Source organism: Achroia grisella, unplaced genomic scaffold, assembly GCF_030625045.1.
Source record: "Achroia grisella isolate CSIRO2021 unplaced genomic scaffold, CSIRO_AGI_Agris_v1 utg327, whole genome shotgun sequence".
In the NCBI taxonomy this organism is placed as follows: domain Eukaryota; kingdom Metazoa; phylum Arthropoda; class Insecta; order Lepidoptera; family Pyralidae; genus Achroia; species Achroia grisella.
This window is the reverse complement of record NW_026712799.1, coordinates 2457055-2529143: the sequence shown is the minus strand read 5'-3', so window position 1 is coordinate 2529143 and position 72089 is coordinate 2457055. Positions and strand designations below refer to the sequence as shown.

General features: G+C 29.9%; 1 protein-coding gene across 1 annotated transcript; it reads right to left on the bottom strand.

The window, feature by feature from the left end:
• Positions 1 to 30297: 30297 nt before the first annotated feature.
• Positions 30298 to 61516, bottom strand: LOC131843598 (cardioacceleratory peptide receptor-like). The gene is made up of 10 exons (XM_059192269.1): positions 61361 to 61516; positions 56983 to 57118; positions 46133 to 46236; positions 43470 to 43563; positions 39266 to 39361; positions 36402 to 36605; positions 34313 to 34414; positions 33357 to 33537; positions 32666 to 32810; positions 30298 to 31723 (listed from the first exon to the last, which is right to left on the bottom strand). Exons 1-10 carry the CDS (start codon positions 61514 to 61516, stop codon positions 31631 to 31633), a joined length of 1311 nt encoding a protein of 436 aa, XP_059048252.1. The 3' UTR covers positions 30298 to 31630.
• Between the last annotated feature and the right edge of the window lie 10573 nt (positions 61517 to 72089).

Genomic DNA, 72089 nt, shown 5'->3' with positions numbered 1-72089 from the left:
TGACAATAACTAACACAACAAAACAAGAATTATCGAAATTAGCCCTCGCCGTTCACGTATGAAGCTTATATATAGTTATTTATATACATAAATATATTTGATGTATATTTGAAAATCTTTTCATTATGGAATTGGTAAACCAAAAGATTGTCATAATTAAACTCGCTTCAAATATTCGTCAAAAGAAAGTCATCTGCGTATCTCTAGCGTAGCCAATTTGCTTAGTAAAACATTTTACAGTTAAAAGGTGATATATGACATTGAAATGATAATACCTTAATCCGCCAGAATGCCAACGAGTGACTGGACCCACCGGCGTCATATGTTAAAGTGATATCTGTGGTACTGTTTATGTACATATAAGCAATAGTTTCCACTCACCATCATGTTGGGCCGTCGTTTGTTTGCCATTCCAGTTGCATATAAAAAAACTATTTCGAAGAGAAATATAAAAAGTAGTAATGTCGTCTAATCCATAAGGTCTCGTAATAAGAGGTCAGTTTGCGCAGTTGGCAGTATTTTTATTTGGGCTTACCGTCCATTGCGTCCCTATTCTTCGTTTCTATAGCCCTACTAATCCTAGTTTGGGACTAGAGTACGTGCTTGAACAAATCATGGTGGACGATTCTAGGTACACCACTTAGCTCGTACTCAGATAGTGTTTCCACTATTTACGATACGTATTATCTAAGAAAAAAACATTAAATGTTTAAACTTTATGTAGGGCCATCGTAAATACGCAGTATTATATAGCTACTTTCTCGTAGTTTCTTATGTGACTAATAAATTAATAGATAAGGACAATTAGGTAAATAGGTACTTTCCTTTCACGAATTACTAATAAATTGTTATACATGAATAATATTATGTATATAAATTGAGGTCGATGTACAAATAAATTAACATAGTAAATACCTACAATAGTTTTCTGTCTCTATTTTACATCATGAAGTACATTTACTGCTTTAGATTACATAAAATAAATGGCGTCTAACTCGGCAAAGAAACTAATGGCCCGCCTGGTGGCAAATGGTAAACATTACTTATATGCAACTGTACCACGGACATCATGTTACAATATGACACCAATGATATCACTCATGCGTTTTCATCCAAGAGAACGAAGATATCATACTTCATAATTTTACTGTCCAATCGCACCATATATGTATATATAATAATATATTATTATTATTATTATTATATATATAATTGTAACATAACCTACAAATTTTATGAAGTCTCGAATAACCATCGACTAGTAAGTAATTTAACGAAATAAAAAAAAAACGCATAGGTCGAAAATAACAGTACAAAACATGCATCGTAATTAAGCTACCTATCTGTTTCCAAAGAGACTCACGCATGTTGTTTTAACTTTTTAAAATAATAAACGAATAAAGATCGTTTGTAGTTTTATTTGATAATTTAATAAAAAGTTATTTTATAAAAATATATAATTTAAAAAAACTACTGCCTGGGATAAAGTAAGATAAGTAAAGTAAGTAAGATAAGATAAAAAAGTCACTTGGTGTCCAGACACCATTTATTTATTTATTTTATTTAAACTCTTTATTGCACCAGACAAAGAAAACACACAAAATGATATATTACATAAACTGATACAAAAGGCAGTCTTATCGTTAAGCAATCCCTTCCAGACTACCATGTGACTTGTATTAAATTTTTTTATCAATTAGCCGTTCGAAATCGAGGATTTTTGATCTCGTGAAGTTTAACATATGTCGGTGTCGGTAAGTAGTCAGTAGTACCGACACCGACACATGTTACCTACCGACTCGGTAGGTATTCTATATTTGATATGCTAATAAGTTGTACTACACAATACCTATGCTGATTTTATAATATTATTTCTCTTTTTGTGTGGCAGGCTAATACAGTCTGGGATTCCAAGTGTCTACCGTAACAATATTATATCTCCCAGAATCTAGGCAGAGTTGTAATAAAGCCTTGTACGATTGCATGACAATCGATCAAACCTTATCACGTTTCGGGCAGAAAGTAAAGTAAAGCGCTGGCGGAATTATTTGCTCAAATTGCTATTGGCTTACTGTGTATGGTAGGAGTATGACAAAGCGACGATATAATAAGGTGCCAAAAGTACCAAAAGAATTGATATTTTTTTATTATTTCAGAAGAATAAGCTTTTAGATGTGTCGTGGTTTTCTTTTATGATTTGGATTCAAAAGTCTTTAGTTCGATCCGGCCAAAAACTTGAATGTTAATTATATTTCTATCTAAGTCGTCGGTGATAGAAACACCGACATCTAACTAAATCCGCTGAATTTGAAAAAAGGGGCATATATTTTATTTCAAATAGCTTTTAAGTAAATATGTTAGTTTATTGGGTTCATCATGCTCATTCATAACTTATATATATTTGTTTCTTAAATAATATTTGTACAGTAAAACATAATGTCTGATTATCTTGTATGAAATGCAAGACATTATGCTCAATTCCTTTTTTCATTTTCGACCCAGTTTCCAACAGTAGACTGGCAGGTCTACGTTTCTAATTCAAATCAAATTCAAAAATCATTTATTCATGTAGGACATTTTAGCCGCTTATGAACGTCAAGTTTTTACATTATAATTTTTTTTCCCTACCGTCCAGTTCGGTATATAGATCCGATTGAGAAGAACTGGCAAGAAACTCAATTGAATTACTTTTCTCTAAAAGCCAGTTTATTTACAATGCATAGGTATTTATATAGGTGTCTATGTCTAACATTAAATAAAAATCCCGAACATGAAAACTATTGCCATTGTTGTACTCAAAAGTACTTAGCAAAATGTAGAGATAATATCGATTATTAAGTTGATCACTATGTTGATAGCAGAGCAGAAACAAACAAAGCTTATATTAACAGGAAGTAAAGAAAAATATTACTTATTTTAGTTAGTTTCTCACAGAAATAAAATATAGAGTAAGGATTTTACCGGAAACCCTTAGGGTTAGGACGCCAAGTAAAAATTCATGAAAACTGTTGCCAAAGTGGGTCAGTAACTTTATTAGTGCAGTACTAACATTTTATGTTGTACATGAAAATTAAATGAGAATTACATACCCAAATAAGTAGTCTAGAGAAAATTTATGGTTTATGTATTATGCAAAGTATTTCTATACAATCTAACGTAAAGTTGGGCAACATTTGTTCAAAAAAAACACCAATAATTTTCTTGGTCTTTCTTGGCTGAATCTGCATTTAAAATGAGCGGTAGAACCAACAAATATATGTACGTAAATGCCTAATAAATTTATTTCAATAAACATTATATCTAATTAGTTGTTGTAATTTTTCGATTCGAAGGATATCCTTCTGTAAAACGACACCGGTTTGTTCGTGGAACAGATAAATAATTCTAATAATCTTGTAAAAATACACACTTTGTTTTTGTTGATAATCCGGAATAAATAATACCTTCAATACTCCAGAATATTAATAAAAAAATTAACATCAATAACAATATTTTAAAAAATGTCAATGTTTTCTGCTTTTCCAGAAAAGCCCATATATGAAATAAAAAAATAAAAGCCCATATATATAGCCCATGGATGAAAAATTAAAATAATTATAACTTATTTTAAGGTATATTTTATATTTTTATGTAAAAATGAATAATTTACATGATATCAACATAAAACAATGCTATATCGAGCGGTTACAGTGACAATTCATGTCAAATTATTAACGGACGACTTGTCAAAGGGTCAGGCATGGAGGCATTGTTGTTCTTTCACTCATAAACAAGTCAAAGTGAGTGACAGGGACATAAAACTATTTAATATAAAATCGTTACTAAAATGTGGAAGTGGTGTACAAAAACTATGTCACTAACATCGCTAATTCGAACAAAGCTATTTCGCCACATAATTGACAAAATTCAAATAATGACTTAATTAATATGAGTATCAAATCAAATTATTTCAAAGATGGCGCGGCGGTAGGGTCTCCTCCTGTCATATAATTCCTTACGCTGTAATTTATTTAATTATATTATTTATCTATACGGCCACGGCGGACTAGCGGTTTAGCATACCGCCTTACCTCCGATGGACGTGGGTTCAATTCCTCGCATGGTACAAACATTTATAATATGTGTAAAATTACTTCAATTATAGTAAACAATGATAAAATATGAAAAAAATCATTTTCGCGGTCTATGGAACACATGCGTTATTCCTTTTCACATCAACTCCAGTACGTGATAAGTCGGCACACGAGGAATTGCGACATTCGTTTTTTCTGCCCCATCATACAGTGATATCATGCGTGAACTTGTAATTTAGCTGTTCAGATATTTCAAGAACATTTCTGTGCAGAGAAAGAACCTGAATTTCTTACTGATTGACTTATCAGCGAACAGTTGAAAATATTACAGTCAAAATTAAAAATAAAGTAATGCTTCAATGTCAAATATATACATTCCAACGAAACTATAATCCGGATCTTCTTCAGTATTCTTATTATGTTTTAATTAACAATAGGTATACACAAAGTACACCCTGTAGGTACATTTTTTTTTAAATATTTAGTGTACAATCATAGCTCATTTATGATTTAATTATATGTAAGTTTATAGCCCTAGGAATTAACAAGTTTGACAAAGGCCAGGATTGGTTGAAATTTATGCTGTATCTGTACATGACTATAGATACAGTATAAAATGACATTATAAAATGATTCCTATTTACGTTTAAATTTATTAAAAGCTTTCAATTAGTTACTTTATATTTCAAGGCCATATAGTATTGTTTTTAGATTAATACAAATGTTTATTCAAGTGTTATTAACAAACTCTTTAATCCCAGGATCAGCGAGGCGAAGTAACAGTCTTATTTATTGAAAAAACTTGTTTTTGGGGGCGCCCGCCCCGGAAACGTGGGGATTTCCGCGAACCGCAATAAAATCAGCCGTAAAACCTGTTGGTGTCCTACTGGAATTGATTGCAAGTCAAGGGCAAGCAAGGTTAGGGACAGAGCATAAGTTTCGTGATTGAGAATGTGATGACTTGTAAAATAAAACGGTTGAGAATTAAGCATAACATGGTAATCACCGATATCACAATCGGTATTTTTTTTAATTAATTTAAATTATAAAACAAGCTAAAAGTCTACTTAATGCAAAAGTGATAACCTTAGCTTTACGCGAACATTATTTTTTTAATAGATGTTACTGGTTTGAAACAGCCAACTGCTTTTACGGTATACGCTGGCGCTAGTGGATTATAATAAAATGATCATGCAATTAGATCACTTAGCCTGAGAATTTACCAGAAATTAACGATGATGGTTTCCAGAACGGATAGCCTGGAGGTCGACTTGACATTGAACATTGCCAGCAATGAAGCTACTAGGTCCCATTACTAACTATCCATTTCCACCCACGTGACACCTAGGGGGAAAGGGACAGGTACGCCTCATGTGCATTAACTAACTGATTATATTAGCTAGGCTACTAGCTAATTGATTTACTAGCTGGATATAGATAGTAAATTAATAAAATGATTGTTACAAACGAACTTACGAAGTAAATAAGATTGAAGTTGTTTTAAATGATAATATTGTAATAGCAATCCTATATAGTTACAGTATTTATCAGATTTAGCCAACATCTGATAAATCTATATCAGTATTTAAAACAATTGATACAACTTAAGATGTTTAACAAAATTTAATTAACGAAGTCTTAGCGCGCAAAGACGTTTTTGCGGTTAGCCCGAACGCTCGAGTTGAATTAAGCTTAACTTGGTCGGCTCCATCTTGTAAACTATTTAATTGTTGTAAGTGGATCTATTTTGCAATTAACTTTATACTCTACTGTGATACACCTACATACCTACTTCTAGTTTATTTTAAACTTTCGCGTATTCTATATTTAGTTGAAATTGCATCGTTCTTCATATTTAATAAAGATTTTATTAAAAGAATTTTCTAGAATCTTGTATAAATTAGGGAGCTATAAAATTGTGAGTAATCACTTTTTATATTTAAAAATAACTGAACATAATTTAGAAGAGTATTTCTAAAAAGAAAAACTTGACGCTTGAAAGGGGTTTCTGAGAACTATACCGATTTAGATCAAATAAATCTATTCCGAAATATAGAAGTAACCGTAAAGTTATATTATTTCTAACTAAATTCTTAATTTATTTTTAGAAAATTCTGTAGTACATATATTTTTAATAAATATAAAGTATACAAACCTCTCAGATTTTGTCGCATATAAGTACATACTATTATAGAGCACAAACAAAATAAAAATAAGTGATTATGTATATAATTTAGCCAATATCTTATTTTTATTATCAATGACAAACTAAGTATTCATACTCTCTATCGACCATTAACAATTACAATTAACTTATTTAATAATATTATTAATATCAAATATTTATTTGTTATTGAAAATCAATGGATCTGTTTCGTTTCAAATAAATTAGTGAGAAACTCAAAAGAGATAATTTAACTGGGAATTTTTTTTAATACGATAAAGAGTGTATCCTACTGGTTTGCCGATCATTCAAATTGCTACTTTTAACTCTAAAAATCTATGTATGTGTCTATCCGTTTGTTTTGTACATTTTCACTGCTGATGGGCTGATCGGATGAATTTATGCATTAAGTTCATGAAAATAAGCTATTATTTATCTCAAAAAAAAAAACGAATGCAGTAGCGGATAATAGCTAGTAGTTTAGAAAGAATATCCAAAATTGAATACGCAAAAGCGCCCTACGTAGTTCGTACTATATCACTTGTTTTTGTGTATAAATATACGTACCAAAAAACATAACTATTAAAACTTAAAGAAAAATAATTCTCAATTCTTTAACTTTATTATCTCATCAAAAATGGCCGCGAAATTATCCTAAAAAATAATGGTAAAATTGATTACACAGATTATCTGTTTTCACTATATTAATTTAATCAAGTCAAAAAGCAAGAGGCAAATTCATAAAAATCTGTACAAATTACATTGAGTGCAGTGAACTTTGACGATTTATTACAAGCGGGACTTTTACTGCCCAATAAAAATTTTCGCTCATTTCCCAACAATTAGGGGGAACGCTCCGCACTGTATGTAGGTGTAGCTTAATGTTGCCAGCTCACAATATTCGATTTAATTAATTTCACTATAGCTGTGTCGTAAACACAGGTTTAAACATTTTTTTTATTAGCATACACTACAACGTGTTTAATAGACAATTTACTCTGTATGCTGAAATAAGAAAATTTTAGATAAACTTGATAAAATTTAGGTAGAATTGTACTCATTATGTAAGTAGATATATTTTATATCTCTATAAAACATTTTTATATGTTTTATATATATCGACATCAGACGTAGACTAGATTATCGAATAAACTACCTGCAGAGGTTTTCTCTAGACACTACAACATGGGTATGAACTTAAACCTTAGTTTTTAAAGAAAGGGTATGTATAATATTATATATATATTCACGTTACTTAAGAGTCGGCAACGCGCACGTGTCACTGTGCCCCGTTGTTTCAGGCGTAGACTCTGGCAACAATTTACCACCAGATCGGCCGTATGGCTTGGATGCGACCATCGTAGTATATAAAAAGCAAACGTAGTAGCGGGCATGAGCTAGTAAGTAATATAAAGCATCTGTTTCAAACTTTTCATTGCATGGTTGTTTGAATCTTGGCATAACATAATCACTTTAACTGCGTTGGATGTTCGCCAGAGATTTAAATTTCTCAGTCGCGTTAATAGTTCGTGCGGTATTCCTGGGATCGTTAAGGAAACATTGTTCAAATGATTATGTTCTTTTTAAATCTCTGTAGTTTTTAACAGTGAATGTAAACAAAATTCATGATGAATAGGTGTGATTATATGACCAAACAATTTTTTCAGTTTCTCTGCTTACCTGAAGTTTACTGTAAAGAGTCGTCTGCGTGGGTAACTCGCTTTATCTGTTTTTGCCTCCAAGCAGCTTGCCTTAAAAGTTGTGTTTCAATATGAAAAATAGTGGAGATATTACATCTTACTCCTCAGGAATAATAATAACTTTGGACAATTCACACAGCATTTTCAAAATATAGAATAATATATAGATGTATATTTTTTTGTAAATACATATATAATAGTAGTTCATTTTCATGATTACAAATACTTGTGCGACGAGGAATCGAACCCGCGACCATCGGAATTTGAGTGCTCAACGGCTAGACCACCGAGGTCGTCGAGTAGCAACGCGTGATATCACGGGTAGGTATCGTATGACTACAGGAATTATATGTGTATATATATGTGCTCTATATAGACGAAGTATTATATTTTCTGTCAGATTGGTTGTCTGCCTGTATGTCATTACAGTTACATAAAAAAAACTACGAATTTACAGTACATGTTGTGTAACACGGCTGGATGACGCTGGATTCCGCCCAAAAATTACTAATAGCTCAGCATGGGTATCAGTTGTGGAAGTTTCGTAATAAAAACTCTGCCAGTTCGCCAACTGGACAGACTTTTGTTCTATATTATTGACATTACCCCAGTTTGCAGCAAGTTATCTATTTCTCTGATGGTACACTTTATTGTTATCCAGTTCTTATTTTAATTTATATTAAACTACACATATTAATAATCTTTTAGTACAAATTTAAAGAAAGGTTATACAATTTATTACCTACATTATGTTATTTTCTTTTAAGGTAAACGTACGTATTACCATAATTGTTTCTTCAGGACCAGTAATGCATCAGGTAGCAGCTAGTTTATTAATACGTTCTAAATTTAAATTTTGAAGTATTGTAGAATATATTCAAAAACTTTTAGAAATATCTCAAGTCACGTTGATGTTTTTTTATCTCCTTTTGGCAAAAGGGTAGTATTCACATCGATGTTCTTTCAAAATTCGGGACAGCGGACAGACGTAGAGCATGGACCCTACTGTCAAATCATAAGTTTTATAAAACTTTATACGCAAATCATGATTAATGGAATGTCATTCATATTCTTGTTAGCAATTAATAAGTTATTTCTTGGGTAGAATATCTAGTAATCATTTTCTCCAGTGAAGTAGCCGAAAGTATATTATTTTTATACTTTTTAAATTTACTGTAATATTAAGGCAATGATGTCTAGACCATACAGCCTGTTAGTCGACAAGAAAGGACCATTATGTGATGCTTGTGTGACAAGTACTGTCGTCTATCTCTGTAACAATAACTGTCAGTTTCAATCACTGCTCCCTTACATGTTATTGGATAAACTACTGACACTTCCTTATATGTTTTTTTTTTCTTATTCTGGTAGTGATATTATTATAAAGGCGTATTTCTACATAAATGCACCAAGAAGGTCTGTGGTACGTTATTCTTTTATATTTTATTAAATGTTCGAAAAGAGACGAATGGTGTGTGTGGATTTCGTAATCACTAAACATGACAGAGGCAATGATGTTTCCATTGTCGTAGTCTTGCTGACGTTAGCATTCTGCTACGAATCTCTTAGGCACTTATTACAAGTGTTTATTATCTACGGTGACTTAGTATAAAACAGGTGACATATAACATCTGATGTTTTTTTTACTCTCTTTCCTTATTTATATCATGTGATTCCTTTTTTTATTTTCCAATTTTCTTCATTCACTGTATTTTTTGTGTATATTCTGTAACGTAGCGTGAATGAAACACGGAAACTAGGAGTAGTTGCAAGTGACAGAATTTACCATCATAAAATAATTATATGTTGTCATAGCAATAGTACCTACGAAATTATGTTTTATATTAAATTGTAGAAATTAGAAATAATCAACACATTAGTTCAGGAAAAATAAATGTTTGCTTTCCGCAATAACAAAACACAACCGAAAAAACAAATCAATTTTCATGTTTTAACACCCGTCACATCCGAAATATGTTAAGTTATGTAAATGTCTGTAACTTATGGCCGTGCTTTAGTAGGTTTATCATCATGGGCAGGGTTTTGAGAGGTCATCTGCATAAATAGACTTAATAGCATTCGTTAGAGAATGTTTTATTTATACAGTTTCGGAGAAACATTTTTGATGAAACAGAATTGGTGAATCGTGCAATTGTCGGAAAGCCGATTAATTGAAATCCGTGTGCGAGGAACCGATTTGGCAGTTTTCTTTTAGAATTTTATTTCGTTCCTTAATTAAAATTTAAAATAGAGATTGAAAAAAATTACTTTTTTAAGTTTTAGATGTCCATGCCTATATTGTAAATACCGAACTATTGCGACTGTCTTAATATGACATACTTTTTATTATGCAATTTGCAATCAAAAAATATATTATATTATATTATATAGACATCTAAAAACTTAAAAATAATGTAACAAATTTACCTTTTACGATTAAATAGCTAAATATTTGGCAAAGAGATTGTGCTTAATTTCATTAGTATTTGTTCAGCTGTATAGTCGTGAAATGGTAATAAACAGACAAATAGATAGACATCTAACTTTAACATTTATACTATTAGTATGGATGCAGTGCAGGACAGTTGTGACAGGCAACCCTAACGTTTGGAACAGGTTGTTGCCAAAACTTATACACAACTTGGAACTGTTCCATCGTATACTGAATTTTTTGTTAATGCTGTTTTAGATTTAACTAAAATACCATTTTAACTTTAAAAATAATGTTACTTTAGTAAATGTTTTCTTTTAAAAATATTATTGCTTTTTCACATACAATGTTTGAAAAGCTGAATTTTTCAGCTTTTCAAATCAATGGAAAGTTGATGGCGAACATACAGTAAAATAATATATATTATAGTTAAATTGTAAATTAAGTATAAGTAAAAATGAGTGTCCTTATTCGCCAACAAATAAATTGTATATATGTAATACTTATAAATAAATTTAAAAAAAATTACTATTTCATCAATTACTAACATTTAGTATTGTTTTAATATATTATATGTATTACATTATATTATTAGACATTAGTATTCCTTAATAGAATTTTGTTCTTATTATCATAACAATATATATTTTACAGTTTATAATTAAAAATAAAATTTCATCTAAGTAATCCTACACAGACATTCAATGTTTCACGAAGGAGACCAACGACTTGATATTAATAACTAAATTATACAAATTGTTTTATATTAAAAAAAAACACGGTAATGATAACAATATAACTTTAATACCATTTCTATATTTTAAAACAATTTTAAAATATTTCATTTAATAATGCAGACAAAGCAAAAATAAACACGGTTATTAAGTGTAATGTATTACCTAGAAATAATTACAGTATGAGAATATTAAGCAGAAGTTTAATATATCTTTCCATTTTAGTACACAGTTTATCTAGAAAATTACTTAGCTATAAATATTTTATACATTTGCGTTAGAACCTTGGTCTTACTACAGGATATAACCGACTTTAAAAAGGGGAACACTCGATTGCTTTTTGGCTCACCTGGTGATATGTAACAACCATCGCTTTTTATACAAGTGAAGAAAGAGAGCAATAGAAATCATGTACCTACATGTATTACAAATAAATATATTGTTATCAGGACCGCTACTTGTTTATGCTAACTTGAAAATAAATGAATGATCCCCAATTTTCCCCAAAATTCTAGCTTTTTCTGAATTGACTTCATCTGGATAATAAATGAAACGAATTCATCAACGCTAAGTCTGAAGGCTATAGGTGGCACATTATGACGGTACAAAGGAAGACAGACAAGAAAATGACAGTGATTGATTGCGAAGCGTTCGCTTGAAATACTCAAAATCTCATGTCTATCATTGTAATAATTTAAAATTTCTTTTTTGACAAATAATTATTACAATAGAAACCGAAAAAGTAAGATAACAATTTCTCTTCAATTTAATTATACGGTGCGGCATAGACCAAAACTAATGCCTCCTAGAAGGACCACAGACAAATTAAAACTACTCTTTATAGGAGACACTGTCTTTACGATATACCCATATAGATACGATAATGATGCAAAAATTAATGTATACTACAATAATAATATTTTAAAAAGAAGGACTTGTAAATTTTCACAAATAAGTTTTTTTTAGTGAGGTGGACTTTCATGTAAGAACATAACTTTTAAAATTAAATTATGTAAACTATTGTTTGCAAATATGGTATATTGGATAAAATTTTATTTCCATAGTCTATTCTAATTCAAGCCTAGTATTCATATTCAAATTATTTACATTGTATTATAATAAAGAATTGTTCTAAAAACATTCGAAATTCAAAATTTAATACAAGTCTCACATAACTTGATAATTTTAAAGTTGAAAAAGGGCGGGAGACGTCATGTTTTCTTTTTTCTAAATGTATTTAAAGAGAATGTGTCATGTGACGCACTACAATATCTAAATTATTCGTTTTTTTTTTAAACATGAGGTACTATTACCATTGTGATTACTTACTCAGTGAAAAACATTTGCATCGTCCGTAATAACAAGTTTTTCTAAAAAAAACAATTTTAGTCATTTCAATTCTAAACACGTTTTATCTTAGGGGTTAGTGAATAAAAAATATTTAAGGACGTTTATTATTCTAAAAACACCCTGTTCTTTTGTATACTTAGACATTTTGTTTTTACGACAAAATCAGCACTGAAATTAATATAGCTGAGATAACTGAGGGTTGCGGGTTCATATAAAAATAAATTGTACTTGATTCTTGCTAAATCTTCAGATACATGAGTCTTTAATTATGATCACCTCGATGGTCTAGCGATTTAGCATACAGCTTTACTTCCGATGGTCGCAGGTTCAATACCTCGCACGATGCAGACATTCGTATTCATGAGTATGATTGTTTGTATTGGTCTGTGTGTTTTCTATGTATATCAGATAATATGTACTTACAAAAAATATATATGTATTCATATCAGTTATCTAGTACCCATAACACAAGCTCTGCTTACCATGGGACTAGATGGCTCTGTGTTAATGGTCCTAGATTATTATTATTATTAATGAAAATAATAATATATCTTCTTGACTATTACTCCAAATGGAATAGTCAGTAGCAATTCGCTGGTTAAATCATTATTGATTAAAGCAGACGGAGATATTACAGCCATCTCTCGGATCAATTTGTTTTATTAACGGTGTTGCAGGAGAGTTAGTAAGAAACATAAATAAACACACAAAAACATGTAATTTGGGATAGAAAACTAAGCTACGTCGTCTCTCCTTTCTGTTATATTTTAGGTTAATGAATTTGGGCACCTATTGAGATATTGTCGACAGTCCAAAGTTATGTAGCACCTATTTTATGGGCCCATGGGAATGGTTTACATTGTTGCCATATTTCAATTTGATGAGTTAAGGAATTTCCCATTACGGTAAATTTCCTGCTATACAGCTATAGCTAAATTGAGCATTTAATTTATTTACTTTTATAATGTTTTGACCAATCCAAGATCAAATGTATTTTTAAAACTATAAAATTGGAGTGTCTGTTTGTAAAATTGAAATAACATTTTTTACAATTTTTGACTGTCTGTCTGTTTGGTCAGGGTAATATCTGAAGTGGCTGGACCGATTTTGACGGGACTTTCATTAGCAGGTAGCTGATGTAATAAGGAGTAACTTTGGCTATTTTATTTTAGAAAAATAACGTTAAATTCCACGCGGACCCAGTTGCGGGTACAGCTAGTAATAAATAAGATAGGTTCGATTCTCAATGGAGCTACACAAGCATATTCCTTGTAAAATACTAATGAGTGTGAATCCGTTTTTTATTCGTCCTTTGACGGCCTCGGTAGTCTAGTGGTTTAGGACACCGATTTACGTCCGATCGTCACGGGTTCGATTCCATGCACATTACAAACATTTGTATTCATGAGTATAATTGTTTATATCGTTCTAGGTGTTTTATATGTATATTATGTATTTACAAAAAAAAGTCTCCATGTAAATACATAGAGACTTTTTTTTTCTATCAATAATCTAGTACCCATAACATAAACTTAGCTTGACATGAGACTAGATGGCGCTGTGTGAATTATCCAAGGATATTATTAATATTATTGGCAGATTATTGACTTCAATACAATGATGATGATGTTTTGTACACATATAATATGTGGGTGTATGCAGTTTTTATGCTGTTTAAACAATTTATTCCTAGCTAACAAAATTGCAGGTAAAACAGAAATCAGACTTATTACCAAATGTTTTACACTATTTTATGCACATGCCTTTCCTTACCCTTTTCGCTGCATACATATACTGTACAGAACCCAGTTCTATTTTAGAATACTAACTAGATCTAGATACTGTAGAGCGAGAAGTGAAACTACATGCTATCTACGCAATCACGTCCGAAACGTAGCGTATATCGTAATGTTTCCCGCGGATATACGGGAATCAACGGTTTTCTTTCCTCATAACGCCCAAGTTCAAGATCCCACCCTTTGGAGGTCAGTGCTGTGCGGGGATTAAGTTCATTGAACTTTTGACACGAGTGCTTCTGACGCATATGACGGAAGCGGAATCGCATACATAAATAAATTTATTTTTATTACATCCACATTAGAGCCTTTTTTTATGTCCGCCCAGCCCAAAGTGATTATATATTGTTGGTACTATAATTATATTGTTATATCCGAGAAAAAAGAGGGTAATGTTTTCGCATATTCATATTGAAGGCCGCGGTAGTTTAGCGGTTTAGCACACCATTTTACTTCCGATGGTCGGAAGTTCGATTCCTCGCACGGTGCAAACAATTATATTCATGAGTATGATTGTTTGTAATGGTCTGCGTATTTTCTATGTACATTATGTATGTATTTACAAAAACAAATGTATCTAAGTATTTATATCAGTTGTTTAGTACCCATAACACACACTGCTTACTGTTAGACTAGATAGCGCTGTGTTAATTGTCCAGGGGTTATTTATTATTATTATTATATTAATGCTAAACTAAGGCATACAATTATATACTCCAATTAAAGAAAAATATATTACCACTATCTTGATACTACTATACTTGTACCTGGAGCTGATCATATAGTTATCACTTAACACCGTCTTCAAATCTACTTCAAAATTCGAAAAAGAAGAAAGAAAGAAGTTCAAATGTTTGTTTTTTAAATAGATTAGACAAATACTTATAGACATTGTAACTGCCAAAAAACAATCTGTATGAATGATAATTCGAATTTCAAAAATCGAACATTCTAATTTCGTCTTTAGATTTTAGATGGTTTAAATACATATAGGTATACAAAAACGAAATGAAATGCTTACATAAATAATATTTGAATCAATAAAGTAGACAATTTGTCGGCAGCCCGCATCCCTGCGGTTCTTACGAAGATATCAAAAATTAATCTCTTAGATTTGAACTTTTTTTCTCATTTTCTGAGAAATAATTATAGAATTTTTGCAAACGATGATATTTTTTTCAGGTTGTACAGTGCGATGGTTTATTGTATATATAAATAAGAAAGAAATAAATTCGAATTCCTATTATTTTACACTTTACAAAAAAACTATAATATCAACATAATATTACAGTTTAACAGTTTATAAAAATGTGTAATATCTACACAGAGATATACAAAAAGATACTTCATAGAAAACTAAATAAATAATGCAATATCGGCTATTATTGTAAAATAGAAAATAAAGCAAGTATTCCCGATAGAAATACAAAACAATAAAACGATTGAACTGATCTTCAAAGTTTATAACGGCATTAGAACGATATCGAAGACAGCAGTTTTACAGGAGCGGTTCAATTGCTCCGATTACACTCGAATGCTTCGCTATTCTTTTCCTTGGGTGCTACCTATCGACTATCTATCGATTTAGCGATTGAAACAACGAGACAAAGCTTAGATAAGCTTTTAGAATACGAACCACAGATAATACAGATTTAAATTAACTTACTACAATAAATAGGTACTTTTTAAATTAAAAGCAGGCTTGCTGCATATTAGACGTACAAAATATAAAAACAAATCTATACTTAACATGTATATTTGAAGAGTTTTTATATTTTACTTTATTTTCAAATTCCTTGAAAATGTTATACAGAATTATTCCTAAAACTTTAAACTGATCTACCTATCATCAAAAAATCTGAGCATCTATCTGAAAATAAATTTATATTTTAATATCATAGGGTATGAAAAAATATTAATACAAAAAACATGACGTTCATAAGCGGTCAAAATGTCATAAATAAATGGATTATGTTATTAATTACTTCGTATTATATTACTTATAGATTTTTCCCGCGGCTTGGCTCGCGTTAATTTATCCCCTTAGGGGTAGAATTTATCAAAATCCTTTCTTAGGGGATGCCTACGTCATATTTATTATCATCTACCTAGTCCGATCCGTCCAGTGGTTTGGGTTGTGCGTTGATAGATCACTACGTCAGTCACCTTTGAGTTACATATATTTAGATTTGAGTAATATTAGGGGTTAAAGTATGAAACTCGTTTTTCAAAGATATTTTGAAATATTCATTTAATCAAAATAATCATATTTATTTAATCAAGCTGTTTGGTGGCTGAAATAGGCGAGACTAACTTCTTACAAAGTCTGAAGTGTTCGTTTTTTTAATAAAATAATAATAGTTATAATATTTTGAAAAATAATAAGTTTTATTTAATAATATTTTTAAGATTAATATTTTTTCAACAATATTAAGTGTCTACTTATTACTTTATTAAGTCACCCGAGGTAAGTAAGCTAGCCCATTTACCCTAAATGGAAAGGTTAAAGTTAATTCCATGGCAATTTTGGAAATATTTATGGTGTAATCAAGATTGTTACTGAGGATAATGAAACACATAACCGATAGGAAAAGCGAGGGAAAAATTATATAGCTATCCAAATTCGTTTCAGTTCCATTCATTAAATGTAAAGTATCATTGAAAGATGTGACATATAAATAGCATGTGTGTATATGTCAGTATATACTTTTAAATATATTTTATATCTCATAATCTTCATGTCAGCCCGCAGATGATCGCCAAAAAATTATTTTAAAAGTCTACGTTCCATATTCCTGATTATTAAATGAACGTACTGGTATTATATAAATATGTATTAATTTGTTTTTAAGATTTAAAAATTGTTTAATTACTTTTTGTGTTCAATAAATAAAAAATATATAAAAAATAAGAACTACAATTTTTGTATAGATATTACGTAACAATTACATCACTTTATTTTGTTTGCGTTGTTGACTCTCTATAGTCTATCACTAAACACCAAATATTACTCATCAAAAAGGTGACATTGCTATTCAAAGTTATTATTATAGACTTTATAAGATTAAGGATACCTTATAATATATATATATCTCTAAATGAACGTTGAATGTCACCTATAAAAAGTAATTTGGGTCTCATGGAGCACTGACTTCATTTGGCTAACAGCAGTTGATGCGATTTAGTAGGAATAATCTGATTCTAAATAGAAGTAACTGAGTAGACAGCAATATCTTTAAACTTAATATATACTTACATAGTATTTTCAATCTATACTAATATTATTAAATCGAAAGTGTATCTGTATATCTATCTGGTTACCTTTTCACGATAAACGGCAACCTGATGAAATATTTCTTATTTTATAGAAGGAACTGACGTAGTCTAGGTTGCACTAGCCGCTAGGTATAAACTAATAGAAATAAAAATGATAGAACCTAGTGTTTTTGCCGTACTGCGACCTCTAAGCGACAGTTACCTTTACCCAAGTAAGTTTTAGTCTATACCCAGATATTTCTCTGTTTTTGTACATATCGATTTGAGAAAATAATCAATAAATGAGTATTCTCTTAAATCGGTACCCTTGTTTTATAATAAAATCCGCTTGTTCTCTTTATAATATTACTATATACGTTTTGTCTAAAATATAAATAGCTACTACCATTTAAACCATCATTTAATAGGATTAAATTGTTAATCTACGTAACAAGATAGTCTTCTTAGTTCTCCACTCTGAAACGCTTAACAAACTATACTGGTACCTATGTACCTACTGTACCTCAATAATTGTAAGGATATATTCAGACGGCCCCTTAAACACATATATTAGTTAGTATTTTGATATAATTTAATTGTATATTAGTATATAAACAGTAACTCTTTGTCATAAAGGGTTTATAAAGCTGAATAGAAATACTGTAGTAGTCATGATATGAACTAAACAAATTCACCCAATAAGTAAATTAGATATTATATTTTTTTAACACAAATTCAAAATAATTAATTTAATACGATATATAATGTACGTTATAACAAACATGTCATTGGTAAAAATGGTTCAGTTGCGTGAGTATTTTATGACCATGATTGCTAATAGAAACATTTAATAGAATTTATATATATTTATTATTACAATATAGGTATTAATTTTCATCTCCTATGAGATTTTCTTGTTACGTACCATGTTTTATAATATGGCGACTGAAATATTTTGAATGCAACAATGCTTCTAACAGACTTGAAGGTATGTGTGAAGAAGCTACTGTCGGGTTACTGTAGTCCCTTATTTACCTTTTGCTATATCCAAGGATAGAAAGGACGCGTACTATTCTATGTTGGAATCTTCACGGTAACAAATATTCTGTAGTACTATGAGAAAACGGTCTTAGTCTGTACTAATGCAATTAGTCCCGAAATTCCAAACCTAAACTTGGTTACTAACTTGCCAACGGCAAGCACGTAAGGCGTCGAATGCAGTGTGTGCTAAACTATGTGAAGGTAACGTTGGCACTTTATGGAATGAACTTACCTAGAAATTGTTGTGATCGAAAGGAATTTGTAAAATAAGCAAATATTTTTAGATTTATTAGCGATATATCTATGTGCGGGTTAGCCTGGAACAGTACTACCAACTCGTAATAGGATATTAGAGTTAGTTATAGAATAATAGGATACAGTCTGCTGTACCATTTTGAAAGTTATAATAACGCAATAAAATATTTGGATATGACAGTTATAATGTCAAATCATCAAGAATATGATAACATATGAAAACTATTTATGTGTACAGCGAATGCTATTCTCCATATCCAGCTTCACTCGCATGCTAATAACTTGGCGAGTTGCATATATTAATTTAATATATGACCTATTTCTATTGAGTGATGTAAGGTACATTAAACACTGAAAGAATTTCCCAAATCCGTACAGTACGTCCAGATTTTATATTCCTCATATCCACAGATTAAAAAATATTAGATACTAATAACATAATCAGATCTCTCTCCATCTCCCCCTCTCTCTTTCTCTCTCTCTCTCTTTATAATATTCGAATAGGTCTGTACCTCAATCATTCATTCATAATTTAAGTGGCAATCTGGCCACTTCCCACTATCTCCAACCATCCTCTTTAAATGTTGATACAACACGAGATCTATACCTACTAAATGCAAAAGTTTAATACATTGCATAGAATAATTTATTTTAGAGATAGTTATATCTAGTATATAATACTTTAGTTAAAGTACCAAGTAGAGCAAGATAGGTAATACATATCCCCATCTTAGAATGAGATCACTTCATTTTCTCAATCCACATTTATCTATTCTTAAGTTCAGCAAAGTCGCAACAATCTCACCGCTAGGTGTATAGTTAAATTGGAAATCCCCAGAGTTGAGTACCCTCTCAACTTTGACCGAGTGACGACTTACAAGTTGGTTATTTAGAATTTGGCCCGATAAGTATTAGGAAAGAATTTCCAATTTAACTTTTCTATTTCCAACGAATCGACAAATGTTTTTTTATACGTAAGATATATTTATGTCGTTTATTTAATTTTGATGGATTTATTCATTGAAGTAATCTAAAAATTGATATTATTCTACATTTGAAATTTGGTTTTTTATTAAATCCATTAAAATAAATGTAAACTGATTTTATGGTTTTTTCTTTTCTACGGATTGGACGAGGGTCGATCGGAGGAGAACGTAAGAAACTTTGAAATAAAACTGTATACTATATACATATACCGACGGTCACATAGTCAACATAACCATAGTTAAAATAGCTTGCTTTTTATGAAGAGTGATCAGTGCCAGAAGTAGTAAGCTTCTAAAAGAATAGTGGCACTCATATTTACCTAGATATTCATAATTTTGTGAGTTTTATTATGTTAACATAATATACATATATATGTATAATTTACAGTCATTACAATAATATATCTGTCGAAAAGTATTTTGTCAAATTGATGCAGAATTTCAGTATGAGGGATCATACTAAAATCCCCTCTCTATTTATAATTTTAGTACAAATTCAAGCATTATATTGACAGTTAAATACTTACTTATACTAGCTACTACAATTTAAACTATCAGACGTAAAATAACTATTTCATGAATTTCTTTTACACTATTTTTTTCTTTATAAATACTGTTTTTCAATCTGTTCTATCAATGTTCACAAAAATGAAGTTCAAACAAGTGCAAATACGCTTTCTCCGGGAGAAAGCTTCCCGGATATGGTATTAAGCGTCTGTATAAATATTTGTACAAAGAAAATCAGAATTCTATCAATATTACGAAGACATACAATTCTCAGATGTTGTAATTGGAAACAAATCTAATAGATATTTCACACATTTTATTTTGTAATAGAACTTTAATTTAGGTTGTCTTATGAAATGAAGCTTCAAATTATTTATTAACATTTACTCAGTGGATGTCAATTTTTGACGTTTATTTTAATCAGTTAAAATAAAATAACACTTAATAATTAAAAGACGAAAAGAAACTGGACAAGACCTTGACCTTAGGCGGTATACACACGCCGTGGTTTAAATAATTTGAAGCTTGAACCGCGGCGTAAGGCGAAAGTTTTATATTACTTTAATGACTAACACCACATATAAACCCAACAATTAAAATTATTGCTTGTAATTTAATTGAAACGGCAATTAAAATAAATGGTAATGTCAAAGTAGCAGTGTTATCAAAATCGGCGTTTATACTATAAGAAATCGCCCTGAATTTCACTATATACAAGGCAGACTGCCTTGACAGAAACTCTATATCTTCTCAATCATAAAACTCCACGTCGCAACAACTTCTGTATAATTGCATAATATAAAATAAAGCCGGGTGTAGACAATATATTACTGATAAAAATTACAGTTATTAATAGTGATAGTAAAATAATATAAACAAAATCAGAAGAATAAGTGATCTATGTAAAAAAGGCATAACTTTTTGTAACCCTATCACCTTTTAACTGCACGGCTTACTAAAAGCTAATAGGAGCGAGAAGGTAGAGAGAGAGATGTACCCACCATATTTCAAAAGCTGACTTTTTATGTACATTTATTTACGTTATTTTTAAGGTATAAATTCAGAACTATTCTATAATTACTAAACATTTTATTTAACTATTGTATTTTACAGACAAATAACCTACCTGCAATCATTTTAAAAATAAAATTATGTAGGCAGAGCTCTCGTACAAATGTTTCCTCAAAACAGTGCGGTCTAAATTAACAAAAATACTCATAAAAATAATTACATAGACAATTAGCAAATGGCAACGTGTAAAAGGACACAATTAAATTAGTATAAAGTCACTGTTTTTTTTTACTTTTCAGTTTTGATGGCCTCGAGACGCAATGATTTTAACCTTTTGTTGCATTCTCGCACAATACAAAAATCTGTATCGATGAATATAATTGCTTGTATTGGGTATTTGTGGTTTCTTGGCTTGGCTATTTAAGAATATATATTAGTTGTTTAGTAGGTAGCCATATTACTAGCTAAGTTTTGAGACAAAATGGCGTTCTATTAATTATCATTTTTATTAAACTTATATATACGTATGTCTGTTATCATATCCTTTCTTGACAAAATTTCGTTGCCTTAACTCGAACTGATAACTACCTAGATAACTAATAGGTAAATCTTTTAGGACCAAGTTTAGTTTTACAGTAATCAAATTTAAATAGGTAATTATTTACTGTAATCTAATTAATATTGATTACAGTGCCTCAATTTCGGAGATAAAGTTTGTTATTGTAATTAGAAAAGCAATTTGCATTCCAATTTGAATTTATTTTGCTTTGATGAGCTCTGTTAGTTTAAAAAGGATCTTGGGTCGCTCGAAGTAGTAGTTTTGGGTCCCTTGGTGAGTTGTCAGTATTTTCTGGCGTACTTGAACTTTTGGCCTCGTACAAATATTTACCCTTGCTAATTTGTAGATAGAGTTTAAGTTTAAAATAAAATATTAATAATAATCAAACAGCGCCATCTCGCCATCAGTCTTAAGGTCCTGTATAACGAACAGTAATACATAAATGCAATTTGTTTTGACAATTAATTCATGTTTTGTATTGGAAATACATACTATACATATCGTAGAAAACACCTAAACTAATACAAATAACCATATTCATTGTTACAAATGATTGCAAAAGTATGATTATTTATTTTGTATAGTGCGAGAAGAAAGGTGATAATAATATGTTAAACCGCTCGACCACCATGGTCAATATTGCAAACACAATTCTCATTTTCATAATAAAAGCTAGTAATTAAAATGTCACCCTGATCACTATTCAGATGAATGGCGGTCATACTTTTTTCCAGAAACTTTTTACCGCACATAAACCATTCTGAAATAAGCACTCATTAATGTTATTTCTGAACCGATATGATATTGAAATCTTCAATTCCCCTGCAATTCCAGCGTAATTCCCTGGTATTGGACATTCAAGGTAATTTCCGGTAAGTATTGATTGAAAATTCTTTTAGTGTTAGATAAGATTATCGGATTTATAACATGACGCTACGACGCAAAAGGAGCAGGAGTAATAATGGTTAATTTTGCAAAACAGTCACAAAATAATACTATACTTGGTAGATAATATATAAAAATTAAATTTAACACTATCTATCTTTATATAAAATTTCATTAAGATTAATTTAGCTGTTTAGTCGTAGTATCAGACAGACAGATAGATTTTGACATTTATAATATTAGTACTGATAAGTAAATATTAAACTATGTATAAAGATATTGTTTTCAGAAAAAAATGATAACACGCGTCAAGTATAAGGACGCCTTTTAATTAATAAGGCCGGCCGACCGCCCACAATTTATGACTGACGTGCTGACATACGATAATGCATGTTTTGTGTTGTGGAGAAAGCATTTTTATAGCATTCTAATCTTGTTCTTAGAACCCGGTCTAGACGTACACTTAAACACACATATCTATTTCAAAGTCTGAGCCTTTACTAGATAGCTATTATGTTCTTAATTGATAAATCTCTCCCTTGGGTATTTTTATTACGTTCAGAGAATGAAGAACACACTAAAATCAAATGGTACAAAAGTACATACTATAGCACCTTAGATACTACTGACGTCTTTGTGTTTGTTATTATGTTCTTGGTGCTGTTTTATTGGATGGGAGATGGATAGATATGTTAAAATATGTACTCTATTATCAGGTATTAAATATTATTTTATCAATAACCTCAAAACAACATAAGTCTTTATTATACTCGTATAATTTGAATAGCAAACAAGCTGACGATTCACCTGGTTGTTAGTAGTAACCGTCGAATTATATGCATGACGTCACAAAATACATGGTGAGATCGTTTAATACATTGCAATTACTGAGGACTAGGTTGTTACGCCATTTCTTCCTCTTCAGACTAGAATACAGCTTATAATGGCAGCTACTAGCAGAATTAGCTGAGATAAAGGTATTTTGGACTTGAGACTTCAGACCTGTGCTTTTCATACGATGCCATTCTGAAGGACTAAGATACAATGCTTCTGTACCCTATACTTTCACTGCCTATTTTACCATTGAAATTAAACATAACTTACCAAGAAGCTGCTTTGCGCTTGTATTTGCGAAATAAAAAGGTGAATTGAGGCAGAGATATATACGCAGACGACTTTGTCAGATATACTATTTGTCAGATAGTTTTGTATTTTGTGGCAAGTGGATCTCTGACAGAGTTAGTCAGAGATCACCTTGCCACAAAATAGGGTCTAGGCACGTCTATTGAGTTTGGAATAATGATTCCTAGTGGCCATCACCCTCAGCTTTGTGGATTTGACAAAGAAAAAAAAACCTCTGGCAATCATCTTATTTAAAATACTTTATTCAACCAATATTTATAGGAGGAATGTATATATGTACAAAGATTATACCACCACCTCAGTCCCTTTGCTATTGACGCTAAAATCACAGAACTTAATTGTAATCTATAAATAGAGGTCTAGCGTCAACCAACCTTTATTAAGTTGGGTCTATTTACAACTAAAACAATTATAGGTACATTGGACTACTATTCATATAGGTACCTACTATATTAATTTCCTTTTGATCTCATTGGTAGTACGGATATGAACAAAGTCCAATACGAACTGAGTAGTATGATCCAATTAAATGATAATACTGGAATATAATAGATATAATTTTTATTCAAATAAAAAATTAAGCACTTTTGCATAGTAATTTTTACGATTCAGTCGGCTCATTTATAATACTTATTTACTAGTAGTCGCTCAATGGTCGAAATTGAACCTTAATTAATTTTAATTAAGTTTGAATATCACTAAGATTATATTGCCTCTTTGGCATACTTCTAAGCGGGTTAAAAAAACATTATATATACTATCACGTGCATGACACACATGCACGTGATAGTATATATAATGTTTTTTTTATTGATATAATCTATTTTCAATGCACTATTTATATTATAAGTGTGCGAAATTTCGAACTCCTCCGTTCGCGCGATTTTTATAAAAAGGGGTACAAAGTTCTCATATTAATATAATGATATGTCAAATATCAAGTTTCTCTATTTTAAGTATGTAAAAAGAAAAACTAATAAACAATAGAAGACGTTTGCAGACTGATTAAAAAATACCTATATATATTTACTGGGACTTATTTCCTATAAAGTCCCAGGTTTCAGAGTATGGATACATATAATTTTATAAAAATCTAAAGATTATTAGTCGCATTATACACTTCGTCTCGTACCTAAATAAGCTGACACTTCAATTTTTCTTAATAATTAGAAGTTTATTCACCCACTGTCACGTCAGAGGATGTTATAAATTACATTTTTTACGTGTATCATGTTTTCTTTTATACGCACCATTTTATTTATTCACTCAGAGATAAATATGTGGAGATTCTGAGGACCGTAGGGCTACGCCTGGCAAAATGGCGTAGATTATAGTATTTTTCAGTATCTGCATACAAAGAGGGAAAATAATAAATTTGCATCTAAATTAAAAATAGGAGAAAATAATATTAATGGACCCAGAGATAAATATGTGGAGATTCAGAATAAATGAGTTTTTTTTTTGTTAAAAGAATATTTGTAAGCATTAGGTAGCGTTACGTGATGATGTCCTGTCCGGTTAGCGGCCGTAGGGCATGGGACAGTGATTTACTAATGGTAATACTCAAAATGTGATCTATTGTAAATGTATCTTACATTTTGAACGGTAATTAGATAGATAAAATGGCGTAGATATTTGTATGCAGATTATAGTATTTTTCAGTATCTGCATGCAAAGAGGGAAAATAATAAATTTGGATATTTTTTTAATGTCATCTAAATTAAAAATAGTGTTAATGTATCTTACTATCTTTCTTACTAATATTATAAACGAAAAAGTTTGTGAATATGGATAAATAGATGGATGCAAAGATTTTTGTTACGCAAAAAGGACTGTTCACGAGCTGGTTTCCCATACATTACCTTAAGCACAGCTCTTTGGGCTCTTTCCAGGAGAAGCATGTGTGACAAAAACAACTCAAAATTAATAATATCTTTATTCATGTAACGGATTTTGATGAAACTTTACAGTAATACAGCTTATACATCAGAATAATTACGAAAAATAAAACATGTTTCGCATTCCACGAATTGTAAAATTTTTACTACGAAACAGACGTGCCGCTGACCATAGAATTGAATTTAAATTACTGTAAATGTTAATAAATGATATCATTTATTTGTATATCAGATTTAATTCGAATCCATTCAGTTTTAAGCATGGTTGAGTAATTAACCATTCAAACTTTTACATATATATTAGTATCAAATTTAGAGACTATTTCGTCCTCAAATATTCATCTTCTTTAGTATATCGTCAGTCAATGCCTTTCCTATTTATGTATAATGAAATTTATCTCCTTTATATTCTTTACTTTTACTTTAGCTGACCCGTACAATTTCGTGTGCATCACACTTATTCGACATTTTGTCTTCAAATTAGGCCTAATTTATATGTTTTTTAAATTATAATCTACGTGTAATTCTAATGTATAAGCTATTCTACCTAATTTTGAAATTAAAAATTAATCTGGAATTTTGTAAACATGTACTAGAATATTTGAAAAGAATGTTGTTGTTTTTCTTAGCTCTCCGAATTGACGGTAGTTTTTCACATATCATAAGAGTCTGTAATGGATCTACATGAATAAAGACATTGGATATATTACTGTAAAGCTTTATGAAAATCCGTTCAGTAGTTTTTGCGTGAAAGAGTAACAAACATCCTTAAATCCATACTTACAAACACTCGCATTTATAATATTAATAAGATATTATGACGATATCTCACAGACACCACTTACATACCTTCTTTATCTTAAGAAACTGTAATTACCATTACTCAAGGCAGTCATTAATTAGTAACTTTGCTGTCATTGCCAGCGATATTTAACAATAGACCGGCTGCTAAATTAGGCAGTAGATTGATAAATGTTCACGCTGTATTGTTCTTTATAAGAATAAACTGGAAGGGCATAGAGAATATATGCTGCAACTTACCCTAGTATCCTGCGAGTGCGTATAAGTATTGTAGATATTGAAAATAATAATACAATTTATTCTTGGCTTTTTTACGTTAATAAAAAATAATAGAAAAAATAGGCTCTTTCTGATAATGCAGTTTCCTATGTGAAATCAATTTTGAATAAATTCAGTAGATGTATATAGTACAATTTTTTGTACAAATAAATTATTTACAATGATGTTACTTTTTTACAAAAAAATTAGTACTGTAAATTAAAATATTTACAAATGGTATTAGATAAAAGATAAAATGAAGAAGTAGTTTTACCACAGTTTTCCTAACATTACAAATAAATATGTTAAATATACTTATTTTTTTATTTAAATTAATTCTAACATTTACATAGATGCATAATTGCACAGATTGCTACTAGTGCCAAGTAAGTATTTTAACAAAAAAAGGAAGTTAAAACCTTTATAAAGTGTTTTATTTCAATTAAGTATTTTGGTACGTTGTACGTTTTGATACTTTATATTTATTATTTGAAACACAAGTACAAATCATTTCTGGAATTTAACTACGTTTCAAAAGTTTACTACTTTGATATATACATATATCAAACATTAATAATCAATAATATTGGCATATTACTTTATATATGAGTACTATTTTTTAATAAAACTTTTACCTAATAATAATATTTTTATTAACTTTATACAATATAGATACTTTAAAACTTGTAATAGAATACACATCTACATAACTTGTAGGTGGAATATATTATATTCTTCAAAGAGCAATCGCTTCCAGGCTACATTTTATTTTCCCTCTAAAATTGGCGATTTATCAAAAAAGGTATTTAGCGCTCAAGGTGTATCTTTGCAAACAAAATGGCGACCCTAAGACTAACTAACTCTAAAGTCTAACTATGTATATATAGCCTTAGGATTTCTCTTATAATTTTACGGAAATAGAATTCAGAAATATGGAGTTTGCGTTTGTTTTTAGTAGGGGTAGTATTTCTATTCATGTTGTTTATATAAAGGTAGTATATTACATTTAAAGTAAACAATGAAGAGCACAACAGTATATCTGCAGAAGAAGTTTTTTTTTTATTATTATTTTCCCGCGTAAACGTAATGCGCCACAGACACACAATATTGCACGGCGCGCAGCCGCGTAGGATGACGAGCGCGTCATAGCTGTATGTGATGTTAATACTGAGCACAGATAATAATTAACATATGTACCTAAAATTTTTTAAGATTCAAATAGAATTATTTTCTGTCATATATTTGAGCTGCCAATCAGCTTATTTAACAGACGCCGGTGGTACCACTCTTGTATTCCAGGATTTGACATATCAGAAGACTATTGTAGACCTACACGAATTATCATTCCGGAGGAATTCGATGTTATAACTCTGTAACCTGTAATTTCACTGCCCTATTTCAATCGAAACGCATATAACATATAAGGCTTTGTACTTGACTGTCTTAATAAATGAGATGGAGATACCTCAGCTTAGTAAAGTAATATTTTATGTAAGTATTTGTTCTTAGTTCTCATAGAAGGAGTAAAGTTTGGGAGTTTGAGTAGACTTGGGAAATGACATAGTCCCCCTTTTATTCTCATAATTTAAGTTATACCGATGATATAGACAAAGCCACGAGAAATACTAATACTTTATAATGGAACTCTGGAGCTCTATAAAGTAGGGAAATAATACGACAAAACTGATACACACATTTAATAAAATCTTTATATATTTTAACTTACATAATTTATATACAATTCATCAGCAGTACAAAAATAATTGTACATTTTAATTACACTGTGTTAATCTAATATTACAATAAATATAGCCTCATTTACATATAGTTATAAAATATAATACATGTACCAGTGAATTAGATTCCTTTATATGGCATACAATTTATTTAAAAGGGTACTATCGACTTTATACCGCTTTCAAGATAATAATAAATAAGTATTTAGTAGATATTATTTAGCAAATATTATAATTAAAAAACTAATTTTAAATATTGTTGAATATATTTAATTTGTAGATTATAATAATTTAATTAACAGTACCTTAGTAACCTTAGTCTATGAAATAAATAGGTTTAAAGCATGTTTGCTTTGTAAAGAAATATTTTAAATCTTAATATTACCTAATGTAATTTTTATTATAATACATTCGTAAACTAAATTTGTTATTTAAACTGCTTATCTCTGGATTATATCTGTGACACTATTATTATGCAATATTCATACAATAATGTAAAATATTTCTGTTAATTTTTAATTAATATACTATATTTCTGTGCGTAAGGACTTTGTGGACTAATGACCACATTATTAGCAGTGTACAGGTCGCCTTCCATACAGTTCTGCCGAAAATAATCATTATAAATTCCTGGTTAATTTGCCACCATATCCCCGATGTCAACCTCACTGTATCATCCTCCACAGGTGCACCGCCAGAGCCATCGTTTAACAAGCGGGAGCACTATTCCATTATAAAAAATAGATCTCGTAATACTGCAATAACAATGACTATGATTGATAGACAAACATACAGATTTGAAACAAACTTTAAGATATTCTAAAAGTTCTAGTGTCTATTACAAAAACAACTAAAATAAATAAAAATACTTTAAAGAAAAGATATTCAATTATAATTGTCGTTGTGATTACTGAAGATTATTCTAGAAAAAACTGTTTCATTGAAAAACTATACCTATCATACAAATTAATAGTAATTATTTTATTTGCTGAGTTCCCGATATTTCGGTAATGTTTCAACCACCATGATTTATTTTACCCGTGATAAATAAATATAAAACGTGGTAAGATCCCGTGATTATAGTATCGTATTTATTGTTTTCTTTTACTATATAAAATCTAGCTCTAATAAGTATAAATAAAGCTCTAATAAATATCTCGTATAGTAATGCCTTTAAAATTGTTAAAAATAATGAACAAAAATAACGAAAGTAAACATTTAACACGACCCCAATATTATTAATCTTTGGCAAATATAAATGCAATTGTGCTTATTATAATCTGTGTCTACTAACTACTAAGTTATAAATATAAATAATGTAAAAGATACAGATAAAAGAACGAAATGAAACATAAAGGAGGATATTGAAGCCTCTGCGCATAGTCAGTATATTTTTCTTAATACTTTTTTATCTAACATATACAAATACAGCCGAATAAAATAATTACAATTATCTGCTAATTCAATAACTACTTTACATACATCTAGACTATTTTACTGAAGTCCATTGTATTTACATTGGTAGAAACATTGAACTTCATTAAAATAAACCTAATTTAATAACATTAAAAAGTATTAATTTCGTTGTAAAAAAATTTGCCAAATCCATACATAGATCGTCTATTCGAAGAAATTGTAAAATATTATTATAGCTTCGAAAATTTGGCCATAAAGTATAGAAGATGTCTTGAAGTTTTGTATACTTAAGTAATACTTACGTACATGTAATATGAAATAATAATATTAATATAACATCGGTAGATTGTGTGTATATTTCACTTTAGTTTTGAATGGACAAATTTGAAAAAGTATACACAGAAACTTCTTACAGCTTAATACGTTCTTTTTACAGTCATGTATTCCTAAGAGGTCCTTACCTAGGAGGTAAACAATTATAATTAATTAGACATAATCCATCCCACTTTTCTGTTCTTCATTGTAATATATTCCAACCACACAACTTTAACAAGTTCGCATATAAAACACGTAAACTATGTCAGCATTCAACAATTTATAACCTACATCTACGAAAATATTTACGGTTTGACCTTTTTGAGTTTATTAGTTTTAGTATAATTTAGACATGCTGTATCTACTGCGTTTACACATATTACATTGTAACCGATTTCTAGGTTTTCATTTACAAAAATAAAAAAAGTAAAGCCATATAATGCAAAATTTAAAGGATACAGGTTCTGAGGGCTAGAGTAGCAGCGTCTCTGCTTATGTGTATAAAATTAAATGAAAAAAACCTTCTGTCTATAGTAACTATATGTCAAACAAGCTGATAAGTGGCGTTCAACACCATATGGTGGTGTACTACTCCTGCAGATTAAGGTGATAAGTCTCCGTAAATTCAGTGGCATATTTGCATCACACTTTGCAATCGAAACAAACCTTACGAAGCAAGCTATTGCTGAAATATGATATTCTGTTGTTTAATTACAGACTTTACTGTAAGTGTCAATAGTACCAAAAATGCTTGGTTTCTTTCACTTTCATAAACAATTTTCTAGTAAATAAAAGTGTAAATAATAATATAAAATTGTAATTAACGTCTCATCTGTTTAGAAAAAGTTCGCTAGTGCTTATATTTTTAAATAATTATCCATTTTTAAATAGTTAAAATACAAGGGTTTGTCAAACAATATTTTATTAATTTCTCAATTAATGGTATTCTACTAATAAACTCAAAATTTCAAAATTTTACATACATATATTACAAATTACTATCTCAGTCATTAAGTACATAAATAGCCGTCGTTTAGAGAGTACTACATAAACATAATACATTTATTTATCTCGTTTCATATCTATATTTGCCCTGTTTATGTTAATCAGAAATGTGTTTATTAAAATTAATTCGTTCATAGTTACATCTGATGTCTATGGACACAGCAATGCACGTATGGGGCGGTCCCCTCAGTTCGACGCTAGAGCATCACATCAGGTGCGAGGTCGTGGAACGTCGTTCGGCCCGCTCCGCCTGTCGCTCCGCTAATCGCCCCGCTCATCATTCCGCTCGCCGCTCCGTTCCCCGCCCGCCGTCAGTCGCGCGCAGAAACCAATACTAGAAGCTGCGTACGGCGAGGATCCGTATGCATACGGGACACACTGCCACTTCTTGTTCTATTCAATATCTGAAATATTATTAAGTAATTGATTTATATTTGTCTACCTTAACTCCCGGACTATTATTAAGTAGACAGAGAATAAGGAGTGGTTATATTACACAAGCCTATGAGTTGTGCCTTATTACGTTCTCTTTTATAACTTCTGTTTTGTGAATATGTGAATATCCTGATTGATTTACTCCTTCTTCCAACAGCACACTATCTAAATTATCATGACAACCTTCCCAGAATTCGTACATCCTTACACTTTTAGATCCTTTATTCTTACACTTTTACAGATGCTTTACCGATATGCCTTCTATCATCGTGATCAATTAGATGAATTCATAGTCTGATACTGTCATTCTTAATTAATGCAAATAGCTATAGGCTTATAACTGTGTTTCAGTTGAAGAGCGAGATATGACAGTGATATTACAAAGTATGATGCATGTTATTTTAATCCTTTAGAATAAAATCAGTCAGTTTTTACGACATCTAGAGTATACGTAGCTAATTTTAAATGTTGTTTTGGCGGCCAACGTGGGATTTAGGGTTTATTTATCGTTGGAATTGCAAACAATAACAGTCGCTAACAATCCACCTGACGGTAAGTGGTAATAGTCGCTTATTTATATGAGATGATTACATCGTGATATGACCTTATGCATCACCATTTAGATAGATTACAATCTACTATGATCTCACACGCAAATTTCTTGCTCGTTCTTCTTGTGATAAGTTTGCAATCCAAGGTACAATAACAAAAATATGACTATTAAAAAGTACTTTTATTAAGTTTATTTGATTAAGGAGTATTTTTATCTCACACATAACTTGTAATTTCACATACCAGAAGGTTGAGACCTTCAGGCGAAACAAAGATTTTGATATACGTGTATCAAAATGCTTGCAATGTTTTGACTTTGTACAAAGGCTATTTAATTTTTTTAAGATGCGTGACATTACTGTAGCAACAGAATGCGAGCGCCTGGCGTGTGTAGAGCTCAGCAAGTCGGAGTTGGCAGTAGAGTCGGAGCGTGAGCGCAGCGTGCCGCGACCAGCGCGCCGCCGTCGCCGTCCGCACCACAACCACCGGTATGGTGGTACGCGCCTGTGGTAAACCATACAGTATAAACAGACATAATATATATATAAAAAATCAAGCAAATTTAATGAAACTTAAAACTAATTTAGTTTTAAGTTTCATTAAATTTGGTTTAAAATATTGTACTTGATTGTTATGCAAGTATGGTGGCACATCTCTCGGTTAAACCGGCAAGTAGAATAGACATGATGATAGTTATAAAAATGCATGGATGATAGATTTATTGGTTAATAATATTGAACTTCATATTTACGTTAAACTTTCTAACTTCGGTGCAATGAAGTGTATATAAAATAAAAAAAAGCCCATAAATTGGCGCAATTAAACAGTTACCAATAATTGTATTATCTCCATTTACTGTTTTCTGTAAATAAGTTCATTTTATTTCAGTATTTTTAACTACACAAGTATCGGTATATTTGATTGAACGCGATAATTTCTGAATGTATTGATTCCAATTGAAATAATATCGTCTCTCTCTCTCTCTTTCTTACGTGTTACAGATGAAGTTACCAGGATCATAATTATAAACCTACAAGTGCATATATATACCTTAAACTGGCATAAATATGAGGCGAGAACATGCAGCATATCAACGGATTGGCGGCAGAGTTGAGTGGGGCCAAACTTTGTATAAGTGTAGCTAACGCCAAACTGTTCTGAGTTCTTGGTATTTGATCATACACTTGTAATAGATCAAATACAATGTACGGTGACCAACACAGGACGAACACTGAAAACGGTGAAAGGTGTTATTTTAGAAAATATTTTAAAAACAACAGAAAGAACCTTATAAAGTATATATATTTATTTCATACGATATTTTATATATCATATATAATATATTCTATCAGGTCGCATACATACAAAGGGTAGATGTGCAGAACTTGATTTTTTAAATTATAAGAGACATTTTTATACATTTTCAGTGTTATGTAACTGCCAAATAAATTTAATTGTTGTATACCTCCTTAAATTAAAAAAATCCCAAATGATATTATTTAGAATTATTTAATGTCCTCTATAAAGCTTCACATAAAAAACATCACAAAATTACATGACATTCTTAGCTCGTACAGTGCACTTAAGATACGAAACTGTTCAAATGTTTACAGATAAACATTAAATGTTTATCTATAAATATATTATTGTAAATTTTACAATTCAATGTAAAATTATATTATTAAGGATATATTGTCCGTTGTAGAGCCACTGTTAATAGTTAATAACCATAGCTCAGTCTCTTATCGCGTTAGTTAAATTTACTCTACTATGGTAGCAAACAATCATACGCGTTGCCGACCCTTAAGAAACCTTAATATACCCTTCTTGAAAAACCCCATGCTGTGGTCTCGTGAGAAAACCTCGGCGGGTAGTTCATTCCACAATCTAAGTGTACGCGGGAGGAAGCTCCTCTGAAACTGTACTGTCCGAGACCACTTAGGTTCTAGCGTGTGGGGATGAATTATTACTATTACTATTTTATTAAAAATGATTGCATGACTTACCGAATACAATGACGAACGTCATTTTGACGCTTTTTATTTTTGCTCTAGGTATTAGTCCTCTGGAACTAGCACGCCGCGAATCCGGGTCACTTTCCACCTGACCTGGAAAAGTTAAATAAAAAACCGAATGTTAAGGGGAGTTTATCGCCGACGTGTCCATGAGCATTAGGTTTCTGTTTCGGATATGCTCACGCTGTCTTGGTTATATTTGAGACATCATGTATATTCTACTTGGATTATTCTATCAAATTATAGGTATATTGTAAATATAAGTAGTATTATTTAAAATTCAATGTTATTTATATATTTTAAAGCCTAAGTGTTTTTAAAAAAAAAAAAATTTAAAACACTTAAGCGTTTGTAGACATTACAGCGTTTAAACTATAATATTTATGACCTTTCTAGAAAATATCCTCGAATTTAATTTATTGTAGTAGAAAATATCCATAAAGTACGTTTTGTACGTAGCGCGTAAGAGAATATCCTCTTAAATTCTAATTCGCATTCCTTGGGGAATACATTAAAATGAAAGTCATTTGCTACGCGTCAGACATATCACTGTTTTCTGTAACGTTTTTTTTTGTATAAAGCGTGTTTCGTGTCTTTTCACCTGAGCTGATTTTTAATAGAGTATAAGAAGGAGATTCGAAATTTTATGTTATTTTGACTCACTTTAAGTGTCTTAGCTACGAGTTGCTGAGACTAAATAAATGTAATATCGAGTATTATAGAAACTATTTTATTTTTTAAGAAGGACTAAATTAAGCACAGAGAAATCAAATTTTATAAAAAACATTTAAGTATTTTTGCTTATCCCAGACAAATGTCGTAACCAGAGTTTTTTTATGTACATAATTAAATATATTTTATAAGATACTATAATGTTTTTTTGTTATTAAAGCATAGCGTACGCAAGGACTAAATTGAGGAAACCTAATTGTATTGGGATAAATGATGAATATTAAAATATCAGATGAATATAAGCTTTTGTATATTTTAAATATACAATTTATACAAATTTTTGATATATATTTATATTAAAAATCGCGGTTCACCAGCGGATCGTCTAGGTACTCATAACTCTGTAAATTTTATATACGAATATATTAGGAACATTAATATGCGAAATTATTTCAAGCTGAAATGATTTCTCAAATTAAGTGGTTTTGGAGTTTACTTTCCTCATAACAAAATTTGTTATCTCTCTTTACAATATTAGTATTGTGTAAATGGATGATTTAACAATCCAATATGCGGAAAACTGGATGCGTAAGTGTACTTACTTATACTTTGTCCAAATTTATGTCTTAACAGTAGACAATATAATCTACATAATGTATTTAATTGGCACAGATCTCGAAACTTTTATATCAGATAAAACAGGTTATTTGAAATCGAGCCAGACTCAAAACTTATCCTATATTTTACTAACCACGTACAAAAGCCATAACTAAAATATTAGCAATTATTATCTATGACTATAATATATTTACTTGTATAACTACACGGTTTTTAAAAGCAAATAATTAATGTACTGAGTATAGTATTTTTTATTCATTTTTTATCAGATGTTCCTTATAATAAGGAATATTTTGCGTAATCAATCCTGCTTGGGATATTTTTCGTTATTATTTGCATAATATTTGTAAAGCTAATTTAGTACTAAGCGTATTTAGTACTTATTAACAATAATAAGATAATTACTACACAGCATCATGTCTATAAATTACTAAACAATTGATAGAAGAGAATCCTATATTACAGAAAGACAGTTTATTTTTAGTATTAACAGATATCTACATAACATAATATTGTTAACAAATACATAATTTAAAATATATAATTTTTATATAGTATAAAGACATATATATTATGAATATATAAATAATAAGGAGCAGAGACATCTAGATTATAGTAATCGGACTAACAACCGTTAAACTACTCTACTGCATAGGTCATCAGTATCCAGTACATTATTATACTAATAATATCAATTCTTTACCATATATATAGGTATATATGTAAAACCCATCTTATATTACGAAATTAATATTAATTATTAGGTATAAAATATATTATAAGTATTCACCATTTCTCATAGTCTTAGTTCTTCTAGAATTTATAGGTGGACTCATGACTACTGCTTTGCTCTTCGTCCATATGGTTAGCACGATGACGGCATAGCATGCTGCTATGGCCAGAGCCGGCAACACGAAGATCATCACTGACACTAGAGTCATCCAGATTTGCCACCTTCTAGGTGTTTCTAGATCTATCCAGCACTGGAGCTCGCCTGGAATTGTAGAATAGAGTTTTTTAGCATAGTACGGTTACGAATCAAGCATGGGTCGTATTTATAATATGGGTAGATATAAGATGGAGGATAACCAGTGCAAGAAGATAGGATGAGTGTGGTGATAGGTAAGTTAGTCCATAGTAGCGAATTTACAAGAAATTAACCACAAAGGTTTTAAGGTACTTGGTATATTGCACCTAATACCTATCAAAATGGCCACTACTTTATTAATTAATAGTAGTTTCTAGTTTAGGTGTTTCTAAATACTGTATAGGTTATATTAAGGATTTTGTTCTAAAAATAATGTACTTAAATTTTAGTAAAATTCTCATTTATCATAAAGGACGCTTATAAGTAGATTATTCGAAATTATAAAGAGTTGTAATGTTTCGTAAGCATTAAAACTAGTGAAAACTTGTTTCACATTATATACTTATGTACTGACAGGAAGAATACAAAAAGTATTCTTCCTCTTTTAAGTCCAGCTATTTTTTTTTTCTTATACACCATATAGGGAGGCAAAGGTGTATTATGTATGCATTTCATTTTTTTTAATAAGCCTACAAACAGTAGCCATTATAGACGTTAGTGAAGTTTGTCATAGGATAGTTTATTTACCGTTTTAAATTTCTGTAGATTAGATAGATAGTCCATCAATTTTTTTAATTTTTTCTGAGAAATTTCGTTAAATCTACTTTATATAATAATCCTTACCCGTACTTTACAAATAATGATATCGTAAATGGGATAACGGATACTGTTGACGTGGAACTTATCGTTATCGACAGATAAGAAGTTTTATAGCTTTAGAATATAACCATAGGTATTACGGGATACTTGATGGGGTTACAGCTCGAGTATTAGGAAACTGTATTGAATACAAATGAATGAAAAATATATGACTATAGTTAAAACCTAAACTCTATAATACCTATATCTCATCTGTTCATGATTATGGTTCTCAAACATGGTTCCTTAGCAAGGACCCTCAACACTACAGATTTGTCAGAACACCATAGAAAGAAGCATGATAGGAATATCAGATAAAAGTAAAACAATAAGAATAAAAAATATATACAAATATGTTATAGTCAGAATCAAGAAACTTAAATGAAGTAGGGGATATATAAATTAAAGGATATATATAAATATTGTAAAGCAATAATATTATACAAATGATATTAAAAAGTAAAAAGTAGACCATACAGATGATAATAATAATAATAATAATAAATAATAAATAATAATAACTCTTTATTGCGCACAGACAAACAAAGAACAATAAAAAAATGATAAAAAGTTATACAAAAGGCGGTCTTATGACTAACATGATAATGATATATATATATATATATATATATATATATATATATATATATATATATATATATAGATGACCAAAGTTTTAACAGTTAGTTTTGGTATTTGGACAAAAAATGCCGATACCATACCGAAGACGGTTGTAAAAACCCTATGTTCATCGAACAGTTACAGTAGCAGAAAATTATTGTAAATCTAGAAAAAAAACTAAAATTGTGAATAATGGCTTTTATTATTATTATCATTTAATTAATAATTTATCCGACTAACACTACTAGCTATCTATTCTCCAAATTTGTGAATAAACACCGATCATTAATTAGCGATATAAAGATTTGGATGTAGAGCCGCAACTGATTATTCTACTGATTATCATAAAATTTTCCATACATGTAACACTAGGAATTAAGAAGGACTACTTTTTATGTTGAGTATGTGGACGAAATTATAGATCTGATAGATACTATTTTGCAAAAAACTACTTATTATCTACATGTATATTGTATAACCTAGGTTTATTAATATTTTCATAGACCGCCAAAGGTCGTGAGAGAGAATTAAATTAACGTTTAAATCTGGTTTACAACAAAAAAATTAATCAGAGAGACGGCTCGCCATCTTTCATATATTTATATATTGTCACCAATGTGAACATTTCAGGTAGGTATTGTACCTACTGCTTTTAAAAGCGACAAATATTTTATAAAAACATCTCTTAAAACATTGAAGTACACACACAAAACAAGGTTATAGAATAGGGAATTTGTCAATTTTAAATTGAATTGGAGAATTGTTTTGGCACTTCGTACGGAAAAGTATAAGTTAGTTAAAACTCAGAGTAAAAATGTCAAGAGAGAATACAACCGATAATAAACCATATTTGTTTATAGACACATTCCTAGCGATAGTGATTTTGAGAAACGTTTAAATCCGGATTAAATCTTGAAGCAACTCCTAAATTATAAAAAAATATATGTCATTAATTTCATTAATTACAGTGTTTTAAGAACTAATTGGCCGTAATATGTCTATGTCTATTTTCTACCAACCAAGAAGCCTACTACAAGACATCTTATATAATAAAAATTGCCGTCAATTATACTGTATAAAGTGTTCTCTCTTTATTATTTACTGCTTACCTATTACTTGCTGCCCCCCCGGCATCAAACGGGTGTACATATATTATACATATAAATCTTCCTCTTGAATTACTCTATCTATTGTTAAAACTGCTTTAAAATACGTTGCGTACTTTAAAAGCTCTAAGCAAATATATATCGGAAGTGACTTCATTTACACTATGTAAAGATTACTCTGGTTTAGAGAAAAACAATTACCTTGAACTTTTCTAACTTCGTAGAGGATGAAGATAGGTATAGAGAAGACTATACTGATGAGCCATGCTGATACAACCAGACCCCTAGCTCGATTCCCTGGAAATTAATAAAATATGTCCAAAAATTATTTATATATATTATCCGTTGAAACAATACATTTTACTTTAAATGTTTATTTACCCAGTTATAGTTTGTATAAAATTATCTGCGGAACCTCTGACTCACTTATTTAGTCTATTAGATATGTTTCGGTTGAAGGGACACTAGACAAATTACACAGTAGGCCTGACATTGTAGTTCTTCATAGGAGTTACGGCGAGCTTAACAGATGATAACTATTCAAATTTGATGAGGACTATTCAAAAGTGCTTCAATGTAAATTTATTTGAATAAATGATTTTCTTTTGTATTCTATTTTAACCTATATTTCGTGATTCCGTACATGTATAAAGGTGATGGTTACCATTTACCATCAAGAGGGCGGTCAGGTAATGAGTGTATAATTAGAATGTTTAACACCATTATATGTAATTATAGACCTACACAATACTATAGATATGAGAATATTAACACACTCATTCATAATTTAAGAGCCACGCTCTTGTCGGTGGAGCTCTTGCCATTTTCCACTAGTTTCAATCATGCTCTTTAAATGTTCATTTGATAGTACTCCAATTTTGTCTTTAATTTGCTTAATGTAGCTATGTCTTGGTTTTCCTCTCCCCCTCTTTCTTTTTATTTTTCTCTCAATAATTAAAATAATAATATATAATAATATTATAAACAGTTTAATATTACATAAATAAAGTTTTTATAAATTGTTAATTAAATAATAATAATTTTATACAAATGTTAAATGTTTAAGAGTAATTTTACTTTTTTATAATGCATAAGTTAACAACAAAATATACTCTTACACAACCTTTTTATAATGACTTAATGAAATTGATGTCCTCATTATTATAAATAGTCTCTAGAAAATTATAGAAAAGAGGAAAGGCTTTTCATCGAGAGGCTCTATAAAGTATTAAAATTAAAGAGCATTCAAGACGATAGAAAACTAATTATATTTGAAACTCAAAGTTCACTGAACATAATATTTTTTATAAAGCAAAACACTACATTTCTACACAACAAATCAATAACTAATTAAACATTTATAAAATAATAATGATAAATTGTGATATAATATTAATATACAAAGAGAAGAATAATTTAATAATGCAACTTAAATTATAACTTGTTTCTTCAATAATTCAGCATCAATAAATAATATTATCTATAATCTCTCTACAATAATTAAAATGTCATAAACAGACATCAAAAGCAATGTATTTGTGAATCGAATAAATTAAATATTATATTGTTTACGTGTACATACCTACTTTACAATTAATGTTATTATTTTATTATGACTAATTTATTATATTAAAACTTATAAATTATTATTTAAATGAATTCGTGAGACATCTACTGACAAATTGGGCTTGTAATAATAAAGACCTAGTGTGTATATATAATGATAAATATTTATTGTACTTTGTATATTTATGTAAAAATTAAATTAAAATCATAATCAATGTTAATATTCACATTCTGCGAAACCCTTTCCATTATATGCGAGTAAAAAATAAATAAAACACTTCTACCCCAAAAGCGCATAAATTTTATTTAATTAAAAACATAAAACGAAGTGAAAAGGATTACGACTTTTTCAACATTGAACTGTAAAAAATATATAAACGGTCGTTTTGTTAAATAGAAAAGTTAATTGAGGAAGATAAGTTCAGGGATCATGAATAAAGATCGAGTATACCAATAATGGGAGAAAGTGAGTTCTGTCTAGTCCTCACTAGCTCAGCCCGCGACTTTGTTACCACGGTATTCAAAACAATACTTTATATAATTTTTTGTTTATAACCTTAAGATTAAGAATGGCATGTGATCATATCAATATGATTAGTGAAATGTAATTTACGCCGTTATTTTTATATACAAAAAATTACCATAGAAATAAAAAAAAATTACTATAATTTTTTTTTGGTTTCAATGGTCATAAAAGCGTTTTGGTCTAGCGATCGTGAGTTCAAATCTAAGTGATACCAAAAAAATACGATGTATTTCAATTTACATTTCTGACTGATTGTCTGATGAAAAAAACATTAAGATATGATTGATACAAAAAAATATCCAAGAGATAGCGATTACTGTCCCCTTGCCACGTTAGATTCAACACTTGACTGTCAACAACATTGTTGTGGACAGTCAAGTGTTACGTTCACCACAACGTCACCATTTAACAATATCTCTGACTACCCCATTCCCTATATAACAGTCATGACGACATGTTGCTTTTGTTTTGGTATGAATAAGTTTATATCTAATATATAATAAAAATGTATATCTGAATATACAACAAAAAGGATACATGTTACTTAAAAAAACAGTTTAACTAGAATTCTTCTTGCTGTTATATGTTTAAAAAGATTTAATGTGTAATAAAAATTTTGTTATACTTAATTAAAAATTCAAAAAGTTTAATAATAAAAAACACGTCAATTTCTCCTTGAGTTTAATAATATAAGTATTTTTCATCTATCATAAATGCTTACACAGCCAACGTGAGGTCAACAAAGAAATTCAAGCTGCCTTCATCCCTCGCATGTGGTTTGGTTGATGTATTACCGTTATTTATAAATGACACATTATAGCATGTTCTAAGGTTTCAAATGTAAATATATAACATTAATACCATATTTTACCATATTCATAATATTAATAATAAATTTAAAGACAACTTTTAGAATTACAATTTAAAGAACTTACTGTTTCTAAGTACGGTATCGATTTTTTTAATTAATAAAATTTTAAACATACCAAAGGATATACTGGAATTAGTTTACATTCCAGTACATCATTTAAATAAATTTAAAACATCAGTTAAATTATATTTATTGTGCAGATGAATTACTCACTAAACAGTTATATAAATGACAAACATGCGTAGCAATAGTTGTTCATGGGATTTGATGGGATAACACCTATATAAGTATAGCTACATTGTAAATAAACTGGATTTAAGATAAAGAAATTCAGTCGATTTTCTTGCCAGTCTGTATACTAAACTATATGTTAGGGAAAAAAATATTGGAACAAAAAACTTAATGTTCATAAGCGGCTAAATGTCCTACACGAATAAATTATTTTGATTTTATATTACTCGTATATATACATTTTCACCTTGAAAAAAGAACTTCCAAACTTTAGTAATAAAAACCAAAATATCCATTAGCATTTACTGATAAATGTACTAGTAACTGAAATCGTTTGGAATTTTATTTAGTTCAAACATTTCTATGCCTAAATACTTCTCTGAAATCTCTGAATTCTCTATTCGGTACTTTAATATAAAACATAGCATATAACGTAAAAAAATATTGGATATATATAATTATATACTTTGGAAATTGATAAAATACATCAATATTTAGTACATTAGTACATTATCATAAAGAACAGTTATTAACTATTTATTCGTCCTGACATTATTTATAAAAAAAGTTTCTATAGATTTATAAGTACCTATTAATGTTTTATTACTGCTTTTGGTAAGTTTAATATCGAAATTTGTTGTAATATCTTTTAATTATTATGAGCCCATTCCACAAAATGTTTTGGCAGTAATTTGTGAATTTTAAAGCACATTGAAAATTTTGTTTGGACGTAGCCAGTGACTAACTTTCTTTGTTCAAACAAACTTTCTGTTTACTTTCTACTACTTACAACGTGCCATATAATAATTAGAATGTTATTACAGAACATTGAACTAAAACTAAAATTATTTATTATGTAACTTTACAGATTTCATTTAAGACACAAAATTCGGTAGGTAAATACAAGACACTATTGAGGGAATTATTTTAACTTTCAATATCATATTTATTTATAGTTAATCAACAGCCTAAAAACTAGCTTTAAAAATGAAGATACTTCCATACAACTTTTCATATTCACTTTCAACCCTATACAACCAATTTTTCGCATCCAAAAGTAGCCTTATGTCCTCTCTGAAGGTCTAAACAATCTGTACCGAATATAATTTAAATCAATTCTGTAGTTTTGGCGTGAAAGTGTGACCGATAGACAGACAGAGTTACTTTCGATTTATAATATTAGTAAGGAACTAAGGATTATTTATACTTACAACTTCCGGAAAAGTTCATAGGGTTTGTGATGGCATCGCAGCGGTCTATACTGAGAGCAACCAACACGTATGTGGATGCGTACATAACCACAGCCTAGAAACAAACAATTTTTATTAATATTCAGATTAAAAACACAAGCTTCAGTATGGTAGAAGAGAACGGATTGTACTCTTACTGGTCAACGTCTTTGTGGATTTGTCTAGAATTTATCATGATAAATTCACATATATCGGCTGAATAACCTGACTTGATTGTTATCTTCTGACCATTTATTAGTGCCCCACGTGGTAACTGATAGCCCAGGTAGGTACACCGTGTATCATCCATCAAGGATACACAAGAGTCAGGAATAAATATTAAGATTATTAAGATTGAAATTAATGACTTTTCTTCGATGTTCTTGGATCATATGCATAATGCAATCACGTGTCAAAGATAATAAAAAACACATATAAGAAATTAAATATATAGATCTAAAAAAAGTTTTTTTATGTAATGGGAACGCCAACCAAGCCGACAACTTGATGTTAACTACCTATATATGGTACATCACGTCAGCATATGATGTCCGTGATACTACTCAAGCGTTGCCATTCCGGACGAGTAATATACTATTCTATTCATTTCTATATTGTTAGTATGTTTACCTATCCAATCTCACTCTACAAGCGAACAATTTAAAATTGACAACTGAAATAGGTACACATAGATACCCAAGTAGATGACTCCTTACAAAGTCTCCCTCAGGAAAATAAAATGTTGTTGAATTATAAGATCCTTATTTTGGCAGGTGGTTGAAAATAGTTAAAATATTTCTGCCGCATAAGATAAAAGTACCAAACGACATACTTCACCCAAAATGACGGCTTCAAAAGAGCCTTTTTTATTTTTTTATACAAATGTACGCCCAAACTGAGCCTCGTTGTTTCACTTTAATGAAGGACTACAGAATAAGAACACAAAATAGAAATAATACAGCTAAAATAACTCGTTACTTTTGTTTTTTTTTTCTATTCTAAATTCTGATACGTTAAAGGATTACTTACATTTAGCCTAATATACTTTTATATAAATTTTCTTTTTCATAAAATGGAATAAAAAAATATAGCTTATGGCTATATTGTATGTGTTCTTTAAACTAGCGTCACATTACAGATTATGTAGTTGACCAACGCATTAGTAGAACTACATGCATTACATAATAAACATGGAAGAGCTGGCAGCTACCTTGGACAAAAAAATTGTCTATTCAAAGAGGGAACGCTGCCAGTATCTTCGGAACTTTGTCTAAAGGGACCCCTTTTAATAATATGTTTTATTCATTATATCATATTTTTTAAGCTTTTTAATTTTAGGTTCTTAGTTGTACAATTAGGTTATGCAAATAAATTGATAATATAGTATATAAAAAATAATAATAATAAACATGGTAAACATGGTATGAATGTTTAGTGAGTGGTAACGAACGGTTACCACTCACTAAAGGGTGATCCGGTAGCTTGCCTATAATTCCAGTAACATAAAAAAAAAATAAACCATCAGGATGTTCAAAGACTCCGTACGGAATGGTTTACGGTTTTACCTTAATTAAACATACACGGTGTAAAGTGAGAAATTATATAATGCATATAAAAGTAAATTGTTAAAAAATTGTTTGTACATTCAAAAATGTTGGGTCTAAAAATTAACCTGTTTTATAAAACTTTTCGTACTTTTTTTTCTTCCTTAAATTATTAAAGCCAACTGGCGTTGAAACTTATGATCTACTTTTAAAATATTAACATTAACTCTTGGAGGTACTTTACGTTCGTGAAAATTATTAAAAGTAAAAAGTGTTACACATTTCATTAATTTGTAAAATTTAAACATCATTGTAACAAAGGAGGCTTTATATTAAGTCATTGTTAATATAAAATTAAATTGAAACGGCCCATTGCGTTTAACTCTAAGAAGCTAAGTTACACAAATAAGTTAAAATATATTGAATTAGGAGCAATTTCATATGCATAAAATTAACATGAACTTGACACTTTAAAGTAGTATATTGTTAATTTACTATTTTAAACTAATATATTTTAGTACTAGGGAAAAATATACCTACAAGATGAATAGTAAAAGGCCATGACTAAGCTGAAAATGATAGTAGTAGTATTCATGAAACTGAATAAGTAAAGTTGGAAATCTTTACTGATATTATAAATTTAAGTGTCCGTCTGTATCAAAGTTAAATATTTGTATTCAGCAACTTTGTTTCTTGGTGAAACAGGTTCAGTTTTTTTAATATTGGCTCGGTATATCCTAAAGGATATACCGATATATATTACGTAAACGTATAATCTTATACATTGAAGTACTATCCTTATGTACCTAGATTTATCTATTTTTGTGACTACTAAGCATAAAAATCACAATCGCCAGTTGTTAAGGGGGAAAGGAATTGTTAGTAATGTGGACTAATAACCCTATTGCTAACAATGTATGGCCAGGTTAACCTTCACGTAGTTTCCCCTGGATACCATCATAGTAAATTACTATTTGTCAAGATGGCCAGTCTTTATGCTCATTTTATGCTACACTGGTGCCTCGCCAGCGTAAACCGTTAGCGCAGGCGGGTGCATCATTCCATTATCAGCTATAAAAAAAAAACCCGGTGTTAACTTACCTGCAGAAATTTCAATAGTTTGCACATAAACTCGCCGGCCAGCCACGCTATCGTGATCTTCTGTACGATATCCACGAACACGTAAATTAAGCCCACGAATAGATCTGCAACAACAATCTTATCTTTACACTTCATTCCACATAGATATATTAAAGTAAGAGTTTGTTTTAACGCTAATCTTCGGATCTTGCATTTTTTTTTTGAACACGGATTTTGCATTTTAAAGCCTAATTTTTGAAGATGGTCATAGGTTATTCAACATGAAGCTTCGTCATTTAAGATCTGAGCGGAAAGAAAAAAATTGACAAGCTCGTAGGCAGAAAACCATAGGCGGCCGGCATTTTATAAAAATTGGACTTCAGGTGATATCGTGAAATACAGTTATTAAGTTATAAAATATTACCAATGTCTGTTAAGTTTGTTAGATTGATTACATTGTAAATGTCAGACAGTTAAATCAATTGTTAGATTTTTAGAAACAGTTATATTACTAAAATTTGAAGATACAATTGAATACAGCTGCTGTTCAGGTTTTATTTAATTTTTCTCCTTTATATAATACAATATTTAAACGTGGAAAATTTCGGGGCCATACGTTTAGAAGTTAGCAAGTACCTAAAGTAACTCAATTTCCGTTCCTACATGTAATTAATGTCTACCTAAATAAATTGGATACTGAATATAATTTTTATATTTAAATTCTACTAGCTACCCATTCTGGATTCGCACGGGTGGACATGTATTATACACATGTATGTTTTAAAAATTTAAGCATGCAGATGGAACGGACAGACAGCGACAGCAACTTTATTTTATACTATGTAGTGATTCTTCTGTTTCTAAATATACATCTTGAATAATACGTATGCAATGTGTTTAATATTTTGTGTGTTTAATGTGGTGTAGTGATATTTTTAAAGTATTTAAAACATACTTAAAGTCCAATCACTTATTACGGGCATTCCGTGTGGTATTTTCTAGATCATGCCTGCCCGGTCCATTCGTTCAGTACAATTATGCCGAATTTACACAGCGTAGGTTTACCATAAAATATGATATCATAATTATTCATATTTCTGTACTATTATTGTAAATATAAAAATGTGACTGTCTGTCCATTTGTTTCTTACCTTTTCATGGTAAACAGCTGAACGGATCTTAAAATAATTGTAATGAAAATAGATTGTCACAAGATAATTATCTTCTTTTATCTAAAAACTAACAATTCCAGGGTACGTAATAGCGGTGGAAAGTTTGCGCAGACGTAGTTTGTACTAGTATTATATACATAATACAAAACTGATTCTACTGTAAACACGCGGTGTTAAAAAATATAAAGTTAAACGATGTACACTTACATGTAATCATAAATAATCTCTTCGTAGACTTCACCAGAGAGATACTTCTGCACAAAACGTTACACACGCAAACCTAATCTCGTAAATCAATGGTATATATTATCAAACAAGCATTTTTTACACATAAATCAATATATAAAGACTACATAAAGAGTTCCTTATTACAATGGCGCTGGAAACATTTTTGTGTAAAAAGCATTGTATGTATTTCGACACCACCAATCACTTCAAACATTGTTTTGATATACATACATCAACGTCATTAAACTGTTACATGATTTTACATAGTTTTATATAATCTGGTAACAATGGTAGAGATGGGATAATGTGAACTCGATATTCTAGTAGATTAGCAAAAAAATAAACTTCTCCAAAAATTTTATTTAAAGTTGTCCTTCCGTATATCTATTCCCGTACTAGAATTTTATGTAATCGAGCAGAATAAATGCTGCAGTCTTATGTATTTATCTTATGAAGTGCCAATATCAGATGTTTGCCACACTATAGAATTGCTGTAAATTAACGATGTCATAGGTATTTTATTAAAATGGTTTTATTTATTATTACAAAACTATAAGCGGAGAAAAATCATTAGAATACTGTAGAAATTAAATTCAGAAAAAGGTTATCTGTTCAAATTAAAAGAATCAGGTCACGATTATATTGAATGTATGTACAGAAACGAGTAGGTTAAGAGACAAGTTCGTAATTTATGAATAGACATTTGTAAGCAAATAATTTTAAAAAGCCAATAATTGAACCAATTTTAAAAAGCGAATAATTAAACTATTTTTTTATAAAATCATTGCCCAACTCTATACATTAGTATTAGTCTATGCTGGAAATAGAATTCAAGAACATCCGGAAGCATTTCGTTGTTTTAACTCAACGTAAAAAAACTACTTTCTATAATCTAATTTTTAAACAGTTTCGATTTAGAAAATTAAAATATAGGAAACAATATATTACCCGTCACTTCATCAACAAAAACATTTATTTAATTTAATTCCATTCCAGATTATTTGCTGAGATAAAAGATATCCTATATATAAGACATAGGATATATTTTATCTATTACAAATAATATAATATATCTTCATATCAAAATTCACTAAACAAAATTTAATTTTCGCGTGAAAAACTAACAAACAGACAGACTTTTGTATTTATAATGTACTGTTGTAACTTAAATGACTGTCCTTACTAATATTTGAAGTTAATTTTAACTCCTGTTAATATTTCAATAAGCCGGCCAAGTCTTGTCAGTACTTACTTATTGGATTGCAAAGTAGGTCAAATTTACGCTCAAATTTTATTACGTAGTCTGTCTATTTTCATGCCACTTATCATTTTATTTATTACCAACTAGATTTTTCTCGTAACTTCGTATTATTTGCCAAGACATATGGATTTCACGGAATAAAATTGTAATACTTAATATCAAATATATAATAATAATATTATCGGAATCGATAATGTCAAATGTAATTTAACGAATCCTAAGTGAGGTGATAAAGGTTGTTACTTCTGTCCTTAAATTCTAAAATAAACTACCTGCCGTTTCTCTAGAGATCCTGAAGATTTTGAAGTTGTTGGCAAAACGCACGTGACGCCCTGGGAGTTTCAGGCGACCAAAGGCTACCATTTACCATTAGATGGATATGCTTGTTAGCTACCAATATGAGATAAAAAATAATAAATTAAGATACCGAGAGATAGCCAACCATTCTACAAAATCTTTGTTGAGCAGCCGCTCTTCAACTCAGACCGATGGCCAGCAATTCAAATATTTTTTATACTCCATTAATTTTGTTATTATAGTTAAAAGTATATTGTAATTAGTTTGCTTTTCTGAGTTGCGTCTTTAATTTCAACAATTTTACATAGTCGAGCACTCACTTTTAAGTTTATAATAATAGTGAAACTTATTAAATATAATTCGAATGGAGAATTACTGTATTAACAACACCAATTATTAAATAGAGATTTTAAATTAAGAATTATTAAAAAAAGAGAAATTATGATACTCTCAATCTTTTATACCACTAATAGAGGTAAAGTCAAGTTTCTAGCTTTGATGATCAAAATGATCGTTTAATGTTTCTAGAAATGCACTCGATTCTCACTATACGTATAAAATTGGCACAAAGAATATGGCCACTGTCTTTTTAGAGATATAAATCAGCGTGTCAGTGTCAACTTAAGTTAAAACCAGTTGACGAACGAAAACAAGGGTTGGTTCTTGTTGGATCGGATTCAAAGTTGAATTATCTTTCGGTATTACGTAGATTTATGGGACGGTCATCTTCTATTTTTTTTTTCATTAAAGTTGCTATTATGAGTTTTGTTATTGAAGAGGAAAAGTGGTTAATGGTCATCAATTTTATTAGTGGTGCCTGCGACTTCGTGTACATTTGTATTTGTATTTATTGTGATCAAACGAAAATAATAAAGAAAGCATATAATATATTGTCAATCAATAATTAATAAATTTGGAATAATAAAAATAGATGTCAATTTTTACAAAATTAATTGTTATTCTACCTTTCTTTAACCCATAACAATATATTCCGTATTTTTTTATGTATTAACATATATAAACATGTTTTTGGGCCGTCACTATGAAATAATCGATTTGATTCTACGATTTTATTATATGTAAGATTACTATTAGCAAATAAACTCAAAATTATAGTAAACAGTTAATAAATTATTTCTCCAACTAAGATTAATGAAATTATATCACCGATATTTCATTTTTCTATAGTAGTTCAATTATGACAAACTGACTGCCATAAGGTATATACAATATTTATATTTTTTAATGTAAAATGGCAAACAAGGTGATGGTCCCCCTGATGCTAAGTGATAACCGTCGCCTATCTAGATGAACAGCACTAAGGACATCACGTTATCATGTTATCATCATGTTAGCTTGCCTTGCTATTCCTGAGGACTAAGATTTCGACTCTCTTATCTAACTCCACTGTATAATAACACCCTACATTCGAAAAATAGCTTAAAATAAGTGAGACACAGATGACTCCTTACAGTCTATCTCTAGTAATATTAGTATATAGATTAATCCGAAATTTATAAAACGACATCACATCACCTGAATTTTATATGAACGAATTAAGAACAAATAATAACTACCAAGGTAAAGGAAGTTTTACGGCTTAAAACGTCATGGTTGTGGACATGCATTGAGCAAAAGTTACCTTTATAAGTACCTTAATTAAAGTCCTTTTATTGTGTGAAAAAGGACCGGGACCAGGCGAACCTTTCCCAAAGGTTGGATTTAAAATGTATGAGGTTCGCACTTTATATTATGGTCTGTATGTTGAAGTACTATTAAACACACTGTATTGTGTCAATAAATTAATAAAATATTTTTTATTAGTAAAATATTTTATGATAACTATTTAATTTATAGTCATCAATCATATTCCAAAATATTATAGTTCCATAGGTCGAAAACAAAAAAATATGTGTTTTGGGCACCAAGCAATTGAATATTATCATTAATATTTATTATTTCAAACTTGTTATAATATAATCTGTTGAGACACGGAAGCTTTAATCAATATCTAACTTGTTGTATACCACATATATTCTCTCTGGTTATGGCAATAAACAAGTTAATTTGTACAATATTTGTAAAGTGTTTTAATAAAGAAATGAGTCAAGTATAAAATATGTTTAATATAATAAATCAACTGCAAATAATACAAATAACATAATAAAACATCAGAACTAATTATTTTCTTTCTTAGGAGTTATTTGACTTTTTTATTGTCTCTATAATTTACTGAGTCTTACACAATAAATTATAGAGAATTGTAGAATAAAAGTAATAACATAATTTTTAACATCTTCACGTTCTTTTAATCTCTTTCACACTGACCAATATAAGAAGATTTAATAAGTATTGTAAGATTTTTCTATATTTTCCAAAATCACAAAGTACAATGAACCCAATGATTTTCATTATTAGATGAAATACAGTAAACAAGTAAGCGATATTTTTATAGCTAACCTATAAATTTACCTTATGAATATTTATTCTTGACTGGTAAACAACATAATGGCGGTAGTTCTTACAAGGCGAAAAATTGGGCATGCTAATATGCCACTCAATCCAATATCTTGTTACTAATATTATAAATAACAAGGTACTGTTTGTATTTAATGATCTATATGTTTTTACCTATGTACCTGTGGTTTACAAAAAAGTGAGAGAAATGAAAGATTTAATGTAAAATGACGAAGTATGTAATATCAATAATATACAGAATTAAATAACAAATAAAAATTACATGAAACAACTTTACAGATCAGTAATTAGTAAGCGAATAATATGACGTTTGAAAAATATAGTTTTCAGTTGGTGTTTTTGTTATATGACTATAACGTAAATATAAGGAGGTTGGTATCCTACATACCTATTTAAACGTTTTTAAACATAACCAGTTGTCCATTATTACTGTCCATTATTATAGTACTTTTGATTTGAGACTCGAAAGTGCTGTAATGTCTATTAAGCTTCTGTATTTATTAACCAAAGTGTATATTCCGTTCAAACAGTACGCGTTTACAAGTATTAATAAACACTGTTATCCACTGGCTAAAGATTATTTCTACTTGTTGTTAATATAATAATTACATTTTTGATATTTAATTTCGATTAGAAGTATATATTTTTTGTTTATCAGATATAATTTAATTGTAATTATTATGCACCTATTAATTCTAATATTGTTATAGAATAATATAATATGTAGGTATGGTATGTAGACTGCTTACTTACGAAATTAATAATTCATTTTTCACTTTCCCGACGCAGTCTATTTTTTTAACTAGAAAAAAAAATAGTTAACGGTCTATCACTTCGAGAAGTCTTTGTAGTGAGAGATTACAATTTTAACAAAGACTCAGTAGACAGTAAATATTACTATCATGCTACAAACAAAACAACTTGTTTATATTTTACTTGGTAATTTAAACACAAATAAATACAATAGACTGTTTTTCATTCAACTTTGTAAAGAATTTTAATTTTATAAATAGACTAGCTTCATCTACGTCGATGAGATACTTTGTTAATGAAATTTATAAATTATAATATACATAGTGAAAGGACATGGATAGTGTAAAATAAATTACTTTTGTTAATTTGTTAATTCACTTCAGTGTTTTTTATAATTCCTGTAATTTACTTGGTTAATAGTTGCAGATGCATATAAAAATATATAGTAGTGAAAATATAGAATATGTTATTTTTTATACCATTCTATTTTTTACATTACATACATTAGATTTGATTTCCTCAACAGTTGCTTGGTAAAAGGTTGCGATGTGGTAACACAATTACAAAGTATTGACGCATGATACGAGTATTTTAGTCCTTTGAAATAGCAACGCTTAGTAACACAGAGAACTTAATATTACATACTAGTACGTCATAATATAAAAAATCAGATAAATGAAAATAAACATTACTTTTACCGCATCCTGCGTAGGTGGGTAAAATAAAACCTTCTCAGTATTAAGTACTTGTGCAATCAGTGTTCCGTATTGTAACTCCATATTGAATTCAACAACAATCATAACGTAATACTGATATTTTTCTCTCCAATCTACGTTATATTATTTACGGCTATGATTTTTTTCCAATTTTTCACGAGGCCACGTTCTAAGGTAAAATTGGGACAATATTTTTTTCGATAAATTACAAAATGTAACTTCAGCGTTATTTATGAAATTACACTTTGAACAACATTAGAGAAACGTCTGCTTTGTCAATTTTTAGGCTTAGAAAACCTCATCTTTCTACCTTGTATTTATAGGCAGATACTATTGTAATACCTAACTACTACTAATAGGTAATACTATTAGGTAGGTATACTTATTAGGTAGATAATTTTTCCACAAAAATGACTATTTACACCTGAAGTGTTTTAATACAACTACAATGAAGATTACAATTAAAAATAAATTAATAAATATACCTCGCACTAGAAAGATTACGTTCGGCGTTCCATGTTCAAAAATATTAAATTTATCTCTGACTGACTGTTGCGATTGCAAACAAAGGATTTGGCTGAGGATGAACAATTACACGTTTTTTGACGTATAGATAAAAGAAGCAATATTAAGTATATGTAATATAACAAACCTATACAATGATTTGATGAATCTGTCTGTCATCTTTATAACTAACCGTATAAGTTGTTCAAGAAATAAACTATTGATTAACGAATTGTAATTTTAATATGTTACAGTAGATATATATAATGAATAATATATCAAGTTAAGTATGCAGATCTAAGGAACTCAATCTAAAAAACTAGTTAGTTTTGATGTTTTGTAATACGAATAAGAATGTCCACGCTATGATGTCTACGCCTAAAGAAATTTGGCTACGCACTGCGGAAAAAACTTATAGAATACATAAGTTTGGCGAACAAAATTCGCAATAAGGCTGAGATATTTTACGCCACGATGCGACTATAAACCAGGTTCTACTTATAACGGTTAGGCCAGCTATAAACGAATATTGGTAAACTCTACTGAACACATAGAGTGTGGGTATGGCCACTAGCTAGTTATGGTACACAAAATGTATGAAATAAAATTTTGTTACAGTTGAAACTATAGAGCTTTGCGGATTGGAGGTTTTTAAAAATAATCACAGACCGCCTAATCGACGTATTATGTGATCGCAGCCCTGTTATATTTGTATTTAATTCACTACTTAAATAATAATAATCGTAGACAATTCACACAGTGCCATGTAGTACGAAACCAAGCAGAGCTTGTATTATGAGAACTAGAGAACTGTTATAAGTACTTAAAGATATTTTTTGAACATATATAATATATATAAAAACCTCTTTCCAATAGGAGATATGATTGTTGTAATCAGACAAATATTTACAAAGATCGTGTAAACTGACAGGCAACCTTTGGAACCGAATTCTTGACCACTCAGGCCGTAAATCTTCTAAATTTATATAATGCAAATGAAAGTATATTATATCTATTTATTAGTCTGACCATAAAAAGTGGATCCATTGCCAGTCTTCAAGATGACCCCAACGACGACAACTTAGATTTATTGTTTATCGTAATTTCTTCAATATAATTTTCATTTAATTAAGATTCAAGGTTTTTTTGTAATTATTGAAAATAAACAAAGTTTTATTAATAATTTTCTTATACACCATTTAACAGAGATTTTCCGGGGCGTCTTTAATTTTAATCTTATTTTCCTGACAGTTATTTACGACGGAATAAATTCTATTATAACACGATGTCAAATATCTTCATATTGAATGAACATTTTATCAATAAGCTCCTCTTAATATTCTACGCAGTAGTCATTGTTTACTCTATTGAAATTGATATTTTAATAAATAATTACATTTAAACTCAAATCAAATATACGATGACCTTTGACGAACAGAAATGTGTTGATGGGATTTATTGAATGAAGGACTGAAGACTCCCTCTAGATCCTTAGAAATGCCCATGGGATCCTTCAGGTCCTTTAATGGTTATAACATAAGATACAATTAAAATTATTTATCTGAAATAGTGATTATAGATGTCCTAATTTGAATCATACATCTTTATAAATTTAGATTGAATTTGTATAAATTATTGTATGTCATGATATGCCAACATACAAGAATTTTTACATTGGTTAATAAACGAAATGTGAATTATAAAATGATGTCGCCGCCAATAGACACTGATTTAAGTAAAAGATTTATATATATTATATGTATGTTATAGTGTAGAACAAGCCGAGAAATTAAAATATCTGTAATGCATCCGTGCGAAGACGGGTCGCTAGTCGTATATAATAGTAGAAATAACTAAGTACTTTATGTGTAAGTATGTGATATTACGAAAAAAGTACGAAACTACTAATTAACTACTAAACCTCAATTGTAAAATAAATCTAAAAAAAAAATTACTGTAAACGTAAAAGGATATAAATTTTCGTAAAGACAAAATGGCGAGAACTTGATGATAAAATCAACCTAATTTATATCTATTTATTAGTGACATTTTATAATTTTCAGTCAATCAATGATCTAAACATATATTATAACTTGTACAAATATAAGCATTGCTTTATAAAACTAAAAATAAATCTCTAACGGTCAAACTCGATCGAGTGATCGTATATGTAGTGTTACGTACTGATGAATGTTTCTGTGTTTTCCTGGTCAATATTTTTGTGCTAAAGTTATTTATATATCGTGTACGTGTAAAAAAAACAAACAAGTCAAGGGCGCACTATTTTTGCCAGTTGACTACAGAACACTAAAAATGTTGTATCAATCAACGTATCTGCACTTATGTATCAAATTGAATCGGATCAACATCTAAATGCGGGTTAGGCTCTATGATAGAATCAGATAGAATTTCCCGTAACTCGCTAAAGTTTATCGAGATACGGGTATATAGTATATTTAATGGTAAATAAGTAAAACGTGTACCTAAAACTAGTTTTACGTGGTCTGTCAGCTTAGTTATTATTACAATTACTTGCATTTTGTGACGTCCGTGGTGCTTTATTAACAACTTCGATGTTTTAGCGGTTTAACGCTATATTTCGATAGTTACGTGTTCGATTTCTCACACGATACAAACGATATTCATGACTATGATTGTTTGTTTGCTACTGGTCTCGGTGTTTTCTATATACATTATTTATAATATATAAATAAATATATTTAAGTATTTATATCAGTTGTACCCATAATACAAGCTCTGCTTAGCTCGGGTCTAGATGGCCAGGAATATTATTATATACAGCTAGCTACATATAGCGTCACGAATATTATAAAATGTATTAAAACAGCTGTAGTAGTAGCACATAAGCATTGCTACCACTGATGTACCTTTCTTCTACATCATCTTATTGCAGTGCAGTATCCCTAGAAACAGGTGCAAGCTGTTGGTGTCAGATTTAGTTATGCCTGAGGTATCCACTTTAACGACTATGTACAAAGTCCCTCTAGTCTTAATGCGCAGTGCCGATATATTTGATAATACGTGATAATATGTACGTAAAATTAGGCAGGACAGTGGTATCTTCATAGTCAATTTTATACGTAGTCCATCTGGTTTTAACTATTACAACTATGTTAGAGAAACAAACGAAATTAAGTTGGAAATGTAATGTAATATTTACTTAAGAGAATCAGTATTTATATTTTATATTTGATGGCTTCGGTGGTCTAAGGCATACCGCCTTACTTCCGGTGCTCGCGGGTTCTCTCCGTTAAGATTTTGTATTCATGATTATTTGTATCGGTTTGGGTGTGGGTGCATGTATTGACGAAAAAAAAACATATATATCTTATGTATTTGTGTCAGTTATTTAGTATCCCTGACATAAGCTTTAGCTAGCTTAACTTGGCGCTGTTAGCGCTGTGTCAATAAAAAGTATTATCATACATAGTGACAACTTACCAGCTATAGCCAACTGCATTATGAAGAAATTCATTCTGCTTTTCCTCGCATTGGTACAAAGAAGAGCGGCGATGACTGAAGCATTGAGTACCACAATAGCAACGAACAACACCCACATTACAGTAAATTGGATAGTCTGAAATAAATAAAAAATATCTTTATTATTACATAATAATAAGGGTCCATTTTCAGACAATTTGTTATCTCATCACGATTTTATTATTCAGCAAAGAGGACTGTTTAACTATAAATAGGCCTGCCTATACGTAGCGTCTGTACTTATATTATACGTTTCATTCAAAACAATTACTAAGCCTACATCATAGAAATATATTATTGTACCTAAATCACAGTAATTTAAATTCTAATATAGAATGCCATAAGATCTCATTTGCCAAGTAAACATCACTCAAACTATTAAATGTATTATGTGATACGTTATACGCAAATGTAAGGTAAAGCTTTATTTATACCTTAATACTGGAAATGATTGTCTCACAGACTCATGTAATTTAAATATTTTATAGTAGACACTATCTTCATGTATTTTTTGAGCAAAATCCTGTATGTATTATTAATAAAAAATCAAAATCCCTCTTTCTTCCTATATAAGTTAAATAGGAAGAAAAAGGGATTTTGATTTTTTTTTGTATGGATGATAATAGAATGATGCCCCAGACTGCTCTAACGAGTAAGCCATCTCAACAAAGTCGTCAAGAATTTGTCACGATGGTTTCCAGGGAAAACCGCGTGGAGGTCAGCCCGTCAACAGCCCAGAACACTAATAATCCACTTTCCTCCTTATGGGATTTTGATATTACTAGTAACATATCAACCTCCACGCGGTGCCTTCGAAAACCATTGTGGTAAATTTATGAAAAATTTATGGGTGACTTTATTCTTATCTTATCATCCACTGTACTGTTAGCGTAGACGGGTGCATCTTTTCATGGTGATACATAAAAAAAAAACAATCCTACTGCCTACCCTAACTGAGCAAAACAAGCAAACTCCACAACAGTTCGCCAAGACTAAGGTGTTATTTAAATTACTGTAACAAGTAACTTCAATAGTCTTGAAGCTGGAATTAAAATTAGTTACTTGACTGATGGAATATATGAGAAAGAAGTGTTACAGGCCTGTGCAGATGCATTTTGGCTATATGACAGACTGTATAGTTATTTATTTCTACAGAGGCGCTAAACAAGTACCGACGAAACTATTTATATTCTATTTCTAACAACCAGAGGAGGTTAAAAATCTAGCCTATATCCTAAAAATAGACTATGTCACTACCACATTTTTATGTAATATGTAGTAATTGAATGAATCAACGTAATAGAGAGAGATTAATTTTCCATTGAGCGAGCGTTGTGACGTAGTAGTTAACTACCCTGAATTATTCCCAAGGTCGTGGTTTCAAATTGGGCTGATACCAAAAAAGCAATTCTTTGTATTGTAATTTATATTTCTCGCTAATTCTGCCGTGATAAAAACACATGTGGATCTTCATTTCAACAACTTCTCGAAACCAAAAATTTACCCGAGTGTTTCATATTTCATATTTATAATATTAGTATGGATTTCATTCTCTCAATTCACATTAATTTCACATTGGCAAACCAATGACATAAATTTATTTTGTGTACAAGTAGTTGGTCAAAATGAGAAGCATGAAAGCGAGTAAATCTTGTCACACCCACTACATTTCATGTGGATTACAGCTGTAATAAAAGCTGAAAGGTTTTAATCGTGTAATGGATATTTCGGTGCGCATGTTATCACGAGTGGCTGTCGCTGATAACGTTATCGATATTGTAGTGGTCATCTTCCGTTGTAGTCAGGCTTTCAATTTGGCTTTCAGTGGTAAAAAAGTTCATTAACACTTTATCGTAGTCTGACGTAAAATATGATAGCTTATTCCGTATTTAGAATAAAATAAAATAGTCAAACTACAGACAAACCCCGACAGAAGTTTTGCAATATAGAGATTGTAAATATTGTAAATTTGGAAAAATAGGCTTTTTATATGCCTCGGACAGCCTCGGCGGTCCAGTGGTTTGATACACCGCTTTACTATCCGATGGTCGTGGGTTCGATTCCTCGCATAGTACAAACATTTGTGTTCATGAGTATGATTGTTTGTATCGGTCTGGGTGTTTTCTATTTATAATATGTATTTATTTACAAAAAAAATGTATCCATGTATTTATATCAGTTGTCTAGTACCCATAACACAAGCTCTGCTTAGCTTGGGACTAGATGGCGCTGTGTAAATTGTCCTGAGATATCATTATTATTATAATTTTAAATCTTATCTATCTATTTTTGCGAATAAAACTGACTTGCACTCTAGTAACGGAAATATGGAGAACAAAATGAATTAGTATAAATATCAAAATGTAAGCGAAACGCAATCATGTTGCGTATTATATAATGACAACATCAACAGTTGACAATAACTCAGACTAACCCATCTGGGAATATAGTCATGAAGGTACAAGCGTATATTTATGAAAAAGTATTTATCTATAAAAGCTTTGTATGTATTTTATAGCAGAATGGAATAAGTTATTAGAATAACAGTTGCTTAATAGCATTTTAATGAATCTGCTCTCGTAGATGTATAATGTTGATTTTAAGCTGTGTTACGAGTTGTTTTTACAAGCAACTGTAGTACCTGCGGGATTTCACTCTGACTTTTGATAAATGCTCATTTTAGTTTGAATATTTTGTTTTTAGTAAGTGGTATCTCTCTTAATATATAATTCATCATATATGTAGTTCTAAAATTCTCATAAGTGGTAATCTATGTTTACACTAGTATGTTCTAAATATATAATAAACTTTAGTATGTTCTAAACATACTGTAATTCATAGATGTTTAAGAGCAATTTTTTTTATCATTATATCTTGCAAGATGCACATTAAGGTAAAAATAATGTTCATTAACTTTTTTAATCTGTATCATGTTTGGTAAATTTGATATATTTTTGCAAACAAACATTACGTTTCATAAGATTACCCCTTATGAGAATTAAATCTATGTAAAAGCCGGTAATTATTCTAAAATAATAAAGTTTGCACCATATGACACAAAAAATATTATATTTTATCGAGGGGGGCTTACATATTAGATATAGATATACATATTTCATATTAGATATGAAGGGTTTATATCCCTTTAAAATGAATTTATCCAAACAATTGCTTGTTGTACCTATGCCTTGCTGAGAAAAAAATGTTTTAACAGATTCATATAAAAAATATTTTGTTCCTAGTGACACAATCCTTGCGAGATATGCAGTTGCTGCCTTCATAATAACACCAATCTATTTAACAAAAAAAAAACATAACATTATCGCAACCCTATATTCGGCGGTCCATATTTAAAATTATTATTAAAAAAATATCAAACGTACATTATTTATTTACGTATTTAACCGTTAGTAACCAAAATTGAAAACGCTCGTTGGAAATAATCTGCACATATGATAATTTACCAATATGTATGAAATGTTTGATCATGGATAATCATGGAAATATCATGACAGTCAGTTTTAGCTTGGCTAGTATTATTAATTAACATAAATTAGTTTGTTTTTGCGTCATAATACTATATACTTCATGTTTACCATATTTACTACTTCTACTTTTTCTAGGCTAATTCTTCGCAATCAGGAGGACAAAGTCGCATGTATTACTTGTATAAACTATATTTTTTTCATTTTCCCTCACTGTAAGTATTAACAATATATAAAGCTACGGTATTAATCACGTTAGCGTCATGTAATAAATGTCGGTATGATTTTTCCTCGCAATTCGTTTCTTGTGCTTAATCTTTAGCCCCATGTATTGACATTAATCTTATAGGATTATCTACCGTGCCGTGCCGCTTCCTATTATTACTAGGTTATATTTATTTATTGAACTTTGACACATATATCTATATATAAATAGTAATGTTAGTATAGTGATCTTAACGCATAGTGACGGAAGCATAACATAATCCACGTGTAAATTAGTTAAGTATTTTTTGATTTTATTCGACCTCGTTCGTTTTTTTGTTACATTACGACCTAATTGAATTAATTTTGACTTGAAAATAAATTGTTATTTATTGTTACTAATAAAGCAGATGACATTCCGGGTATCAGTCAGTAGTGTATAATTAAAAAACCGCACCATAAGCACCTTTAAATAAACTAACATAAACACCTAAAAATAGTGAAAACTAATAAATTAGATATTGTTGCCTGAGAACTAATATGAGTGTACCAACATTTTTTATACAAAACATAAACAGCCAACTAGGTAGCGTCATATAAAATTTAGAGCAATCGATTATTTTAGATTCTAGGTGGAAACTAGTACTCACGTCATAAAAATAGTAGTAATTCAGGTCAACCTTCCCATCAGTGGCGTTGCTGTAATTTCTCCCGAAGTCTTGACTAAAATCATCCAAAGTGAACACAGTGGTAAAGGTTCGAGGAGTGGTCAGCTCGCCCATTTCTTCCATGAATTCCGGATCCATGATTCTGTAAAGAAGAATACAATTACTTAAAATATTATGTATGTAAATGTCGATTATTTATTTTTGACTAGATTTTACCAGCGGATTCGCTCTTCTATAATAATTTTGTCAGCCAATTCTGGTACATTATTCACAAATAAAGCCAAATGGCACACTGACACAACTACCTTATATTAAAATAATTTATTTTACTACCTATATTCCTGACATATTATAATTTGTTTATATTTATCCCCAGATGAGGCACCATGAGCTTTACCAAAATTTATTAATGAACAGATACTTCATATTTTTTTTTAATAAGTTAAATTATCAGAATTCGAATTATCTATACTACATTATAATAATTCAGTTAAATGGGGTTTGAAAGGAATATTTTTATTACTTTAAACTTACAACTGGAGTAACTCCGAAAGCCAATATTCCCTGTTACTCCAGTCAGCTAGTACCTACTATCCGTGGTCACGTGTCTAGTGCACCGAAACGTCGAGAGAGGTAAATATCTTTATTTAACTATATTAATATGTAAAAAATGATTACTATTAAGTATTACTTCTCTACAAGAGTTGTACATAATTATTATGTAATTAATATATTTACAAAACTTTGGGGATTAGAGTAACAAATAATATTTTCTTATGTTAGACCGTAATTTGAATACTTTATAATAGAAGTTTTCTCTTGTAAATGAAATACAAAATTTTATCTTATCTGTGATATAACATAACATAAGCACTGTAGAGCATAGTATCAACACGAAATAAATTATTCAAATTTTTCCCTTTACACTTTATCTAACCTCGGAAAGTATTACATGATATTTAGCGAGAAATTTTATCTTTATCCCATTCTTTGATCCTTTAATGCTGAAACGTCGACAATAGACATTCTAAGGACACAAGAAAGGAAAGAATTTGGCCTAAATCTCTACTGTGTCAATGTTTCCACTTGATCTCATCCGCAATAACCCGTCAGGATTGCAACAATTTAATCAGCATTTGTGCGGTCCTCCATTTTTGGTGAATTACTCTTAATTAAAGTGCGACTGTGTCCGACCACAGAAGATAAATTACGTTTGTTAGTCTGTCGTTATTTACTGAGCTACTTGATACATTTGGACCAACACTTTTGGTCAAACTCTCTCTAATGTCTTTCATTGTGCTGACAAATTGCATGGTATTATTGTGTCTTTATCAAATCAAATCAATACAAAACAAAAATCATTTATTCATATTAGCCGCTTATGAACGTCATATCTTTTATATTAATGTTATTTCCATAATACAGATTGAATTGAGAAGAACTGACAAGAAATTCAGTAGAATTTCATTTTTTTAAATCCACTTTATTTATAATGCGTATTTATGTAGGTGTCTATGTCTAACATTAAAGGAAAATTCCGTACATGAACAAGTATTACCACACACTTATGTTATTTAAGTAATCGTTTATTGAGTAATAGGCTTTGCTCAATATATATGATTTAACAGATATTTTAAATTTATTTAAAGATAATTCCAGGATGTCCTTAAATTCATGATTCAGATTCAGATTATTAATATCTTTCAGTAATTATTGAAAAAATAAAACTCATTTAAAGAATGCAATATAAATTACTTTAATTCACTATCATCTATTACTTATATGACCTCTGGCATGTACACTATTAGTGCAAAGAGCATTAGGTACTACTACAAGATTCTTAATTCAGTTGCGTCTAACATGCAAACCGAGTTATACTATTCTGAACTGCAGCTTCTGAATACTCTGTGCATAGTCGGTGTTCAATGTAGCTTCCTATTTCATTTACAAGTATGAATGAGCAAGTTTCTTGCTCATTCTTCTTGTGATGAGTCTGCGTTCCGAATAAAAATGTGATGTAAGTTTATCCGAATAAAAAATATTTCTATTTCTCTTTACATACAAAATAAACAACCGTATCGCGCGTAAATAGCTCTGACGAAATATAAAAATTGCGAGTTTTTAAGTGTACTGATGTATATATAAATGTAATTATCCTCCTTGGACCAATAATAATAAACCAGAAGACAATATCTTAAAATTGATAAAAGTCAAACAAAGAAATGATATTACCGCAGAGTTTGATTCACTCTCTCATTGCTTTTTTGTTACTTTTTTATGCTAAGTTTTTATTAACGAAATTGAAATGTCTTTTCAATGTCTCTTTTAACTTCCTACGAAGCATTACTTCCTATGGAACACTGTAAACTTTTCATTGCTTTACAAAAAAGTTTCGTGCAAACAACAAAGTCTCCAATTGTGTTCGATTGCTGGAAATTTTAAGCCGTAATTGTTATTACCATACTGATTTGAATTATCTATACCTTTTCTAAATTATATTATGAATGCCACTATGGTTTTTTTTATGATGAATGTAAGATTATGCAATTTTTTTTAAACTACGAAATTACGCATCAGTATCCCTGAATTCAAACATAAAGATTTGTTTATTCAATGCTGCCTCCAATATCTCTTTATGGTGGTGATTGGTGATGGCGATTCCTTCCACGGTACAAAATGTGTATTAATGAGTATAATTATTTGTATCAGTCTGGGTGTTTATTATATATATATATATATATAAATATATATATTGATATACATATACTATGTATGTATTTACAAAAATAATATATTGTATACATGTATTTGTATCAGTTGTCCAGTACCCAGAACACAAGTTTAACTTGCGACTGATTTAGATTGGGAATTGGATGATATGGTGGGAATGGTCCTGAGATAAAAAAAGAACAAATACACTTTAGTAGATAGATTATCGATCTATTAAAAAATGTTTTTTTTTCCAATTTATACAATGTTTACATTATTTCTCCTACAAAAGTTTCGCTCTTAGTTACTACGTATGTTATTTATAATGCACCCAAAAATATGTTATTCACTTTTGTATTTTACATACAAGAAAATAAAAAAAAGTAATATAGTTTTAATGTTTGTTGAATTTCTAGATTATTGTATATTTCTAATAATTACTTTCTTTCATCATCATCATCATCGTCGGCCACTGCAGGGCATTAGTTTCTGTAATTTACGACAAATAATTTGTATCTATTTAAATTCCTAATATCTTTTATTTTTAATAATTTCTTTAAATATTTAAGGCAATTTTAATTGTACTGATCCATAACAAAGATAACATAATATTACATATCTATAACAATTATTTAGATGAAAGTGTGCAGTGTCAAATTTGAATTGAAAATAAGAATGACATCAGTACCAAAACATCATAATTTGTGTTGTTTCGTGCATTTTTTTATTGATTCATTGTCAATCATTAATCGAATAATAAAAACGCCTTCGTCAAAAGTTACAAAGATCTATTTGATGTACACTTCATTCAAAGAAGGTTTCAGATTCACCCTCCAAATTACAAATGGCGCGGTCAGCTAAGATTACACGAAGATAAAGAAAAAACACTCTCCTCTCTCATAAATAAAATGGTAAGAGTTTGCGGCCCTCGCGGCCCCCAATTAATCTTAGCTAAGGAGCCTTTTACTCGATAGACTGTTTAATCATTAGAACACCAGGCTTAGATACAAATGGACTTTAACTTTATTATTATTAAAGTTTTATTTTAAGTAAATTTCAAACTGTTGTTATGGATAGTAATTGTTTTAAGCAAGACCCAATAAAAACCATGAGCCCATTGTTGTTAAACGTAAGTAGTAATTTAGTAATTTTACTATTTTATATTTTTAACTAAACTGTAATAACTATAGGCGATATGAAGGCAGAAGTCAATCTGGGTTGGTACATTATCAGGAACATTTATATTAATTTCTTTTACTGAGAATTCCAACCCTATGTTAGTAGCGTACAAGCACTGTCTTAGCATATGTTATCTGTGGTCTTAGAATTATTTTGGTATGAACGGAGCTTTCATATCTTTACGATATAATCTTACAAGTTGTTGTATCCACATTTACCTAAATTTGCACTCATTAATCAAACCATATTCAGTTCACGTCATAACGACTACTGTATCGGATACATAATTCGTCTAACGTAACAGTGTGCAAACAGATCATAATTATTTAGTACATAGTCCAATTAACCACCAACCGTGTAAAGCTCATGATCATTAGATATTTTTACTAACAATTCATTAAAAATTGTTTTACACTTTCTTCACAGTTGTTTACATTACTTACTTTTATCACAATTGTACGTATTACGAGTATGTAAATAGGATTACCGATATTTCGACACTGTTACCAAAAAGTCGACCCATGGTTCATAGACGACCATCCTGCTGGTGATCTACGGACGGTCATATTATTATGATCAAGGTATATAATGTATACAAATTTCTTAGCTTATTTATACTATGTAATATTCTCTTTTTAATAATTGTATAATATAATAATTAATAAGTTTATACTTTCACTAAAACAGATTTATACTACATCTATCAATATCATTTTTTGATCCCAATCATCTATATTAATATTATAAAGAGAAAAAATATTTCTTTTGTAAATAAATATCTAAATGTCCTAACATTTTTTAGATAAAATATACACTATTACCGTGCTTATGATACAATCTATCTCCATGCCAAATTCCATTCAGCTGTTTAGAGGTGACAGACAGTAAGACAAGACAAACTTTTTAATTTATAATATTAGCATAGATAAAAAGCCGAGTTATATCACCCAAGTACTAATGTTACATTCATTTGTAATGTTTAATGTATTCACTGAAATAAACATATTGACATCAAAGCAAAAAGATTATTACGACTATAAAAAATAAAAAATAAACTATAGAACGATTCTTTAATAACGTCATCCGGTTGTCAACAGAGATTTTACGTCAAAGCGAATTCTTTTTTATACAATCAGAACTTTAATAAAACTTGTTTTCAATAATAGCCCGCACTTTCCGCCATGACGTTATGGAATTTAATTAAAAAGGAAGGAAGTTCCACAAAGAGAGGTCATTAAATTTTGAAAGTAGTTCCATTGAAACGCTTTGGAAGTGTTTGCGAACTGTTGGAGACATGTTTTAATAGATTGTTACACTGACATATCTATTTGTAAAGTATATGCTTTATCAAAGAAAATGGAATTATATTTTAATAGAATAAAGTAGTTTTTTAAACACACTCTACTTTTTTGAGATAAAAAATAATTTAGGTTCATCCTCGTCGGTCTACACTCATGAAAAGTCAGAAATCGGAAGATAATAATCAGACAGTGAAATAGATAGACACGCTTTTGGATTTATAGTGTTAGTGTGGATTAAGAATTTCGTACATTATTTATCGGACTGCATCAACACTGTATTTTTTTACTCAGTAATTTTGAATTTCATTCGGAACGCAGACACATCACAAAAAGGATTATAAAAAAAACTTACGTGTTGTTCATTTAAGTAAATATTATTTATTCATTATGTGAGGATACAAACTTCAATTTTTAAATAAGTAGTAGTTACTTGTGTAACAAAATAAATCGGTCACACTTATCAGAATATACCAGTCCCTACAAGCAGCACCCGTTCATGAGTACAACGGGTGCACCAGCCATCATTGGACTCGACCATATTTTAGGAAGCCAATGACTCGTCTCACCACACCACAGCTTGTAATTTAAGTGAACAATACTAACTCATGTAACTCCACTACGTATATAATATCATACTATTTTAATTATTATTATTATTAGTTTATTTGTCCTCACCTTTTGATAATACTAATAATTACTTCTAATTTACTATTATTTGAAAGATGTGGCATTCTTACATAGTATGAAATATATTCGTGTTCATTGAAATGAACATTTCTTTTTATATGTTGAGCAAATTGTCGTCGATGGGACTCGCGAGCAATAAATAGCTATTTTTAGCAATAACTCATGTAGTGCTTCCAAATTTGTATAGAAAACTTATAAGTTCTTTATATGACGCAATGTGACATCTCATTAGGTTTATTATCTGTACATATAATCTACCTATATTTAAATATATCATTCTAATTTTTATCCTTTTGAAATGACAAAAAAACCACGACCATATCACTTTTCATTAGGTAGCCGTCAGATTTTTTGTCGCCATCTGCCCGATACAACAGAAATATGAAAAATCCACAGCACTTTGTGTGATATTACTATTAACTTCCTTCAAAGTAATTCAGGGATAAAAAAATGTCAATAATGATCTATTATACTTTAGCTGGTTTATATTGGATTTTTCATGGATAAGTACAAACATTCATTAGATACCTACTTAGCCTTGGTGAAAATATAGGCGTTGAATTGAAGATTCTTATAATTAAGGACAGAATCTACCACCATTTTTATTTTTTTCCCATTATTCAAATGTTTAACTGTACTTTCTACTCAACCGCATTGTTTGAACTTAGCTGTTTATTCATTGAATGGATTGAATAGTATATTCATTTCTGTAAAGTTTTTATGGAAGCCATCAACTACCAGTGAAATCAACGAATAATCAATCAAAAACAGTCAACTTGGGAAAACTGGTGTTTGTCCTGCCGCCTACTAATAACCGGACGTAAGCGGATATAACTGGATCTGTGGAGTAAAATATAGGTCACGATAAGGACGAAGTGGAGCGTCGTGGCTTTTGGTAGTGTAGTGAATTATCTGATAGCAAAAGTACACTGTGCAAAGAGTTGCAATTGATACGAAATATTTTATTTGTTAGAACCACTGACTTTCTTAGTATATTGGGCTGGTTTTTGGGTCAAGGAAAAGAGTTTTATATTCGATGTTCACTATTTATTTATTTTGAATAGTTTTATCTATACTAGCAACCAGATTCGTCTCTGTGTGTTTACATATTATTAGCTCAACATTTATGCAATGCAATACCAAAGTATAATGTAAAGATATTTATTACACATCGCTTAAAAAAATATACTTTTTTTTAAACATTATATTTATTTACGTATTTTTATTTAATCGATTATCTTTTCATCAACTTTCTTACAGGTTAGCAATAGGGAAATAAGAGATATATAGACTCTGTAGTGTATAGCTTTTGTTTTAACCATTTTCATATACCTCTTATATAGTATAAATAGTCTATCTTCTGTCTATCTCTGCTATTGAATGGTTTGTTCTTTATTATTTACAGACAGTATACTATTTACCTAATTATAAGGTTAGTCCAATAACCGTAACTGAATATTTCTACTATTACAGTGCCAATGGTTCATCTGATATTCTGAAGGGTTCGACAAACAATGTTTTCGCGTTTTTATACCTACAATTTCTTACAATCCAACTCGCTCTCTTATCGTATTACAACTGCGGTCAGTAAGTTTTAATCCGCAGATTCTGCGCCGTATTTACTTTACTTGCATTATCTTTCTCTCAAGTTAATTGTACTAATATTATAAATACGAATAGATATGCCTATGAATCGACGACTAAACGGCTGAACTGATCCTAATGAAGTTTGAGTTTACGATATATTGTATTATAATCGAACATAGGCTACATTTTGTCCCAAAAAGGTAGCTAAAATGAAGCTCTCTTTGGAATCTATATGAATAATATTAAAATGTTTGTTTGATTGGTTGAACTCACCAAACTCAGCAACTATTGGTTCGAATTTAAATTCTTTTTTAGTATTAAAAAGTCTATTAATTGAAGAAAGATATAGTGAATACATGTCACTCATTAATAGTGTAGCTTTTTATAGATATATTATTTAATTATCTTAATAGTATATTTTCTTATAAATTATTATATCGTATCGTTATTTTTATAATAATAGTTTAAAATACGTAATAGATTGATTTTTACATGTATTACAGTTCCATTTGCACCTTTTAATATAAAAAGATACGATTATTTAAGAGCTCTCGATATTTCGATGCTTTTACAAACACTCATATATATATCGTTTATAAATATTTGTATAACTTCAGTTGCCTAATAAAATAATTTTAACCTATATTCTATTTCATTTAAGGGTAAATTATACATCTGTTACAAGAATTACACCAAGAGTTCGGACTTCATCCATAAACTATGCAGAATTATCATTACCCCACCCGGTACAGAACTTCAGTCCTTGACCAGATCGCTCCCTGGCACGAACCCGGAATGACCGTAAAATTTACAATAAAAGGACGCTCGTCCCCTAACACGGGAGATCGCGAATATTAAATAAAGATTTAGACGGTATCAAATAATAATGATATAGATTTTATTGACCCCATAGAATTTTATTACATATTGATTTTCACGCCATCACATTCAATTTTGCGGCTAAAGGTAAAGACAAAATAATATTATGTCGACCCATCGTTTGAGACAATGAGTGTTCATTTCATTACACCTATGTTTATTTTTTAATATAATAATCTCAGGACAATTCACATAGCGCCATATAGACCCAAGTTAAGTTAGCTAAAGCTTGTGTTATGGGTACTACATAACTGATAGAAATACATTGATATTTATTTTTTCGTAAATACATACATATTATATATATAAAACACCCAGACCGACACAAACAATCATACTCATGAATACAAATTTTTGTGCCGTGCGAGGAATCGAACCCGCGACCATCGGACGTAAAGCGGTGTGCTAGACCGCTAGACCACCGAAGTCGTCAACAACAATACACGATGTTTGTTTAGTTGAACGCACTAAACTCAAAATTTTTTGAATCGCTTTATTGAGGAAGGCTGGCTATACTATATAATATCGTACTATAATAAATATGTAGAGGAAGAGCAATATTGAAATATATTGCACAAATGGGGAAAATTTATTCCTTTTGAGTTTCTTTATTCTTATATGACGCAGACGAAGTTGAACGGGTCAGATAGTCAATTTACAAGTTTCTAGTGTGACTGGAATAGCAAACACAATTGTCCATCCATTAATAACAAGTAACCATCACTTTTTATAGCTGGAAGTTTATAACTTGAATTATACTACAATTATCAAAAAATATATTAAGTTCGTTTTACATCTCATATGTCACTTTTATTGAGTGTGCTTTTATTTATTTCGATCAAACTTTATGTACACCGTACAGACTACCATATATAGTATATAATAATAATAAAAATTATTATTTCTGTGGTTACGACACTGTTCTCACGAGATTGCAGCATGAGGTTTTCAAAAAGGGTATATTTAGGTTTTGTTAATGGGTAGCATCGCGCACGTGACACCCCTGGTGTCATAGGCTAGTATAACAGTTTACCATCAGATGGGCCGTAAACTTTTTGTAAGATCATACTTTGTCCACTACATATACAGTAATAAATAGTTGACTAAATTAATAAACAAATAACTGACCATATTTTTTACTCTAAATTATAAACTACATCACATTTACGTAGATAAAAATTCGTATATTCCATACATACAGGTAGTACATAATTTACTTAAATCTATTTGACTTCCGGACCTTACCCTCGTAATTTAAAACGTTGCCATCGTAGGAAATAATATTTTAACAGTCTACCATCCATAACATAACACCTGAATTCCTCAAGCGTTAATAACCGCAGAGTTTGGGAAAATTCGCAAATTTTCGAGATTTATGTGAATGAACGCAAATGATTACCGGGCGGTATTCCCTCGTTCATTATGAACGCTTCTAGCTATGAAACCAAACATTTTCACTCTGTATTTCGCAGAATGATATATTTTGCTAAATTTAGACGTATTTTATGTAATCGATTAAAACTACCATACCTAATAATGAAAATGTCAAGGCTGAATCAGTGTACCTTGAATTATCTTATAATTCAAGGCACACTGAATATATTATAATATTCTTCTAACTATATATTCTAACGCCAGATACCTTACGGGCAGGCAGAGAAAACCGAGTGTCTAGTGCTGATATCCTTACACACAAATCTTAATGAAGTAAAATCTAACTCTTCTCATTCATGCGTCAGGTTATGACACTCTGTATAGGGGCTCTGTATCAGACAACATAGAATAAATATGACTATGATAGGACAGGGGCTCCTCTAGTAACTGCATTCAGGTATTTTCACATTCTATTCGTACATCTATTTCGTCAATCAGGCATTGTTATTATTTTAATTATCTGTTATATTTAACATCTCGTTATATTTATTGATGTACTCTTGTAATTTAGCCGCAACATTATTTTCAGATCTTGCCAATCTACTACTTCAATACTAATATTATAAATACGTAAATTTACATATAATATAATAAAGAGGAAAACTTTGTGAGGTTGTAGGGGATAATCTCTGGACCGACTGAACTGATTTTGTAAATTATTTTATTGTTCCATAGCTCATTTATCGAGGAATGTTATAATATCACTATATGACCAATAGTAACAAAGGTTAGCCCATCTTTGTATAATCAAGAGAGAAAAGGTAGCCAGTAATAATTTTAAATACAATATTATTGAAGTTTAGTACTATATCTCGTTTAATATACAAGTAACTGTATCTCAATAATGAAACTAAATATTCACATTTTACTTTCATCTGATTTCTTTATACCCATTGCTATTTTTTTCCTACTCTCTATCCTATTTCGCCAAGCTC

What these genes read in the sequence shown, in the direction of transcription:
- LOC131843598 (XM_059192269.1), bottom strand. Translation starts at nt 61,516, where the DNA reads ATGGATCCGGAATTCATGGAAGAAATGGGCGAGCTGACCACTCCTCGA. An exon ending in AACTATTGAAATTTCTGCAG is followed by an intron (nt 43,564 to 46,132) that starts GTAAGTTAACAC and finishes GTTTGTTTCTAG; the next exon opens with GCTGTGGTTATGTACGCATC. An exon ending in CGAAGTTAGAAAAGTTCAAG is followed by an intron (nt 36,606 to 39,265) that starts GTAATTGTTTTT and finishes CTACAATTCCAG; the next exon opens with GCGAGCTCCAGTGCTGGATA.